The following is a 72,089-nucleotide window of genomic DNA, read 5'->3' on the forward strand; positions in this document are numbered from 1 at the left end:
TGAACAGACAGTTTAAAGGGCTGCTTTGACTTTCAGTTGTAACAGAAAAGTGTACGCTGTTACTCTATTGTCACTGACGTGCTAGAACATTTGGTGTATAGCGTTTCTACGACACCAATATCACGCTGGACTAATATGCAAATGGTAACATCTCTTGGATTTAAGTTGAATCTGCGTTTATCCCATTATCTGATGACGGCTTGCCGTACGGATAGTATTTCCTGGGGAGTTCCATATGTGGAGCTTTTATAAATACTTCATCAGAATGCATTTCAAATACTGATACTGAGAGAATATATTCCAGCAGTATAACTGTCTGTAAGCTTTCATCTTACAGAATATCATCACACATTCTAACACCAGATAAATGTGATTATAATTCTACCGTCAAAGTATTTTAATCTAGCCTGTGTTCCGGAGTGCCGTCACAAACTGAAGGGTGTGAGGCGAATGTCTATATATTATTGTAAGAAGTTAGGGTATACCGATTTTAGACATACCGCGAACTTTTACGTTTTCAAAGACATTAAATGTGATTTATTCGCTTAGATTTTAATTAAGACGGTGTTTACTTATTCTTTTCATTGTTTAATACATGCTGATGACTGTTACAGTTTCATAGAATTAAACTGCAATTTATTTACTCAATATAGTTACCACACATTTCTTATCTTAAGTTACTTATATTCTTGTCCGTACCACTGCACCGGCTCTGCTGCTAGAGTGAGAGTACTTATGTAACACCGTATCTTTTGTGTTCGGCTGGCTGTACGTGTCGTGAGTAGCCGAAATGTTTCTCTCTCATTGTTTTTAATGCCTTGAGTTGATATTTGTTCCAGTTTGTAGCCCTTCTTAAGGTTTATTGCTGCTTTCGTTAGCTGCCAAAGGACCCACACATTGTCACACAACAATACAATATTTCACTTGAACTATATTGTTGTTACGCCGTCCTGGACTTCCCATTGTTACTATTACAATTCATTTTTATTACAGCTGTGATCTACAGTAGTGTGAATATTGTGATCGCAGCACCAGTATTTTAGATGACAGTGTCATTAAATTATTTTTTCGACATGTATAATTTCATTGTAAGTGGTCCGTCATCGAGTGCAAATAGTGAAACGATCTTTCCCAAAAGAAAGAAATAGAGTATAGTTCTAAAGCAGTACAGTGATATTAATTTATCTTATGGCTTTTTTGGCGTGGTGACGAAACATGCCGATCCCCGAGCGTGTTATATGTGGTGAAAAATTTTCTAATGCTGCTATGGTTCCCAGTAAATTGAAACATTTGTGAAGAAATCGTTCCTCACTGTTAAGTTAAGATGTGAATTATTTTCGTCCGTTATTGGTACAAAATGAAAAACAAGTGAAACAAGTGACTACGTTGATACTGGTTTCGCAAAAGTACAGGAAGGTAGCTTTGAGGTAGCCGAACCTATCACAAAGGCCAAAAAAATGCCGTACACAGTACCAGTAACATTGTTAATGGCCGCGTTTAAACAAAGGTAAAAATAGTCCTTGGTTCAAACGTTTCACAAATTCCAATCTCGGCTGACATAATCAGGTGCCGAGTTAGTGACATGTCCAGTGCCATCGAAGACATTTTGAAGGAGAATAATGAACATTCGTAGGATTTTTTTCAGGTGGACGAGTTCACCAACATTGGCGGTCACACACAATTTCTTTCCTACATAAGGTGTGCTGATGGCGATGCAATTACAAGTAAATTCTTTTTTGCAAAAGAGATACACGAATGAGCAACCTGTAAAGAAATATTTCCTGTGACTAATGAATATTTGGTCGGTAATGAATTAATTTGTTTGTACAGACGGAGCTATTTCTATGAAAGACCAAGTGAAAGGATTCGCAGATAAAATATTAGAAATAAATCCTAATTTAATTACCTACCATTGTCTCATTCAGTGCGATGCCTCTGTTGCTAAGTCTTTACCGTCTCACTTGAAAGTTGTGGTGGGCGAAATAGTAAAAACCATGAACCTCAACAAATCGTGGCCCATAAATATCTGGCTTTTTAACGTTTTGTGTCGAGGAATGTGATCACAGCACACTACACTTCACCTACGTACGAGGTGAAGTTTTAATGCAGATGTTTGAACTCAGAGATGAGGTACTTGTATTTTTTACTATTGAGAGACATCAGTATGCGGATTTATTTGCTAGGTATATAATTAATCGGTATGTAATATGGAACACCTTTCCGATATTTTCGTACACTTAAGTGAAGTATGGAGATAAACGCAAAGTAGAAACCTTAAATGAACTAAACAGCAAAATGCAAGGTGGAAATGAAAAGCTTTCTAGTAAATTCAGTTTTTGCATACAGAAAATTGAAACTGGATCGTGTGAGAGGTTACCAACTGAACAGCACCTTCATGACGGTAATAAGGTCATGATTCAGGTGTCTCGGAAGCCTGCATATTCGGATCACTAGACAAATAATCAAACCTGTCTATTAATAAGTTTTATTACAAAAAGAAAATTACAATATTTAACTTTTGCAAGTACACAGATGTGTCGCAAGCAGAGGGTGACATACGAAATAATCAGTCTTCTTCAATATAAACTATCCCACGTCTGTGTTACACAGAGAGCACAAGCGAAGTGACCAGAGTTGACATTTCTGTCGAAATGGACCATCACCAGTCGGTCGCGGCGCTTATGTCATCTTCACATAGGTGCCACTGCTGTCGCCTTGTCGTCCTGGAGGGAGGTCTGATCAGTGTGACTTCGTCTCTATCGTTCCCGGCTGGCGTACCGGCGCTTGACTTTTACGCCGTAATATTTCTCCCCCCCCCCCCCCCCCCCCTTCACATACACAAACTGACGGACCGTCGACGTACAGGGGGCACGACACCGGCGGGGGAGGCGGGAGAGTGGACGCTCTGAGGGAGGTGTGCGGACATTTGCCACGATTTTACTTGCTCCGAAGGGTTGGGTCCCTTGTCTCCCCTCCTCCTCCTCCTCATGGCTGCCACGCAGTAAAGGTACTTACTGAGCCTTTCCGCCGGTTTACTTAACATAGGACCAGAATCTCTTTCGATTTCTACAGAGACTTTCGTTGTGGAAACTATTAAATGCATCTCGCATTGAAATCCGCACCAAATTTCGAGCCTCAGTAAAACTTTGCCAATCTTGGAGATTTTGTGTTCGTCTAAATTATACGTGCCTTTTTCGGTGCTCCTGCAGCAACTTTCTGTCGTGTTTTGTGTACCATGGGGGATCAGTTTCGTCTCTTATTAATTTATTTGGTATGAATCTCTCGGGTGCTGTTGATACTATTTCTTTGATCTTAAGCCACATATGGTCCTCACTTACATAGTTTGGAAGGATTGGAGACTGTCTCTTAGAAAGACGTCAACCGTTATTTTAGCTGCTTTTATAAATAGATATATTTCGTGTTTAGTTTTGGTGAATTTCTTTGTTACAGAATTGAGCCTCGCTCGACTGTGCGTTCACTAATCCCTGTATCCGTCGTGATGCTCAGAATTATTTGTGGCTAAGAGGTCAAGTGTGTTTTTGTAACCATTTACAATTTGAATGGCCTCGTGATCTAATTGTTCAAAATAATTTTAAAAAAGCATTTACAACAATTACGGAAGTTGTTTTCTATGTACAATAGAGTTTGAAAATGTATTTTTGACAACATACGGAAGGTAGATTGAAGTCACTGCCAACCATAATTGTATGAGTAGCGAACCTATTTGTGATGAGACTCAAGTTTTCTTTGAACTGTTCAGCAACTGTTTCATGTGAGACCGGGTGTCGGTAAAAGGAGCCAGTTATTAATTCATTCCGGTTGTCGAATATAACCTCTGCCCATACTAAGTCACAGGAACTATCTGCTTCAATGTCGCTTGTGAACCGAAACACACATTACATTAATTTTCCTTAAGTTCTGCTTCTTGTTTCTGTTGTAGTGCAGATCATTAAAATTACAGCTTTTCCCTCTAAAACCTGGGATACTTTCTCTGTGACCCTGTAAATACCAGAGCTAAACAACGTAGAACAACAACGTACGTTACAAGCATAGCATTCTGTATTACTTCATTTCCTTATTTCTAACATTTTAAAATTGTACGTCGACTTTAGATGACATGACAATCATAGATGTTCTTATCTCTATTTAGTGAACGTACTTCCAGTCATGTTTTAAACATTGTCCCACTACACTTTATTAACTAATGTTTCGCCGCAAGAGATATCGGATTTTAGAGAGTAAATTAATATGGAGTAAGTCGTTCTTCTTTTCAAACATTCTCATTCCCATTTCTTCTTTCCTTATTGTCTTTGGGGCATGCAGTTGTAGTAATTAAACTAGGCACAAATGCAGTGATCAAAAAGAAATGATTAGCGTACATTCATTCGCATTCTCTTTACATTGTTCCGCCCGCAGCTCGTGTTCGTGCGGTAGAGTTCTCGCTTTCCACGCCCGGGTTCCCGGGTTCGATTCCCGGCAGGTTCAGGGATTTTCTCTGCCTCGTGATGGCTGGGTGTTGTGTGATGTCCTTAGGTTAGTTAGGTTTAAGTAGTTCTAAGTTCTAGGGGACTGATGACCATAGATGTTAAGTCCCATAGTGTTCAAAGCCATTTTTTTACATCGTTCCTTTCTTGTTGCTCCCATGCCGATGGACTGTTTCTATCGCTGTCAGTAAGCGTGAAAGGAAGCCACCCTACAGGCAGAGGGATCTGTATTAATACTTGGCAGAACTAATTACATGCTGACACAATCGTAGGTATGCTTTCGTTTCCCAAAAGTTAGAAATATTTCGATTTCGGAATAGAAGCTCTGTATTTCGCCAATATGTCGAAGAAGAAGGTCCCTTACGTACTGGTTGTATCGAGTGAGATGCGAAGACGGTAGTTTGAAAGCGGGCAAAAGTAGTACGAGGAATGGCGTCCCGTACCAGAGGGATCGCTACTCAAGCTACCTGGCGAAGGGGCAAGTGTGGCAAGTGTCCGGCGTGTCAAATGCCCGGCATTCCGGGGGGACCGGAAGCTGTGACTTTATGGGACGTCAGATTTCCTCTCGTAATCCGCCGTCCTGCCTTCGCTCTGATGGAAACGTCACCCAGAAAACGCACAGGGGCTATGCGTCCACCTCCTGAGGCTCACACTATGATGTAGAAGACGTCTGCTGCTGCAGCGTTGGCAGGTCCAGCACTATCGCTAGGACGAGAGGAGGTGGAGGCGGCGAAGGATCCGTCTCCATGGGGTGATGCCACGGTGTCGTGATGACACCCTCTGGCGGCTGCAGTGGCCGCACTATCCTTGGGATCTGTGAATCTTGGGGAATAGATAGTGAGGGGTCACCGTGGACATGACAGTGGCCAATATGATTGTGATGTCGGCTCTGTAATCCGTCTGTCCCTGAAATGAGATACACGCATGTGCCAATTCGACTAAGGACCTCACCTTGCGCCCACTGTCTGCTGCCACTAAAAACCCTGAAAAACACAATATCATGCGGTTCGAAGCAATACTTGCGGCCTTCCTTCGGCGCCGGATGCTGAGGAGGGTAGAGAAGGTGGAGCAGTGTTCGATGGCGGCGTCCGTGAAGCAATTCCGCCGGCGATGGTCCATGGGGATGCGAACAATAGTTGGCAAGAAACGGTTGCAGTACTTGATCATTGGTGTGTGCGGTGCGAAATTCGGCCATCTACTGCTTGAAGGTTCTGACAAAACGTTCCGCTTCGCCGTTTGACTGTGAATGGAACGGTGCAGTAGTTAGATGATGTATGCCATTGCGTTCACAGAATGTTTCAAATTCATTTGATGTGAACTGAGGGCCGCTGTCCGACATTATGGCGTCAGGCAAACCTTCGAGGTAAAAAATAGAGGACAATGCCTGAAATTGCTACGTGACGTTGTCGATTTCATTGGTGCAGCAAAAAGAAACTTGATATAACAGTGTACCACAATCGACCAACGAATGTTCCAATAAAGTCCCGCAAACTTTATGTGCACACGTTGCCATGGTGATTACGACGTAGGTTGAAAAAATGACTCTGAGCACTATGGGACTTAACATCTATGGTCATCAGTCCCCTAGAACTTAGAACTACTTAAACCTAACTAACCTAAGGACGTCACACAACACCCAGCCAGCACAAGACAGAGAAAATCCCCGACCCCGCCGCGAATCGAGCCCGGGAACCCGGGCGTGGGAAGCGAGAACGCTACCGCACGACCACGAGATGCAAGCTGCGACTTAGGGCAAGCAGAGAATTTTACTGGTGGAGCGGACTGATTTTCCGCTCATACCTGACACAGTGACGTCATCGGTTCTATTTGGCTGTCCATACCCTGCCAAGTACAGTGTCGACACGCTAACTGTTTTGTATGAACAATCAACCAGTGTCCTTCGTGAAGTAACTGCAACGCTTCTGTTTGCAAAGCTATGGGCATAAACACATGTGACCATACACTGTCATTTTGAACAATAGTCGCACCTTGTGAGGTTATGTCACGCATGCGCCAAGTCGACGAAGGACCTCGCCTCGCGCCCACCGTCTGCTGCCACTAAAAACCCTGAAAAACACAATATGATGCGGTTCGAAGCAATACTTGCGGCCTTCCTTCGGCGCCGGATGCTTAGGAGGGCCGTCAAAGTCTGTATCAGGCCAATCCGAAGACGTGAAAGTGCGTCCACATTACCATTTTGAGCTGTCGGACGATACACAATCTCGTACTGGTATTGAGACAACGACAAAACCCATCTTTGCAATTTTGGGGCAGTTAGTACAGGAACCGGCTTCATCGGATGAAACAAGGACTGCAATGGCTTGTGATCCGTTACTAAGTAGATTTTTCTGCCATGCAAATAGTGGTGGAATTTGGCGACACCATACACAACAGCCAATGTCTCTTTCTCTATTTGTGAATAGTTACACTGAGCTTTCGACAACACTTCTGATGCGAAAGCAATAAGCCTGTCTTTATTACCAAATCTGTGCGAAAGCACTGCACCAATTCCGTAAGAGGAAGGTCAACTTGCAACACAACTGGTTTTCCGGGATGAAAACGAACCAACCATCGATCACTGAGCAAGGCATCTTTAAGTTTCTGAAACGCCTCTTGGCACTTATCTGTCCAAACAGAGGGGACGTTCTTGTGACGCAAGAGTTGCAATGGAGCTGCGATTCGTGCAGCATTGCGTATGAACCGAATATAATAGGTCATTTTCCGTGAGATAGACTGCAATTCTGTTTATGACATGACCAAGATACTGCAACTCGGATTTTTAAAAATCACACTTGTCCAGTCTACGTCTTAGTCCTGAATCAGATAACGCACGAAACAAAGCACGCAAATGTGCAATGTGTTCTTCAGGTGTATAACCTGCTGCTACAATATCGTCCAAATAGTTTGATCAGTTTCGTACTTGAGCAGTCGGCTGTTACAAATACTGTTGGAAAATGGCGGGTGTGGAAGCACTGCCAAAAGGGAAACGCAACTATATAAAGAAGCCCAAATCAGTGTTCACAACAGACACGGTTTGAGATTCTTCATCTAGAGGTATTTGAAGATATGCGTCGCGCAAATCAGTTTTTGAAAAGTAGTGACCAGTGCCTAATCTGTCCATACGATTCTCTGGTCACAGCAATGGATAAGTTCGATCACAGTTAGTGGGTTAAGTGTAGACTTAAAATAAACACAGAAGTGAATGTGACCTGAAGGTTTGGGGAGCAAAACCAGTGAACTTGGCCACTGACTAGCTTGTATGGGCGCAATAGCTCCACTATCTTGCAATTCTTTAATTTCAGCAGCGACTTCGTCCCGTAATATAATGGCAACAGTTCTGGCCCTGCAGTATTTCGGATGAGCATTGTCTTTCATAGTAATATGTGCAACAAAATTGGTAGCCTTGCCTAAACCTTCGGAAAAGAGTTCATGGAATTCTTTCAGGAGGATAGCTACACTGTCTTTGGCATTGAATGCTGTCACTGACAACACATTGTCCTGAATTTGAAAGCCAAACAAATCAAACGAATCAAGGCCAAAATGTTCTCACAATCACGTGACTATAGCACAGTGAAATTCACAGTTCGCATATGCGAGTGATACATTGCAGACAAAGTACATTTTCTGAGAACGGGAATGTCTTGTGTATTATAAGCCATCAGGTACATGCTAGTTTTAGACAGACGTGGGGAGCCTAACTGTTCACTTGTGTTACGACTCAGCAATGTAACAGAGGCATCTGTGTCGAAATGAAATTTCACACGTTTTCCACTAAGATGCAAATGAACAAAAAGTTTGTTGGACTGTTGTAGCGCTGAAGAAACTATTCACTTGCTAGTTTTGCTAATGCTTGCAGCAGGCTTTGAATACACTGCATTGATTACATGGGTCTTGTGACTAGATTTTTGTGCGTGGGCACAATTGTTATGTGCGTTCCACTGCAAACATACTGATTTTACGCGAACTTTCTTGCCACAAGCGTAACATTGTGCTTGTCTGGACGGGCAGTCTTGGCGTTTGTACCGTGAATAGCACCGACGGCATGACTTATTGTTGTTCGCCTGTTAAGACAACTGTTTATGAGGCATGGTGTCCATGCGCTGTTGCTGCCTACTGGGCTGGTTGTGAGCAAGGGACGACTCATCCTGACAAATTGGCGGTTGCCCAAATTTATCGGCCGCTACAGCACCTGAATCATACTGATCTAGAATTTACACTACGTGCTGGAATGATGGATATGACTGTTTCAGAATCTGTTCAGTAGGGTTAACATCAGTTACATTACACATGATTGCATTACACAACATAATATCTCAATATAAAGCACCACAAGCACATTTGAATTTGCATTTCCTTATCATACCGCTACGGTCGCAGTTTAGAATCCTGCCTCGGTCATGGATGTGTGTGATGTCCTTAGGTTAGTTAGGTTTAAGTAGTTCTAAGTTGTAGGGGACTGATGACCCCAGATGTTAAGTCCCATAGCGCTTAGAGCCTTTGTACCATTTTGAACCTTATCATACTCTGAAAATCTGTTACCCACTCGCAATATCGCGATATGTTTGTTCTGACCTTTTCTTACAGCGAAAGAATTGGTACCTAGTTAAGCTACCACATTCACTTGTTGGTCATAATAGTGAGTTAGAGAACCGACAACCTCCTGATAGGAAGGTTCCCTTCGTGTGGCGTTAGGGAACAATTTTTGAATGAGGTGAAAGACTGCACATCCTACCATTGACAAAAGGTAATGTATTTTCATAGTACCTGACACATTGTGAGCAATGATGTGAGCTTCATGTTGTTGCAACCACTCGAGCCATTCCTCTTCTTTTTTGTTAAACTGGTGAAAAAGCGGTATGGCACTCAGAGCTACAGCTGTTGCCGGTTCCGCTGCATTAGGTGTTTGGTTCGCTGCATTGTTGTACCGTGTTTAGTGGGGTGACTATCTGTTGCATCTGAAACTGAAACATCTATGTTAGCTGTGTTGCATCTATCGCTTGCAGCTGAGGCCCATGAGCCGGGGGAGGGAGTAGTGGGTTGCTCATTTTGGAACAGGCAGCTGCAATAAACAGGCAACGCAAGCAATAAAAGTAAGCACAGAAGCAAAGAAAATTTCTACAGCCCCCACCTCAAAACACTGAATAGAAGAGCACTATGTGAGACTCTATTGAAACGTGTAAACTCATTCCTGTAACGAAAAGACAAGGTAGAATTAAGGTGCCAGCAAAACACAAGAGCCCACAACAAAATAAAATTTGACAGCCAGGCTCTGGGTTGTCTTGTGTAAACTCATTCCTGTAACGAAAAGACAAGGTAGAATTAAGGCGCCAGCAAAACATAAGAGCCCACAACAAAATAAAATTTTGGCAGCCAGGTTCTGGGTTGTCTTGTTGGTGTTCGTATCCCAGTCTCGTCGCCAAATACGTAGTGTCCAGGAAGCGAGCATACTGAGATCGCTAGACAAAGAATCAAACCAGTCGTATTAATTAGTTTTATTACAAACAGAAAATTACAATTGTTATACGCTGCTTTGGAACTGGGCCGTCACCAGTCAGTCGCGGCGGTTACGTCTCCTTCGCATAGGTGCCGCTGCTGTCGCGTTGTCATCCGGTAGGGATGTCTGGTCAGCGTTCGATCGGCTGACTTCATCTCACAGCCACCTCTTCTCTATCGTTCCCGACTGGCGTACCGGTGCTTGACTCTTACGCCGTAACATTGATGGACTTAAAGAACATTTATTAATCTTGCAGCAGAATATTAAAAAAAAAATATTTTGGAGAGACTTTTGAAGATTTTGACTAGGTTCATGATCCATTCATTGATTTGAAACATCTCCTGAATAATTTAGGTTTCGGCTTATAAGAGGAACTGACAGATTTGAAAGCAGACCATATACTGAAATCAAAATTTTTCCGAGTGCCTTCTGATAAAATTTGGTTGTCAATAAGCTGTGAATACTCAGTTATCTCCGAGGCGGCAGCTAGTCTCTGACTACCATTCTGAACAACAATTCGTGTAAACTGGGCTTCTCGACGTTGGCTGAAATTAAAACATCAAAGAGAAGGAGACTCGGATCTGTCGATGAAGAAACGAGGCTTCTATTGACAACGATTCGGCCATGAAACCGTGTGCAGCGGCACAGGCTCAAGTGTCATGATGAAGGTACGAGTAGGCTATTTACTTTGCAACTCGTATGAGGAATGTCCATTTTCTACAGTGAATTAAATTTAGTAAGTTGTTAATACGTGCTTGAGACTACGCCTGTTTCATAATTATAATAACAATTGATTACATTACGACGTAATAAATCACAATTATATTACGAGTCACTTGATTTGGAGGTGAGAAACAATTTGTTGTGCAGTGTTGAGCCTAGGCCCATCTGAATGAACCATGAGTGATAAAGGGATGCGGAATAGTGATCTAGAGCACAAAGTACTGTGAAATGGTATTGAATACTTTCATGTAACAGACAGTGTGAGCATCCGGATGGGCATTAGAGTGGGTGTAGAAAACTTCTCCCTTCTCAAAATTTTCTGACATTTTACAGAAACCAGACTCAAGTTAGTTTACGTATCAGTGATGTGCTCTTCACATTTTCCAAGCTTTTGTTTCTTCCAAGACGTAATCAGTTTTTTTGTGTCCATGAAAATAACCGGGTTCTTATGCCTTCTTCTGTGGCCGTAAGCCATTTCTCAAACGTAAAACTTCACCATAAAAGTCCAGCCATGAATATCGATGCTACACAAACTGGTGAATGTTTGCCGCATTAAGTTGTTGTATGGCAGATAATTAATCATATCTAAAGCCATTTCTACGCAGTATCTTTTCTTCCCACCAGGGATGTAAAAGATGACCTGTGAATTTCGAAAAATCGGAGAGAGTTACTGGCAGAAGTAAAGCTGCTACTGCGAATCCTGAGTTATGCCTGGATAGCCCAGTCGGCGAAAGCATTGTCTGTGAAATGCAAGGTTCTGAGTTGGGATCCCGGACCGGCTCTGATTTTCAAGTTGATAACAAGTTTAGATAGAGTTTGCACCTGCAAGTATTGGGACCCTACTTTGCAGCTACTTCAGCCGTACTCGTAGAAAGCCGAAACAAAGCCGACGGAACCAAAGTAACAGTTCCCTTTCCTCGTTTCACTTTTCGTTCTGCTTCCATCTCTTGTGATATTTCGTCCTTGTCCACAGATATTCTACTTTCATTTGATACAAAGAAACATTGTATTTATCTTCTGTCTTTTGATCTTTTATCTCCGTTCTAAAATTCCTCGCAGGACACGTTTGAAGTGAGACACTGGTTATAGCTCTCATCTAAGTTGGTATTACTCATTTATTTTACTGCATACTGTATAACACTATTGTGTCTTGATTTCTGCAGCGCATATTTATAAAACATAGTACTCATGTCGAAAACATGACTTAGTGTAAACGTAAACTTCAATTGTAAAGTAATTTCAACGAATCTGTAATGAATGTGAGTTGGTGTTGTTAACTGTTTCAGATCGTTCGCCATTAATTTCTTTGGCCCTGAAAATTTCCTGTTAATCCTGGAACGACATATACCCCACAGAACACTACCGCTGTACCTGGAAAATAAAATGAGACGCTGTTAAAATAATCAGCAATGGCCTTAAAAGTGGCAAAACATGAAGACTGCATCCAGCGAACGTCTGATCGGTATGAACTGTACTGCATGCTAGGATACACAAATAATTAGCTTTTCGATACCGCCACATAAAATAGGTAGGAGCAATGCCCTCTACATTAAACTGCGAATCCGAAATCACCTTAGAGTATTGGTTGTTTCTGAGGAGTTGATGTTAACCCTCCTGTAGGATGAGTAGCGGTCAGCCCTCGGGTCAGTATTTTAAGTGGGCGTGGAGCCTGAGCAGGTGAGATGGTGATGCTGCAAATGCAGGGGGCTGAACTCTGGGGCTGGAATGGGTGACTGCCAAACGTCCTAAGGCGCCAGTTAAACTGCCTTGTCAGGAAACATATATAACGCTTGTGATTTTACTGTACGGGCTGGCCTCTACAGTGCGGGGGCAGGCGACCTGAATTGCACACTCTAGTGTGACAGGGATGCAGTGCTTTGTCAGCTACGGCCTTGGCGTAGGTTGGGACTCAATAGTGACGTCGAGGAGGTAGCCAGAACAAGAGTCTGTAGGTGCAAGCGCACCATGACTAACTCGCCGCTGGCAAGGTCCGCTCCACCGCACTCGAAGATGGAGATGCTCTTCAGAAGATGCCAACAATATTTCACGAACAGCGGATGTCGTGAAGGCGAAGCTAAAGATCCAAATCAGCAACACAACGTACAGCCAGAGAGGTGGTACTCAGGTATCCCGCTCAACGGGCTGCAGGTGGTAGTTTGAGTCGCTTGGTGTGGCCCTTCACCAGGAGGAGGCCCAGACTCAATCGCATCTTCTATCAGTCATGGAGGTGACCAGACAGCAGTGGCTGCTTGCAGCAGCTAAATTCCACTGAAGCCAGCTGGTCGAAATCCCGGAGGCAAAGTTTTCACTCAGACAACAGGTAACGCATTACGACTTGCTAAACAACTTATCCTTTAACTAACGAGACTTTCATTCCGTCTGAATCAGAGATGCAGGCAGGATGATAGGATACTGAGACTGATGCTTCTGAAATAGTAATTATTCAAGCTGGACGTAATGTCGTTGCTGCCGGCGATGCAGTTGTTTGCCCTCATTATCCATTGTTGTCAGCGGACTTGTCCCTATCGTGGTGTCTCAAAGATTGTCAGTTACCCTTGCCTTTGCACTTTTCGTCAGTGCTAGAACGCAGTGAAGCAGCTGAGCTCGGATGTTACATGCTATGGCTCCCAACTGCAGGGCTTGCAGAATGACGTATTGAGTTCTGTCGTAATGCCCCATTTGCACCGCTTGATTACGACTCGGCTCTGTGTGGAAATGCATTACGAGTGGCACTCTGCCTTCTGCAACATTGGCATTCTTTGCGTTCCCCAGATACAGACTATGATACTCAGTGCGAGCTGGAGCTGGTTCTCTACCATCTGCACCAAGTAGCAATTTTAAAAATTTGTAAGCGCGCCCAGAAAATGGGTCTGCTGTGAACAGAGGATCCACCGTCTGGGTGCTGGGTGCTAGAATAAATGGTTTTAGGAAGGCGATACTCAACTACATGCAGAACGTTTTCAGAGGTTGAGAGGACAGACACGTCACGTACCTTGAGTAAGACAACTATCCACACTCCCACACACACACACACACACACACACACACACACACACACACACACAGTGCGACGTCAGCTGAAAACTACAGAGTGCCAACGCGACCAATGTTGTTGTGGTGTCCATTGACACAGCAGGACAGAGGCGCGATGACTGTGCTGAGCCCAGCGGCACTGCTGGACAGCTCGTTGTCTTTTCAGGGTAACCATGGTTCTTCTTACAGCATCACAATGGAAGAATACTTGTGAGGAGGCTTAGAAGAGTACGAACGTACCACATTGCATTCGTCATCGTCGGAAGGACCCAGCCACCAGCTGGCGCGATGGTATTGGTATACAACACGATCACCTCACGTTGGCATAGCCAGTGATCAGGGCGACAGCTGTTACATACCTGATGTGTTAAGGCCGTTCACTGCACCTCATCATCGAGGTCATCGTGACGTTGTCTTTCAGCAAGATAATGAAAGACCGCTTCTTGCCCGTGCTTTCTTAATCAACCTCGATAAAGAGACAGTGCGAGGGTTACCCTAAAGAGCACGTTTTCCAGCTCTCTTATCCACGGAAATCATCTGGTCATGAGTAGCCCAGACTCTTGTATGCCACAACTCACCGGCCACTACGACTGACGCATTCTGACAGGGAAATGCATTAGTATGGATAGACGTATACGTAAATCTCATCCATGTTCAGCTGGACTCCATGCCCGGCCAGTTCAGTGCTGTTGTTGCTGCCGAAGGTGGCTACTTTGGTTTCTTGATTCTGGACTATGAACATTCCCAGATCACTTACAAATTTAATAATACATTTTTCTACTATACTGAATTCATAAAATAAATAAAATTCCTTTATTGATTTCCATTCTGGTATTGTAGTTCTAATGACCAGCAGTGTAACTTTAATTCGTACAAGGTGCTATATTACAAAAAATAGTTGTGTCATAAAACAGTGGGTTGTGTGTTTTTTAGAATTTATTATTTTTTCTACGCCAACATGAGTAGAGTTCACCTGTGAATACGCAATTCACACGATTCGTATTGGTTGTAGAACATTAGATTCACTGTAACTGTCGAGAACTATGGCGCACGCTGTGTGGCGTAATGATCAGCATCGCTAGTCAACGTGTCGCGAGTCACTTGTTAAAACCCGACACACCAGCGGTTATTTGTAATTTAGTATCTATCGTTTCTGTAATGTTCGTGAAACATCTCATGTTTGTATACGCTGGAATATTCGACGCCGGCCGCGGTGGTCTGGCGGTTCAGGCGCTCAGTCCGGAACCGCGCGACTGCTACGGTCGCAGGTTCGAATCCTGCCTCGGGTATGGATGTGTGTGATGTCCTTAGGTTAGTTAGGTATAAGTAGTTCTAAGTTCTAAGTTCTAGGGGACTGATGACCACAGCTGTTAAGTCCCATAGTGCTCAGAGCCATTTGAACCATTTTTTTTTAATATTCGACGTTTGTATGAATACGGGATTTTTGCAATATACGTTCTTAACTAAATCACCAGCAGTCTCCAGTCTCTGCGCTTGATGTCAATAATAAACATTCTTCCATTTCTATGGGTTGTACTTCATTCACGACCCTGCCTTCGGAGTGGTTTATATATATATATATATATATATATATATATATATGTGTGTGTGTGTGTGTGTGTGTGTGTGTGCGCGTGCGCGCGCACGCGGGCGCCCGTGTGTGTGTGTGTGTGTGTGTGTGTGTGTGTGTGTGTGTGTGTGTGTGAGAAAGAGAGAAAGAGAGAGAGAGAGGAGAGTGAAAGACAGAGAGAGAGAGAGGGAGAGGACTTCAATCCCACCACAACGATAAAATAAGAGAAATCAGGACTCTCGCAGAAAAATTTAAGTGCTCGTTTTTCCCGCGCGCCGTTCGGGAGTGGAACGGTAGAGAGACAGTTTGAAGGTGGCCTATTGAACCCTCTGCCAGGCGCCTTATTCTGAATAGCAGAGTAATCTCGTAGATGTAGATGAGAAGACTTATGTTAAATTTTTTAAACCTTAAGTATTTGTGTAATAAGCATTGAGGCACACATGTCAAGTACACTGTCTGGGTCTGGAGCGAAGGGAACGTTCTGCCTCATCCAAAGGATGTTCCACTGAGTTCCGACAACGACTCTGTGCTTGCCAGTCCATTTCATGTATACAATTGTCCGTAAATCATTGTCTGTCGCATACCACCTTATGAAGGACTGCACTGTCTTCTCATACAAACAATGATACTGTCTGAACTGTTCCTCTACTGTAAAATGTGTTCCTATGTTTACGAATATAACGTTTTCTTAAGTGCAAGAAGGGGACCACACCGTAACCACCAAATAAACCCACATCCCATAACATTACCTCCTCTTTACTTCATTGTTGGTACTACACTTTATGGCTGATAGCTGTTTCTAGCTATTCGCGAAACCCAGACCCATCCGCCGGATTGCCACAGGTTATAAGGTGATTCAACACACGATATCACTCGCTTCCAGTCATCCTCTGTCCGGCGGCATCGCTCTTTACACTACCTCAAGCGCCACCAAGCACTGACTATAGAAACTTGTAGCTTATGAGGAGATAATTCATCCCTTGTAACGCCCTACGCACAGTCACTTGTGCTGGCAGAACTTCTGGTAACACTGACGAATCATTCCTTATGCTGTTTTCATGAGGTTTCTTACAGTCTCTCTCCGCAATGTTCTACGGTCCGTGTCCGTTAGTACATGAAAACTGGCTGGTCTCAATTTAGCAGTGGTTGTTCCTTCGCGTTTTCAGTTCACAAGTACAGCACCAAAATTAGATTTGGGAAACTTTAAAAGGCTTGAAAAGTTTCTGGTGGATTTGTTACTCAGATGCCGCCCAATTAGTAGTAAGAGTAGGGCACTTTCGAAATCACTGAGCTTTCCTGACTGACCTAGTCTTCTGTTGCTGCTTCTCTGTTGACTACACTTCACTCCTCCCTTTCCTTTCATTTACGCGGATCCGTCTCTCGTGATATGTCGTGGCAGTTCAGTATTGCATAGCGGTGTCGGGATACTTTTATGCCGGCCGAAGTGGCCGTGCGGTTCTAGGCGCTGCAGTCTGGAACTGCGAGGCCGCTACGGTCGCAGGTTCGAATCCTGCCTGGGGCATGGATGTGTGTGATGTCCTTGAGTTACTTAGGATTAACTAGTTCTAAGTTGTAGGGGACTAATGACCTCAGAAGTTGAGTCCCACAGTGCTCAGAGCCATTTTTGATACTTTTATCAGGTAGTGATGTATTTCCTCGACACCAAAGAAATGAGTCTATTCGCGTTACTAAGAACCTATTGTCACATATTTTTAAGCGCCTGTTTTCCGACTTTAACCTGTGTCCTTTCTCAAAAATAAGTTTTAGTTTTCTCTAATATCTGTGTAAATGTGGACGAAATGTTTGCCGCAGACGTTCTCACGCTCCATCGCAAATTATTGTCGTGTATGGGGGCGTAAACAAGACTAACGAGAGAGAACATACATACTTACAAAATGAAGTCAGTTAATTACGAATAGCCTTCACAGCAGAACCCGTTAGAGTCCAGGATATTCATTGCTCAAAACATTTATGGATGTTGTTTTTCGTGAGAAGGCAGTTTGTTGTTTCTGGTGGACTAAAACAATTTCCGTAGTACACCGTTAGTCCACTGACACTGAGTTGATCATCTTTGAAGAAATATGTTACAACCTAAGTACACAGCTCTAGTTCCAATAGAAACAAATGGTTCGCTCTCACATAGTATACATGTGGTGTCGTTCCTTCCGGAGCATCTGCTACGAATTAAAACACAAAGGAATTACAGACACTCGCTGCGAATGGGCACTGATTGAAATCAATGGTCCTTTAAAAAGTTATTTGATGCTGCCTCCCTTCGACCTCTGGGGATATTTAGCAGAGCGCAGCAAATAGGAACCTCGTTTTCTAACAAAAATAATTTTTATATCCTGGCTTTAAGATTCGGCACATCAGATATCTTTTTCTAAAGGCTCATAATTTTCAATTATATTTTTATCTCACTTGATCTTTCATTTACCTCAGGGAAATAATTACGTTCTTAACTAAATCACCAGCAAACTGCTGTTTTGATGAAGTCGGCATCTAGTACTTGACACAAAACGGCAAAAAGAAATCACTTCTGTTCGCGTAAAATATTTTCCGCCACTGTGAATCACTCGTGAATTTAAATCCGAATATTTCTTCAACATCATAAACCTCAAATCATTACTAAGTTATGTCTTTAATGTATGTTATACAATTTCCGCTTCTGACTACAGTCAGTGGCAGTGGCGACGGATTGCATGTTGTGAGCGGAAAAGACGATGTATCCATAAACGCGGACTGAGATTCAGAGTCCGGCGGCTGGGGAGACATCTGCATTTTTGTTCGGTTGGGGACGGGAGTGGTGCGCTGCGCGGAAGCTCGTAGCGGAAGGGGAGAGCCAGTAACGGCCCTTCCTTCCTCCCTTTGTTTCACGTCCAGCGCTGCAAACAGCGGATCGAAACTTTCCGCAGTAACGCATTGCATATGAGCTCCCGTCAGATTCCCGTCCATTACAGTCCGGCAGGATCCCCGTCTTCCGCTCTGCAGCAGCAATTAAGTGCAGCACTATTAGCGCTGGTTGTTTCGCTGTGTCCTCCAAGGTGTTCTCTTGTAATATGCTTCACCCAGTGGATGCAGTTCCACTTGTGGTGAAACGAGAAACTGGAACTGTAGGGGAAACGAAATTTGGCAGGCTGTATTGTCGTAATTGTTCAAGCGGAAATGAAACTGTGTCATAGTATCCCCACAATCTTCTAATCTAAGTGGCGGAGCAGCGAACGACCACTGGCGTCTGAAGGTTCTCCAATCAATACGGTAATTCACTCTTCTCATGACTTAGATAACGATGCTGTCTTATCTGTGATTTTCCTACATACCAAACTATGTCATCCATCCCTTTGTTTCATTTTATGTGGTCACGACGCTGGCAATATCTTAGAAAATAATTTCACTGCACAAGCGTTCCTAAACACTCCAATTAATTCAAAACATTCATATGCTACAATAAAATTAATATCTGTTAATGTTATGTTATTTATGGCACTCTCAGTTTTTAGAAACGATTATTAGTAATTTGTCAATACACGTACCACTGAAAGCAGATTGTAACTACAGAGCTCGAACTCTATTACGGTATTTCTTTGCTCTATACAGCCGCACAGTCACAGAACAATATTACTCAACTTCTGTATAATTTTAGGGAAATGATGTTTAACTACACTTTTCATAAGCGATTGGTTTTTCTATGGCTTTGGAGAGTTTTTACAATAAATCGAAGAACTCTGTAAGACGGATGTCCTTCTTTATTTTAGAACACTCGCTGAGTACCTGGAATTGGCTGGGTATATGCTTAGTCCAATATTCTATTAGTCTATCTCCTTCTTCGCACTCTCTTTGTCCTTCTCCTCTTTTCCTTTCTGTATCCATCTCCTTCCTCTCTCTGTCCATCTCCTCTTCCCACCTCACCCTGTATCATATCCTCGTCTTTAGTCTCTCCGACCATCTCCTCTTCTAGCCCCACTCTGTCCATCCTCTAATCTTCTCTTTTTCTGTGTATTCCCTCCTGTGTATTTCCTCCTCCCTCTCTCTGCCTTTATCTTCCTAATCCTGTCTATGTCCATCTCCTCTCTTTCCATTCTTTGTCCATCTTCTCCTCTCTCCTCTATTTGTCCATATCCCCTTCCCCTCTCTCTGTCCATTTTCTCCTCCTCCCTTCCAGAGTACATCACCTCCTTCCCCCTAACTGTCTGTCCATCTGCTCCTACCACCTTGTCTCTCCACGATATCAAGCTCACCTCAATAGGAGGTTAGTAGTTCTTAACGCCACGATATTTCTTACCAGATAGTAACTACTATCTGTACCTGATTTGACTGAACTCGTTCCAAGAGTTTAGTGTGAGCCTTTTACCACTGGCTTTACCCCCCGTGAACGCATATATCAAATATATTTTACGTATATTCAATATGTTTCAAACATATTTGCACACATACTTCATATGTACCTCTATCGATATGCACCACGCAGCCTCATTTTCATGTAGCTTAATGTTTATGACGTCGTATCTCCTGAACTATGTGTTGAACAACGCTATAATTTTGCAAGTACATCCAGTGGTATATGCGGCTACTTTCCACGAAATGTGTTCCGAATACAGTTACCAGTAAATAAGTAATAAATTAAAGCATCGTGTTTCGAGCGACAATATTACTGTGTAAGCAGCGAAAACGTAGTATTTCTTTTATATATTAAAGATTGAAAATCCTGGAAAATAATTTCTATTTTGATTAGTTGTTTCAGCTACACACAAGCCATCTTCAGAGCTAATATACAAAACTACACGTAATAATACAATAACATACAGCAGCTTAAATGACTCAAAATAAAAAAAAATGCACAGGAGGTTAAAATAGTGAGCCAAAACATTATGACCACTGCCCCCCCCCGCGACTTTGTGTTCCGCGTGTTGGCGTTGCGGGTAGGTGACGCGGTAGCGAAAATATGTAAGTGGAGCAGACACGGACGGGGGATCACCCTAACGAAGATATGAGCTGGAAATGGGTAAATCCATTGAAATAAGCGACATTGATAAAGGGAAGAATATTATTACGCATAGCCTGTGAACGAGAATCTCGAAAACCGCGAAGCTGGTCACATATTTACAAGCTACTCTCGTGAGCATCCACGGAAAGAGGTAGAACTACAGTGAAACTACTACAATACGCTAAATGGTTGGACGTCCACGGCTCTTCACAGAACGTGGTTTTCGGCGGCTTGTGTGCTCAGCAAAGTAGGATATATGGTGATGTGCGGCATCTGTCGAAACAGCAAATCGGTGATGCACGCACAAGTATTCCGGCGCACACCTTTCATCGTTCGTTGTTGAACAAGGAGCTCCGCAACACACCATCCGTCCGTGTTCACATGCTGATCCAACGACGTTGTCAATTGCGATTGCAGTGGGATTCGAATGACGATCAACGTAAAGTGTCGGCTCTTCGAGTGAATCACGTTTTCGCTATACAAGGTCGATAGCCTCTTCACAAACGCCGTCATCGTAGTGAATGGTGCTCGAAACGTGCAGCGCGCTGCGGACGCAGACTGGTTGGGGCCGGGGGACATTCTCCTAGCCTTGCGGAGACTTGTGGCAGTAATCAAGGTCAAACTGACAGCTGCGAACCACCTGCGTTCCGTCATGCTTCCCGACCGGCGATGATATCTTTCAGCAGTATAACTCTACGTGCCTCGGAGCCAGAACCGTACTAGAGTGGTTTGAGGAACATTATAGTGAACTCACGTTGATGTTTTGACAACCAGATTGTTATTGTTGTTCTTGTGGTCTTCATTCATGAGACTGGTTTGATGCAGATCTCGATGCTGCTCTATCCTGTGCAAGCTTCTTCATCCCCCAGTATCTACTGCAACCTACATCCTTCTGAATCTGTTTAGTGCATTCATGTCTTGGTCTCCCTCTACGATTTTTACCCTCCACGCTGCCCTCCAATGGTAAATTTGTGATCCCTTGATACCTCAAAACATATCCTACCAACCGATCCCTTCTTCTTGTCAAGTTGTGCCACAAACTCCTCTTCTCCCCAATTCTACCCATCTAATCTTCAGCACTCTTCTGTAGCACCACATTTCGAAAGCTTCTATTCTCTTCTTGCCCAAACTATTTATCGTCCATGTCTCACTTCCATACATGGCTACACTCCATACAAATATTTTCAGAAACGACTTCCTGACACTTATATCTATATTCGATGTTAACAAATTTCTCTTCTTCAGAAACGCTTTCCTTGCCATTGCCAGTCTACATTTTATATCCTCTCTACTTCGACCATCATCAGTTATTTTGCTCCTCAAATAGCAAAACTCCTTTACTACTTTAAGTGTCTCATTTCCTAATCTAATTCCCTCAGCATCACCCGACTTAATTCGCCTACATTCCATTATCCTCGTTTTGCTTTTGTTGATGTTCATCTTATATCCTCCTTTGAAGACACTATCCATTTCGTTCAACTGCTCTTCTAAGTCCTTTGCTGTCTCTGACAGAATTTCAATGTCATCGGCGAACCTCAAAGTTTTTATTTCGTCTCCATGGATTTTAATACCTACTCCGATTTTTTCTTTTGTTTCCTTTACTGCTTGCTCAATATACAGATTGAATAACATCGGGGAAAGGCTAGAAGCCTGTCTCACTCCCTTCCCAACCACTGCTCCCCTTTCATGCCCCACGACTCTTATAACTGCCATCAGGTTACTGTACAAATTGCAAATAGCCTTTCACTCCCTGTATTTTACCCCTGCCACCTTCAGAATTTGAAAGAGAGTGTTCCAGTCAACATTGCCAAAAGTTTTCCCTAAGTCTACAAATGCTAGAAAAGTAGGTTTTTAGACTTAGAGAAAGCTCTTGACAATGTTGACTGGGATACTCTCTTTCAAATTCTGAAGGTGGAGGGGTAAACTACAGGGAGCGAACCAGATTAGCCTTATGTGAATCCTGTGGAATCCATCTGTGTCGCTATCGGGTGCCATCAATGAGTGTGCAAATCAGCGACCCGTTATTTACGGGAATTATATTATCTGTGCAGAGGCACCTAATGCCAAATACCTCCACAAAGCCACCAACAAACTGTCGGATCCCTGATACGCAGAATTAGTGATGTATTTCATTCCAAAGACGGACAAACAAGTTAATAAGCAGGTGGTCATAATGTTTTAGCTCATCAGTGTATAGCAAAGTGTAGAAATATGGAGGAAAAAAATAATTACTTGATACCTACCATAAAAACAATCTTGATTAGTGTAACTGTCATAACGACTCACCACATCGTTATAATAATTATTTTAAGAATGACAATAGCCAAACAGCACGTACAGGTAAAATAAGTTTGCATCGTTAGAGACCATTCAAGTAGATTGATTGTCATAAAACTGATAAATATACATTAAGGTAAAGAAGAGGGATTGAAACTGAGGTAACGTATTTACACAAGTCAAAACTGTCCATGAAAGCGGCTCCTTTGTTATGTCTGTTGTGACTAATATAGTTGTTAATACATGGTTTGCATAACTGTGATAATTTTTGACATGATCAGACGCTCTGAGTGGTACTGCTTCAGCTATTTCCGCATCAAAATAAAGAGAGACAGCAGAACTAAAAAATTAATGTACCTATTAGCAACGGGAAGAAAATCTTTCCTAAAAAACATAAATATGCCAATATCGAATAAAAATAGATGTTTTAACAAGTCTTTTCAGAAAGTGCTTGCCTGAAGTTAAGCATTATACTGGAATGAAACTTTAAAAGTAAATGGTACTAACAATAAGAGAACACTAACTTTTGAACTGCGGTGTTAAAGAAGAGTGCTGAAGGCTACATGGGTAGACCGGATAGAGAGGGACAGATTGTCCTACGTTACCGACGTTCACACAACATGTCTCGAATGGCTACGTAGCCAAGGAGAGGATTTCTATCTTCTAGAAATTGCATGATTGGATGGACGTTCCAACCGTTGTTTGTAGAGACTTGGTGTCTATGTTGATAAATATTGTCATGTATCCGTATCACTTTGAAGGGTAGTGCAGCGTTCTATTTATTTATATTGTCATAACAATGTTAACTTAATTTTGGCGATCCCTCGTAGCTATTGTCATATTGTCTATTTTATTAGCGTTTTGATGAGTACATTTCTCATAACGCTCCTATACTCTAAGAGTAATACAACTACGAGAAAGGGAAGACTGACATACCGAAACAACCACAACTAAGACACATTTTGTAGAAGGAGGAATAAATGAGTAAGTGATAGATAGAGATGGACAAAAGAAAGAGAAACGATAGAATAGAGGAACGCCGAGAGTTTGTTGACCATGGTATAGAGATATTGGCTTGTTACTGGGAAGAAAATCAAATGGCTCTGAGCACTATGGGACCTAACTTCTTTGGTTATCAGTCCCCTAGAACTTAGAACCACTTAAACGTAACTAACCTAAGGACATCACACACATCCATGCCCGAGGCAGGAATCGAACCTGCGACCGTAGCGGTCGCGAGGTTCCAGACTGTAGCGCCTAGAACCGCTCGGCCCCTCCGGCCGGCTACTGGGAAGAATGAAGACATCTGGGATGTACCTAGAAGATAGCAGAAAATGCTTTGGTATCCTGTTGAATGTAGCGTGGTTTCGTTTCATGTGAATAATACTGACTAATTTGTTCCACTGATGTTAAGCTAATACTGAGGGTAAATGGAAAAAATTATAGAGTTATTCGTAAGTTCAACCATGGTTTTGAATGTATTCGATCTTGTATTTCGATTTTGGGATCGTAATAAGAATTTAACGTGCAATATGACGTACTAGGGAGTTCGAATAACTAAGAAACGTCTGCTTAATAGGGACTGACTAAAAATAACATCGTTTATCCTGTTGCAACTACTATAACTAAGTGTAAAAAGGCCGAAGTTTCCAAAAACCGAATGTACACACTTATCTCACGTAAGCATTCGTGACTAGTGCGAGATTATGACTACTACGGGTTATTCTCTGTCTGCGTCGAATTGGACAGCTTTACAGGCTTAGATTGTGAGAAAATCGAAAGGTTTGACGTGTATCTTTTCTTCAGTGAAACTGGAAAATTTTATGATATTTTATTGCACATTTCCTACATGTCCTGAAAGTGTTTTCTACCAGCTTTGGACGTTCATTCATTTTCATGTTTCGGTGTTTTTAAATACGATAACAAACAACCATCATGGAGCATGGATGAAACTTCACTGGGATGGAAAACTTCTGGACGAGGGTAACTCATGCGTGATGTGTCACTGCTTAGGAATATAGTTCGATGAAACTTGGACCATACATGGAAAGAACTGCCACAACATAGCGCAGATGGTAAGTTAAAGAAATACGAAACCAAAGTAACACAACTGGCACTTTTATTCAGAGACAATAGTTACATTGGTGTCACCACTATTTATGATCGTCCCCTGGACATAACAAAAGGCTGAACATGGTTATTAATAGGATGCGTGATCATCATGGACATAACACATGCTCTACAACGTGCCCCCATGCAAGTTTCGTAAAGGGTAGGCTTTTCGTTCCTGCACCAGCGGGGTTTACCATTGCTGGATCATCGTTGGGCCATGTGAACGTGCTGTAATACGACTTCCCAACGCTGCCCACACGTGCTCATTTTTCTTTTGTTTCCTTTACTGCTAGGTCAATATACAGATTGAATAACATCGGGGATAGGCTACAAGCCTGTCTCACTCCCTTCCCATCCACTGCTTCCGTTTCATGCCCCACGACTCTTACAATTACCATCTGGTTTCTGTACAAATTGTAAATAGCCTTTCGCTCCCTGTATTTTAGCGCTGCCACCTTTAGAATTTGAAAGAAAGTATTCCAGTCGACATTGTCAAAAGTTTTCTCTAATTCTACAAATCCTAGAAACGCAGGTTTGCCTTTCCATAATCTTTCTTCTAAGATAAGTCGTAGGTTCAGTATTGCCTCACGTGTACCATCATTTCTACGGAAACCAAACTGATCTTCCCCAAGGTCGGCTTCTACCAGTTTTTCCATTCGTCTATAAATAATTCGCGTTAGTATTTTGCAGCTGTGACTTATTAAACTGATTGTTCGGTAATTTTCACATCTGTCAACACCTGCCTTTTTTGGGATTGGAATTATTATATTCTTCTTGAAGTCAGAGGGTATGTCGCCTGTCTCATTCATCTTGCTCACCAGGTGGTAGAGTTTTGTCAGGACTGGCTCTCCCAAGGCCGTCAGTATTTCTAATGGAATGTTGTCTACTCCCGGGGCCATGTTTCGACTTAGGTCTTTCAGTGCTCTGTCAAACTCTTCACGCAGTATCGTACCTCCCATTTCATCTTCATCTGTATCCTCCTCCATTTCCATAATATTGTCCTCAAGTACATCGCCCTTGTATAGACCCTCTATATACTCCTTCCACCTTTCTGCTTCCCCTTCTTTGCTTAGAACTAGGTTTTCATCTGTGCTCTTGATATTCATACAAGTGGCTCTCTTTTCTCCAAAGATCTCTTTAATTTTCCTGTAGGCAGTATCTATCTTGCCCCTAGTGAGATAGCCGGCCGGAGTGGCAGAGCGGTTAAAGGCGCTACAGTCTGGAACCGCACGACCACTACGGTCGCAAGTTCGAATCCTGCCTCGGGCATGGATGTGTGTGATGTCCTTAGGTTAGTTAGGTTTAAGTAGTCCTAAGTTCTAGGGGACTTATGACCACATCAGTTGAGTCCCATAGTGCTCAGAGGCATTTGAAGCATTTGAACCTAGTGAGATAAGCCGCTACGTCCTTACATTTGTCCCCTAGCAATCCCTGCTTAGCCATTTTGCACTTCCTGTCGATCTCATTTTTCGGACGTTTGTATTCCTTTTTGCCTGCTTCATTTACTACATTTTTATATTTTCTCCTTTCATCAATTAAATTCAATATTTCTTCTGTTACCCAAGGATTTCTACTAGCCCTCGTCTTTTTACCTACTTGATTCTCTGCTGCCTTCACTACTTCATCCCTCAGAGCTACCCGTTCTTCTTCTATTTCATTTCTTTCCCCCATTCCTGTCAATTGTTTCCTTATGATCTCCCTGAAACTCTGTAAAACTTCTGGTTTAGTCCGTTTATCCAGGACCCACCTCCTTAAATTCCCACCTTTTAGCAGTTTCTTCAGTTTTTATCTACAGTTCATAACCAATAGATTGTGGTCAGAGTCCACATCTGCCCCTGGAAATGTCTTACAATTTAAAACCTGGTTCCTAACTCTCTGTGTTACCATTATATAATCTATCTGATACCTTCTAGTATCTCCAGGATTCTTCCATTTATACAGCATTCTTTTATGATTCTTGAACCAAGTATTAGCTATGATTAAGTTATGCTCTGTGCAAAATTCCACCAGACGTCTTCTTCTTTCATTTCTCACCCACAATCTATATTCACCTAGTATGTTTCCTTGTCTCCCTTTTCCTACTCTCGAATTCCAGTCACCATGACTATTAAATTTTCGTCTCCCTTCACTACCTGAATAATTTCTTTGATCTCACCATACATTTCATCGATTTCTTCATCATCTGCAGAGGTAGTTGGCATATAAACTGGTACTACTGTAGTAGGCATGGGCTTCGTGTCTATCTTGGCCACAATAATGCGTTCACTACGCTGTTTGTAGTAGCTTATCCGCACTCCTATTTTTTTATTCATTGTTAAACCTACTCCTACATATCCCATATTTCATTTTGTATTTAGAACCCTGTATTCACCTGACAAAAAGTCTTGTTCCTCCTGCCACCGAACTTCACTAATTCCCACTATATCTAACTTTTCTATCCATTTCCCTTTTTAAATTTTCTAACCTATCTGCCCGATTAAGGGATCTGACATTCCACGATTCGATCCGTAGAACCCCATTTTTCTTTCTCCTGAAACGATGTGATAGTTAACATAATATAAAACAAATAAGATATTGGCGATATGTGGGGAGAAAAGCAACAAGCGAACTGCATTACTAAGAATTTTCTAACTTTTATATATGTACCCAGCATCGGCATGGAGTCAGCATCCCCGTCTAACTCGATTATCGACACAGAACCCTATAAATATGCAAGCGTGGTACCTTGTTGTGTCATATGTAGCTAGAGTTGCGTGTCATTGTCACAGCCGTGCAACTGACCGTGCTCTGATTTGCCCTTCTATTTGTTTCCTCTTCCCATCAGGGAAATCATCAACCATGATGGGATGTAGGTGGTCCGCAGTAATGTTTCGTGTGCCTTCGAATGTTTTCACAAGTGCTATGGAAGCCCAGTTCACTGTCCCTCATTGCATAATACAGCCCCAATCGGTCCCTGTCCGTTGTTCGATACACTTTTCGAGCAGGCGTTCACGTGGGTGATGCCTTATTTGGATAAGACCATCCACTTGGTGTAACTAAACATTGATTCATTCAAAAAGACTAAATGCTTCCCCTGGTGCACTGTTCAATCTAGATTATACTGTATGCACTGTAGTCGTAACTGATGATAAAGTGAGTTCGACATGGAAACACGTTGGGGCCGTCTGCAGTGGAGACCCACGGTCCACGCTTCGACCTCCATGTTCGGTAATGAGGCGTGGACGCCCAACGTCCGTCAATACTCGTCGTTTGATCACTTTGCTGTCACTTTCCGTAGACGAGAACGATCGTGGCACGCAGATAGCTGACCAAATTTTTCATTTCCTAAATGCTCATTCCCAGGCAACTCCAGTTGGTCAAAGTCTGGTATGTCAATGTATTTCCTCGTCTGCGGCGCGGATTGTTGCTACAATGATCATCAGTGTATAACCTGATATGAACAGTGAAATTTCACAGACAGCGCATTCAGCGGTTGCCCTGAGAATTAAGATGACTAATGGCTCGCTCTTCACCTGACACCTAGCAGGTGTGAAATTCGCATTCGGGAAAAAGGAATTCAAATCCCTTCTAGTCATCCAGATGTAGATTTCCCGTGACTTCACTACCCAGATTAAGTCAAATAACAGGATGGTTACTTCTCGAAAGGAATGTCACCATCATTTCCCAGTGCGATCATAAACTCTATCTTCAGTTAGCTGCTCGTAGAAGGAACGTTAATTCCTTATCTTCCTTTCTTCTTCTACGGGATGAATATGGCACAGCTCGGTCGCATTACTGACATGATGGTATATAAACATCTAAAGTAGTTATACCTGATGAAAAAAGCTATTTTCGACGTTATGTTAATACTGGCCTTACTTGAGTTAACCAGTTTTCGCGTCCGATCGTTATAACGTGATACTATCGCTGTCTAGTAGGTGGCACGATATTAAAAGAAATTGTTATCCACAGTGTTTGATCGGTAAGATGAAGACTAGACTGAGAATGAGACACTGGTGGAGGCTGTTCATTAGTAATGGGGAAACCTTAAGCTCGCCAAATAATTTTCTGATGATCTGTTGGACTATTTAATGGGCGAGCCACACATTTCACTAGCTCTCATTCTTTAACTATCCATAACGGGGTCAGCGGAAGACTATTAACCGAAGGAGCCCGGGTTCGAGTCCCAAAAGAGTCGGAGACTTTCTCCCTGGAGGACTGGGTGTTGCCTTGTTCTCATTATTGTTTCACAAACACTGACAAGCAAGTTACCTAACTGGCACCGCATAAATAGACTTGCTCTCGGCGGTAGGGGCCGCCATACGACAGACAGAGATATATGCCATTCATAAAAGCTCAAACGTATCACCACACCATAACGGGAAACCATCACACACAGGATATATTGCTTGTAGAATAGGAGAGGTACTTGGCAGAAGCACTTATGTATACATGAAATGTATTCGCAGCTGTGAATACGAACTACCATCATTTGTATAAGGGAATGATGACGATGAAAATTTGTGCCGGACAAGGACTCGAATCCGGATTTCCCGCTATTCCACGAATAGTCACCTTAACTGCACTGGCTACCCTAAACGACTCACGGCCACGCCCAAATTTCCATATGTCGTCGTTCCTCCGTCACAACCTGTACTCATACACACATTACGTATTTCCCTAACAGGGGAAGACATTTTAATTTAAAGTCGCTGCATTGACGAGGCGAAGTATTTACAGTACCTGTGTTGTTTAGAAGAAAGATGTGATTTTCCTTCGGACATGCATGCATGTAAGTAAGTGTGATATTTTGAGTCTTTTACAGTACGGACCAATATTCTCTGTATACCCACGATCATTTCGTTTTTCTAAATACCTAATACCGCAGAGTGGGAGGTGTGCCAGGTGTCTTTAGAATCTTCACATCCAATCGATGTACGTATGGATGGAACACGGAATAGTTTCAGTCGCGGTTTTGACACTTGTCTAGGACATATTAGGTCAAAAATTTGTATTGAGGCAGGAACTGCATATATTGCACCACAGATATATTTAAAGTGCAGGTCAGCCCCATACTCACGAAATGTGCGAAGGGGTCAATTGCGAATATAACGTATTGTCATCCTGCGGAAGATGATAATAAAGATGGTTTGCGTGTGCCTTCCTCCAGCGTGTCACGAAGTGAATGTTACGTGGATGACTGTGATGAGCGTTTTTACTGTTATGGTTGTGTTGGTGTTGTTATTTATGAAGGTCACATTGCTCTTCCTTTCGAATAACACTAGGGAATTCGTTGGGGACAAGGGGAACGCTATAGGCGTCGATCAACCCACCGTAAGACACTGATGTTATACAAAGAAAGAGAGATAGGGCATTGTAACAACACCAACGCATCAACTGTGACAGCCGGCCGAAGTGGCCGTGCGGTTAAAGGCGCTGCAGTCTGGAACCGCAAGACCGCTACGGTCGCAGGTTCGAATCCTGCCTCGGGCATGGATGTTTGTGATGTCCTTAGGTTAGTTAGGTTTAACTAGTTCTACGTTCTAGGGGACTAATGACCTCAGCAGTTGAGTCCCATAGTGCTCAGAGCCATTTGAACCATTTTCAACTGTGACGCTTGAGGTTTATGTGTGTGGATTGTGATAGCTGCTCGGTGATGCGATTCACCTACACTGAATATTCCTCTCTTGTCCAGTTTTCTACGAGCAAAGCTGTGTTTGCTTGCCTTCACTTCCCTTCCGCGCGCCCTATTTCGGCAGTAGCAATACTGGATAGTTTGCATTTCCTCATAGTGTCGTAAGCCGGAACGGCTCGTCGCGACCCCGGATCCAGCGACCGGCGCCGATTGGAGAAATGAGGCGGCGGAGCTACTGTGGCGCTGGGGAGACATCTGCATTTGCCCCCGAGATCCATCGGGACCGGGAAAGGGTATGGCCGCCTATCCGGGCTGGCGGCGCGGCGCACGGCGACACAAACCAATTTGGCGGACACTGGTTCGATCCGGACCGTTCCCGCGGGAGGCGTAAGTCACTTTTGAGTCGTTATTCCGTCGCAGGAAGTCTGCGAATTGGTTTCGGCTCTGCGCCGCGCGGAGACAAGGTTCGGCAGAGAGGCAGGCGTGGTTAGGGGCCCTGCCAGCCGGCCGTGTTTGTAACTTGGGAGGTATCGAATTCACTTTCAGTTGCCGTTATACGGCGATTCGATTGTCCTTTTCCTCGGACTCGACCTTTTAGCTGTCTGCGCCCGGGACACGGGCAGCATTCTAAAGGAACCTGTATTCCTCAGAAAACAGGTGTGTTTCTGCACTGAAAGCCCTCCCGGAAGGAACAGCGATGGTTTATCGTATATCTACAAATGTATTTGAAGTTTAAGGGCATAAAAACTATCCACGACATGGATTTGAAATCGTGATACCGTTAGAATGAATGATAGTAAAGTCTCCTCACATACTGAGGTATTCCTACTTCTCAGTCTCGTCCACAAACAAATTTGTTGAAGTCCGCTGTACTACTTATTCGCAATTGCTTTGGCAACATTTCAAGCTTTGGGAAATCATTTCTTAATACAGCACTCAGTACTATCCCACCATTATCCTTGAAAAGTCCTGTTTCATGTGTCGGAGTCTCTCATTTTTATACTTAATCACCATTACTTTCAGAAATTACGATAAACATATTCCCTCCGTGTTTTACAACCTGAAAAAATCTGGTTCAAATGGCTTGGTTCAAATGGCTCTGAGCACTATGCGACTTAACTTCTGAGGTCATCAGTCGCCTAGAACTTAGAACTAATTAAACCTAACTAACCTGAAGACATCACACACATCCATGCCCGAGGCAGGATTCGAACCTGCGACCGTAGCGGTCGCTCGGCTCCAGACTGTACCGCCCAGAACCGCACGGCCACTCCGGCCGGCGTTGAAAAAATCTGCAATACTTCACAAGTATCACTGCGAGTGATTATTAATTACAGCATTTCTTTATTAATATTTCTACGTAATACTACTTGTGCCGTATTTCGTGTTATCAGAATAACAACAAAACGAACAGTGGCGAAATCGAAGACAAAATCTGTTGAATTGATCACTTTTCAGTTTCTGTCTAGCTAAATTAGTTTTCTGAGCATCATTCTTTCATCGTTTGCCAATAAAAAATGTAAGACAAAATTCAACGTAAATCCATCCGCACTAACAACCAAAATTTATGTTTATCTTCATTCAGTTCCGAGAACATAATAATTGTATTTTAAAGGAATCAAGCAGAATGTCCTATCCTGCAGCCATATTAGAAAACTTCCCGTGTGATCGCTCTACTGAGGCCAGTTGCCCTTGGAAGATATAGCAGTAACGTCTTCTCCGAAAGTGATTCATTCTCTGATGCTCATACGTTTTTCAACTTCTTCTTCAGATTGTGAGGACACATTGACACCTATGATAGGAGGTGAGCTCCGGAAAGTCGAGTTCAAGGTAAACCGTCTTTCTAGAAAGTTCCGCGACTTCCACTGGCGTATAAGCGGCATCAGCGTAGTTACCACAGCGGCAGTTTCAACTAACAATTGTTAACAATAGTTGCGCTCTCGATCCGTCTTTTTGGTCACACAGTGTCAGATATCAGATAATGGACAAGAGGCTGTAGTGAGCAAGTGTTGCTGTGTCACAAATCGCAGGGCTGCAACATGTCTGTGTGGAGAGTTCTACACATTCTCCACAATGTTTCTGGTGATAGAAATGTGCCTGGACAGTTTGTGCGGCAGTACGAACATACCACAAAACGACAAAGTGCAGAAATTCACATGAAGGGCCTACGCTTTGACGACGTAAGTGACATTCAGACCAATGTGACGCGGGAGTTGAACACTATCCAAAACAAGGAGTTTTAGGCAGTTTCACAAGGATTTATGGATGTTCCTGTTTAGTGAACTGTTAACACACGTATTTCTGAAACGGTTCCAAAGAAAGAGATTACAGATAAAAATATTCCGGTCGATAGCAGGGTCTTCCCGATTCTTCCGGAAACATCGGATTTCTGTTAGTTATGCTAACTAAGCAGGGATAACGGGCCCGTAGTCACCTACAGAGCAACATGGTACCTATAAAGAGACCCGACAAACTACTTTTCCTCTTGACATTCTTATTACAAAGAAACGGATTGACGTATGCTCTACAGGTTGCCAGCTCTACCGAATTTCTGGTTCTGTACCCAGCAAATATATTCAAAGCTAGTTGAGCTATCGTAGTGATGCACTAACATGCGATTTTCGTGGCTGGATGATGCAGCTACCGGAGCGATTTGTTGTCTAAAGAACACACGTAAGAGCCATAAAAATTACTTTGTGAATCGAAAACCATTTGATTCTTCAACTCACATTCAACTCTTATGAAAATATATCCAAAATTTTCGAAAGTACTAGTGCACAAAAACTAAAGAATTCAGAGGTGGCCAACTAACAGCTCTCGGTTCCTGCCATACATCTACGTGCACAGCTTTGGAGTACCTCCAGCGTAGCGGCTACCCTGATTGAAGTAAAGTCAGATTATCGCAGTGGTCCTGATAAAATAACCAACACGTAAACAGAAATAGCATAATGTTCTGCAGTGTGAAAAGTAACAAATTATCAAAAGAATTTGAAAAATCACTCAGCTGAAATACACTCCTGGAAATTGAAATAAGAACACCGTGAATTCATTGTCCCAGGAAGGGGAAACTTTATTGACACATTCCTGGGGTCAGATACATCACATGATCACACTGACAGAACCACAGGCACATAGACACAGGCAACAGAGCATGCACAATGTCGGCACTAGTACAGTGTATATCCACCTTTCGCAGCAATGCAGGCTGCTATTCTCCCATGGAGACGATCGTAGAGATGCTGGATGTAGTCCTGTGGAACGGCTTGCCATGCCATTTCCACCTGGCGCCTCAGTTGGACCAGCGTTCGTGCTGGACGTGCAGACCGCGTGAGACGACGCTTCATCCAGTCCCAAACATGCTCAATGGGGGACAGATCCGGAGATCTTGCTGGCCAGGGTAGTTGACTTACACCTTCTAGAGCACGTTGGGTGGCACGGGATACATGCGGACGTGCATTGTCCTGTTGGAACAGCAAGTTCCCTTGCCGGTCTAGGAATGGTAGAACGATGGGTTCGATGACGGTTTGGATGTACCGTGCACTATTCAGTGTCCCCTCGACGATCACCAGTGGTGTACGGCCAGTGTAGGAGATCGCTCCCCACACCACGATGCCGTGTGTTGGCCCTGTGTGCCTCGGTCGTATGCAGTCCTGATTGTGGCGCTCACCTGCACGGCGCCAAACACGCATACGACCATCATTGGCACCAAGGCAGAAGCGACTCTCATCGCTGAAGACGACACGTCTCCATTCGTCCCTCCGTTCACGCCTGTCACGACACCACTGGAGGCGGGCTGCACGATGTTGGGGCGTGAGCGGAAGACGGCCTAACGGTGTGCGGGACCGTAGCCCAGCTTCATGGAGACGGTTGCGAATGGTCCTCGCCGATACCCCAGGAGCAACAGTGTCCCTAATTTGCTGGGAAGTGGCGGTGCGGTCCCCTACGGCACTGCGTAGGATCCTACGGTCTTGGCGTGCATCCGTGCGTCGCTGCGGTCCGGTCCCAGGTCGACGGGCACGTGCACCTTCCGCCGACCACTGGCGACAACATCGATGTACTGTGGAGACCTCACGCCCCACGTGTTGAGCAATTCGGCGGTACGTCCACCCGGCCTCCCGCATGCCCACTATATGCCCTCGCTCAAAGTCCGTCAACGGCACATACGGTTCACGTCCACGCTGTCGCGGCATGCTACCAGTGTTAAAGACTGGGATGGAGCTCCGTATGCCACGGCAAACTGGCTGACACTGACGGCGGCGGTGCACAAATGCTGCGCAGCTAGCGCCATTCGACGGCCAACACCGCGGTTCCTGGTGTGTCCGCTGTGCCGTGCGTGTGATCATTGCTTGTACAGCCCTCTCGCAGTGTCCGGAGCAAGTATGGTGGGTCTGACACACCGGTGTCAATGTGTTCTTTTTTCCATTTCCAGGAGTGTATATTAATACAGTATGAACAACAAGGCAGCAGTGGATATGTAAATGTCACGCACGAAGAGTGAAAGAGATAATTTTCATTTTCCTCGATAGTGCAGTAAAAAATCATATAGAATCTTTTTAAGCAGCTGAACTTCTCATATGTGTTTATTTGAGCACGAGCTGAAACTCTAGTTCTGTACCCACTGTACCCGTTGTTGACTGTTTGTGGAAGATTGTTGTGCGATATCTCTGGATAGCTACTGAGACTAGAGGATAATGGAATCTCTCAGCTGTAAGAGGACTCACCATGACAAAGGCAACAGCAGAATAATTCAAGATTCACCAAGTTCCTCACTTGTACGTGATTTGTTAAACAGGTAGCGTGCAGCCCACGCCATTGATTGGACTACAAGACTACATTTCTGCTACGGCTATACCTTTTGCTGTTCATGTATTTCCACGCGATCATTCTTACGGTGGATATATGCTGAGTTGTCGGGCTCTCGGATGCTTATCTAAATGGAACAGTTTCTTCAGACTCTATTCAGTTCTGCTTCGTATTTATTACATAGAAGTAGCAGTGTGCCATGTAGTTACTTTCACTCAATTTAATTAAACGATAACTTCCTCAGAACAGAGAACTTACGACGTGGAACTAACTGTAGGGTATAAAATCAAATAACTGGAAGGCTAAACAAAAGGGTGGGTCATTCTGAGGCTACTGGAACAACATCATCAACAACTCGCATTCCAACAGAGAAGCTCATTCACCGGAAAAGACCCATTAACCCTTTCATGGCTGAAATTTACTTTATACACAGTTTAAAACTAAATGGTCAAAAACTGCCTTCCTTTTTGACAAGTAATACACTCTCACTACCAAAAAAGTTTTAGCTCACCAATATTGAAAAACATGTGTCGCACGAACCTAACTAGAGCCATGTTACCATGTACACCTGTGTTTTTCGGAGTTATTTTTATTTTTATTTTAGAGCGATGTTATCGGGATAGAAGTTATGGAATTGGCAAAACAAATCAGTACCAGAACACATTTTATCTCCTAACAACGAAAAACATGAAATATCGTACACAAGTCCTCAACATAACATTTGGAGATGGCTTTCACGTACCACACACCAATGTTTTCTACATGCTGTTAGGTTCTCTAGGGCATATCCTTTCCACTACATAAGGTTAACATACAAACCAGTAGAATTACTCAGGTGTGTAGCAATGGTTGGAAACAATGTCTGTGATGTATTGGCAAACACAATTAGTTAGTTCAGACATTCCTGGAATGGACAAGATGCAAATTTGATCAGATGTTCGTAAAACAGGTGCAATGTGCCACCTGTTTAACACACGCCGCCGCGCTTGATCGCTCTCAGCCTTCTTTATATCCATCCTCTGGCCCGTAGTGTTTATTTCCAAGTTCCCAAAGCACCTACCCGCATGCTAGCCTTAGACAGACATGAGATGAAGACGTCCCATTGCTGCCGGCCGAAGTGGCCGTGCGGTTAAAGGCGCTGCAGCCTGGAACCGCAAGACCGCTACGGTCGCAGGTTCGAATCCTGCCTCGGGCATGGATGTTTGTGATGTCCTTGGGTTAGTTAGGTTTAACTAGTTCTAAGTTCTAGGGGACTAATGACCTCAGCAGTTGTGTCCCATAGTGCTCAGAGCCATTTGAACGTCCCATTGCTCAAAACTACTTATTACTTTAGTGGGACATAACGTATCCCATCAGCCATGAAAGGTTAAAAGTAGGAGAGACGTCGTGAACAACACAACAGTCGTAGTTGCCTAGGGTGGTGCAGCAGGAGATTGATGTAGCTGCCGCGAGTTTGTTTATTCTGTTTCCTGGCAAGGCATCTGAGGATGTGCGTTCGTTTATGAAGGACTTGGAAACTTCAGCTGTGATGAATGGTTGGTCTGATGAACAGTTGCTACATGTAGCCAAGATTAGATTTACGGGTGAAGCGAAGACGTATGTAAGGTGTTCTCAGGCATAAAGGAAGGCGGGACAGTTCAAGCAGTTGAAGGAAGGGCTATTACAGAGGTACAAGAAGCAGAATAGCGCTCGGTACTTCAGGGAGAGGTTGAGTACAGTGACGGAGAGACAGAGGGAGATGAGCCGGCCGTTGTTACCGAGCGGTTCTAGGCGCTTCAGTCCGGAACCACGCAGCTTCTACGGTCACAGGTTCGAATCCTGCCTCGGGCATGGATGTGTGTGATGTCCTTAGGTTAGTTAGGTTTAAGACGTTCTAAGTCTAGGGGACTGATGACCTCAGATGTTAAGTCTCTTAGTGCTTTGAGCCATTTGAACAGGGGGAGATGGTAGAGAAATTTGTGCACAGAATGAGAGAAATTAACGAGTATACTAACGAGTTGGGTCAGAGCGGTGAAGCGAATGATGTTCTGTTGCAAGAGGCCGAGCAAAGGGCAACTGATGTATTTTTGATGGGGTTACCGGCGCATATGCCACGGAAAGTGCGTGAAGGGACTCCGAAACATTTGTATTTGGCCATTCAGCTGGAAGTCTAATGTTAGGAAATAGACGTGGCAATGGCGGTACGTGATAGACAAACAATGTTTACAGCGGGTGTAAAATGTTATGAGTGTGGTCTTACGGGGCATGTGCAGAGGCAATGTACCCAGTCACCGAGGAATAGTGGAAGGGGTGGAAATCAGTAGCGTGGAGGATGGAGAAGTGGAGTTAGCCGAGGCGAACAATCGTTAAACGACAGAGGGGGCCCAAGACCCACCTAAGGGAGCTCCCATTTAATTTAAATGGCAAAAATACGTATTCAGAGGTGGAATGTTCAGTGGTAGGTCCGTAGGAACTAAAAGGTTTAAGCTTTTGTTGGACACAGGAGCACAAGTGTCAGTGGATACTAAGAGTTTAAATGGACGAAGGAAGTTATACCCACCACGTTATAGGTTGCGAGGAGTTGGGAATAAGGAGATCACAACTTTGGGGTCAGGGGCAGTTGACTTTCGCATAAGGAAAGTCCGATTTGATACATGCATGGAGGTAGTACCACGGGTAAGCGAGGGCAACGACATGATCCTAGGACTAAATTTCTTGCACCAACATCATACCAAAATTGACCTTGGACAACGAACTGAGGAACTTGGTGGAATGTTATTTCAGCTAGGGGAAACTGTTGTCAGTGAAGAGATGTCACGAGGGGCGTTCAACGTAATGAACAAACCAACTGAGCCGCGTACATTGGCATTAAGGCTTAATTCGCATGAGTGTGTGTCTAGTGCCACCGGCAAGTCGCTTTGGGTAAGTGTGGAGTAAAATTTACTTGTGGGTACGGTATGTGTTATTGAGCCATTGGAGGATAATGAATTTCAGGATCCATTAGGTTGTTTTGTGAAACGTAGTACTGTACGCGTACAAGAGGGAAACGACGGGCAAGTAGTCCCCGTGAACGTGGATAATTTTAACGCTGTAGATGCAAATTTGGCAAAAGGAATTTAATCAGCGAATTTGGATGTACCAGATGACGATGACTGGTGTTCGAGAGGTAGGCGTAGCGATCAACCACTAACTGCCGATAGAACTGCATTGCGTAACAAATTTAAGCGTTTGAAAGGTGGAGAAAAAGAGAATATGGAAGAATTGTTGTGGGAATTTAAGGATTTGTTTTTTCCGCGACGGCCGTTACCAGCAACTCCATTAGTTCAACATAGGATACCAATAGGGAACGAAGCACCTGTTTACCGTAAACCACACACAACACCGAGGTATTTGCAGCCGATAGTGGAGGCTTTCATTGATCAGCAGCTTGCGGACGGTATTATAGAGCATAGTAATAGTTGCTGGGGATCGGGCATTGTCGTTGTGCCTAAAAAATCTATGGATGGAACTAAGAAGTACAGGTTCTGTTCTGACTACCGATGCATTAGTAATAAGACGGGAACGGACGGATACTCAATTCCAAACATCCAGTCGGACGAGGCCATTGATCCATGGTCAAATCACTATGGTTCCGTGCCCCCTGCAACTATAATTGACCTTGTCGTTGGGTCAACATAGGAAATAGGGGTCGTCTGCTACAGAGCCCGATGTTCAACAATTTGCATTGAACAGTATGCTCCAAATCAGTCGTGCCTGCTCCTCCATCATACTTGCCACAGATCACCGCCTATCTTGTTTTACAGAGCAATGGTTCAACCTCTGTATACTTTGATGAGTCGTAATCGTCCAACACCTTGTTGCCTAACCGTCGTTTCCTCGTTCTTTAACTACTTTCCATAAATGTTCACAACAGTGGTATGTTATATTCTGTTGAGCAGTTACTGGATCATGTAAATTGATCATCGCACGACATGACCGCCTTGTCTGCGTTTCCAGTTGGCTAGGTCGACGATATTGACACAAGGCTGGAGCACTGCAACAGATAGTGATCCGTCTACGTTAATAATCATCGCAATCTGTTGAGTTCCGGAATGGTGGCATGCATAGCACTCGGTAACCTTCATTCAGCATGAATCCACAAACGTCTCAGGCAAGCATCGTTACACAAAGAGTCAGAATTCTGTCCTCCTTAAAATTAATACACGTACCATACCTCAGCAGGTTACTGTGCGCCCATGTACGGATTCTTCGAAATAGGAGGTGCAACACCGCTTCCCTGGCCTCCAGGTCATCTATCGAACATTTGTGGAGTATGTCTGGTCGTTAACCCGTACTTAACGGCCTTTCAGGGAGCTATATTGATGCTTATTGAACTTGCATAGAAAACCACATAGAGAGAAAAGCCGAACAGCAAATATAGAACCTGTTTGCAAGCACGAAACGCCGTTCAGAGATCTGGCTGCATCACGTGGGAGCTTCACGCAGTATTCAGTCTATAAAGACATAGACTGTGTACAGTTTTATGTATCGTTTTCTCATTTTTGTGTACCTAATCTGTGCCATGAAGTTCATTTTCGTCACGAGTATACATTTTGACGTTGCAAATACAGTATCAAAGCGCCTGCGTATTTATGGTAACTACTGTTTGCTACACACGAGATTGCAGTATAGACTGAAAGTTATGAGAGGTCACCACCAAAATTTGGAGACACTTTGAGAGTACTTCTTCCGATAGCTGTTGAATGGTACGCGGCAGAGAATTCTGACTAAAATATGACGATCTAGTAGGTCCTACCAGTTATTATTATTACTCATATTATTATTATTATTATTATGCATTCGTTATAAAGATAAAATAGTTTTACTCAGTTTATCAAAAATTACGTAAATGTAAAACTATTTATACTATATAAACATTCAACACCACAGACTTCACGTTAATGTTAGAAGACTCAATCCGGTGGAGCGCCTCGTTGGATACTTCATGTAGACTCTTGATAATACCACGGGAAAGTCTATTGCCACTTGTTTCCATTCAGTTTCAGTGTCTGAATATTACCAGAGTCTCACGTACTGTCGGTACCAAAGCGCAAATTGTTCGTGTTGTATTTGCATCTACTTTCTCCAATCCGAAAACCATTGAACTGTAACCACAACTACCTGGGATGATGATAGCTGAAAGTTAATCTGCGTGGCTGTCAATAAATTCGTTGCTCCTGGTTTTCGTGGGGCACCACCCTCGTTTCCACTCGGCGTCCGCGTGAATCCAGTGAGGAGCTGATGAGCTCCGTCTCCATGTGCTGATCTTTTGGCACTGAGACATTTCTTAGGCAGCGAGAGTATCTCTTTGTGAAGAGGAATAGGTTTATTTTTAAAAACTTGCTGACAAAGAATGTCCAGAGCTGACTTTCGGAGGAGATGAGCTGGACAGATGTTCCTAGTATCGGTAGCCGGATCTGACCTAGCCTGTAATTGTTCTCATTGCTGCATTCTAGCGAATGTCGACTTTCTTCACGTGAGCACTGCGGAGACTAACTGATGAGCAATATTCTACTTCAGAGTATATCAAAGATAGCCCGCCCGGTTGGCCGTGCGGTCTAACGCACGGCTTTCCGGGCGAGAAGGAACGCCTGGTCCCCGGCAAGAATCCGCCCGGCGGATTTATGTCGAGGTCCGGTGAACCTGCCGACTGTGGATGGTTTTTAGGCGGTTTTCCATCTGCCTTGGCGAATGCGGGCTGGTTCCCCTTATTCCGCCTCAGTTACACTATGTCGGCCATTGCTGGCAAACAAGTTCTCCACGTACGCGTACACCACCATTATTCTACCACGCAAACATAGGGGTTACACTCGTCTGGTGTTAGACGATCCCTGGGGGGGGGGGGGGGGGGGGCACCGTGGGCCGAACCGCAGAATAACCCTGGGTTCGGTGTGTGGCGGCGGAGGGGTGAAGTGGACTGCGGTAGTCGTCGTGGGGTTGTGGACCACTGCGGCTGCGGCGGGGACGGAGCCTCTCCGCCGTTTCTAGGTTCCCGGTTAACATACAATACAATACATACAAAATCAAAGATAGGGACGATCTGCAGAGAACTGATGTATGTTTTCCCTATGCACGGCCTGACAGTTTCCTCGCCAGCTACACTTTTGTTTCTAACTTTTTATTTGTGATGGAATGGTCTTTGTGGTACGTAAGCGTTCTGTCTAATGTGAGACCAAAATATTATGGCTTATCGTTGAATTTGACTATTCCAAGAGGACAAAACCGTTGGCTGATACTTTACTGATGCTAGATGATGAGAGAGGTGAAAAGACATACTTCTGTTTCAGAAAACTTAGGTCTAAGTCTCCATGTCTTAATACATTAATAAAGTTTAGTGAGGCCGTTTCTTAGGTGTCCTTCACAATCAGTAATATTTCCTCTGTGATATAGAATTTCAACGTCGTCTTCTCACTGGATTTTCTGACAGATGACGTTCTGCATATCTACCGCGTGGAGATTGAATAACAGCAGAGGAAGTACAGACCCTTGAAGCAAACCATTACTGAGTACATGTCATCTGCTCTTTCTTTCAGCAGGCCGGAGTGGCCGAGCGGTTCAAGGAGCAACAGCCTGGAACAGAGCGACAACTACAGTCGCAGGTTCGAATCCTGCATCGGGCATGGATGTGTGTAATGTCCTTAGGTTTGTTAGGTTTAATTAGTACTGAGTTCTGGGGGACTGATGACCTCAGAAGTTAAGTCCCATAGTGCTCAGAGCCATTTTAACCAGTTTTTTATTTCTTTCACCTTGGTGTTCTTTAAAGCGCCAATGGCTCAACATGTTGCTTAAGAGGTTACCTAAAGACACTTCACAATCCACAGTAAAGTGCGTGTCAGACGGTATTTGTACCACCAGTATTATAGCAAGAGTAAAACGACTGTATGTACGCCTCCGTATGAGCCCTAACTTATGTTGTGTTCGCGGTCCTTATGCGAAATATACGTTGGAGGCAGTAGAATCGTTCTGCAGTCAGCCGCAAATGCCGATTTTCTAAATTATCGCAAACTTTCACGACAAGAAACTGTCTTCCCTTCAGGGATTCCCATGTAAGTTCACTCGCTTATTGGTCGAACCAACCCAAAATAAATCTAGTAGCACTCTTCTGAATTGCTCAGACGTCTCCCTTCCACACGACCTTCTATGGATTGACCGGTACTCTAGAACTGGTCGCTATTGTTTCCTACATGCGGTTTATTTAACAAACGACCCACACTTTATTAGAATTCTCCAACTAAGCCGAAGTCATCACCATTAATTTACACTTTCTACATTTAAAACTAGCCACCTTTGTCAAATCCATCCACTGCTGCTGGACGTGACACTACATTTGGTTCATATACCACCAGAGTTTCTAGGTGAATCTGTGTCTCATACAGGCGCTTTTTTTCAGAAGTATCATACCGTTCCTCGCACTTCCACTTTGAGACTGCTCCCAATTCCCGCGCCATTTCAGTCGCACCCTGTGGTACACCTTATAACCGTACAACAGCAGAACTTTGTCTGCAGAAATCTGGCAACTTCTACTCTCCTCTAACACTGTACCATTCTAGTTGTGCCGTGGCCTTAGCGTGAAAAGACATGTGTAACTTACTTTCTGAAGTCCCTAGGTACCTGGGAAACAATTTGCTGTGCTCTGGCCTTCATTAATAAGAGGATTGGAATTTTCATAGTTACAATTACTTAAATGCATGACATAAAAATAGGTACATACTTCAAAGATGTCGTGTCCTTCAAAGTAGTCATAAGTATTGTCGGCTGTCATCGTTGTGTCGATAGTTCGAGTGGAGCGGTCTGAGGTCCGCCGAATATCTGTAACAGTTCTGAAGCGAATGTTATGAAGTGAGTCCTTCAATTTTGGAATCAAGCTGAAGTCACAAGATCTTAAGTTCGGGAAGGGTGGTGGTTTGTATAGTACTTTCCAGACCCATCATTCGCACGTATCAATCACAGCATGAGCCATATACGTCCTGCAACCGAGCATGGTCCTTAAGAAGCATCGGCGGGTCCTGAAGAAAGTGTAACCGCTTCTTTCTCTATGCTGGTCACAGGCTGTGTTCCAGAAATGAACAGCATAGAGAGAGAGGCGGCGGCACCTTCTACATGTCCCGCAGATCATTTTGCTGGACAGTGCTCGGGAGCATACGGTTCAAGTTCTGACTGATGTATTCCATCTGTGGGACCGGGAAGTGGCATACCACCCCAAACACAAAGTTCCCGTTTTATGACTTTCCTGTAGCGTATATGTAACGTAGCGCGACTCCAAAGCGGGTGTATAAGCACCAACATCTTGGCAAGGGATTACACTGAGGTGACAGAACATATGGGATAGCGATGCGCACATATACAGATGGCGGTAGTACGGTTTACACAATGTACAAAAGGGCAGTCCATTTGCGGACCTGTCATTTGGACTCGGGTAATTTATGTGAAAAAGTTTCCGAAGTTATTACTGCGTCACGACGGGAATTGAAAGCGAAATAGTAGTTTGAGCTAGACCCATGTGGCATTTCATCTCGTAAATTGTTAGTGCATTCAACTTTCCGAGATCCACGGTGGTAAGAGTGTGCCGCGAATAACAAATTTCAAGCATTAGCTCTCACCACCGACAACGCAGTGGCTGACGACCTTAACTTACCAACCGAGAGCTGCGGCCTTTGCGTAGAATTGTCAGTGCTAACAGCCAAGCAACACTGCGTGAAATAGTCGGAGAAATCAATGTGCGGCTTACGACGAACGTATCCTGTATGACAGAGCGGCGAAATTTGCAGTTAATGTGTTATGGCAGCAGACGACCGACGCGAGTACCTTTGCTGACGGCACAACATTGCCTGCAGCGCCTCTACTGGGTTCGTGACCATATCAGTTGGACCCTATACGACTGAAATATAGTGGCCTGGTCAGGTGAGTCCCGATTTCAGTTTTTAAGTGCTGATGGTAAGGTTCGAGTGTGGCGCAGGCCCCACGAAGCCATGGACCCAAGTTGTTAAAAAGACTGCGAGCTGGTGGCGGCTTCATAATGGTGTGGGCTGTGTTTAAATGAAATGTACTGGTTCCTCTGAAACGATCATATACTATAAATGGCTATGGTCGGCTACTTGGAAACAATTTGCCGTCATTCATGGACTTAATGTTCCCAAGCAACGACTGAACTTCTGTGGATGACAATGCTCCGTTTAACCGGTCCACAGTATTTAGCGATTGGTTTGATGAACATTCTGGACAATTCGAGCGAACGATTTGGCCACTTATATCATCCGACATGAATCCTATCGAACATTTATCGAACATAACCGAGAGGTCAGTTCGTGCAACAGATCCTGCGCTGGCAACACATCCACAATTGTGGGCAGCTACAGAGGCAGCATGGCTCACTATTTCTGCTGGGAACTTCCAACAACTTGTTGAGTCCATGCCAAGTCGAACTGCTGCACTAAGCCGGTGAAAAGGAGGAACGACATGACAATAGGAGGTATCCTACGAATTTTGTCTCATAAGTGTATTGTGACAGTGGTCCTTTCCGACGTGCATGCGGTAAATGCAGGAAAGTGAAGTTTGACAAAGTTATTACTAAATGCGTCCATACAGGACCAACGCACTGTTGTTTTTTTCTTGGCTGCCGGAGGCCAGACACCGTTAGATATCCATCGGAGAATGATGAATATGTATGGGGCAGCATGTCTGTCGAAAATCACCAATGTGGAGTAGTGCGACAAGTTCATGATAACACACGTCTTCATATCGCAAATGTCGTAACGCAGAAGTAACACCAACTCAAGCTGGAGACACTTGAGCATGTAAACTATAGTCCTTATCGCTCCACATGCGATTGTAACACTTTCTGGCCCTTAGAAAAGGGCTCGAACGGGCGACGAATCCTATCGGATGAGGATGTGTAACAGACAGTTACGGACTTCTTCATTCAGCAGGATGCAGTGTTTTACTAATGCGGTATCTTCAGCCTAGTGCATCGGTGCGATGATCGCTTCTATGCCCCCGCCTTACCGATTCCGGAATGTACGGCATTCGAACGGAAACTTACCGATCGCCCCTTATATAAACAAATGGTAAAGCTAAGAATGGGTATCGTACAACTTACACATTGCTGGCAATGGGGTATACTCAATTCTGATGATTGCTTTAAAGGACAGTAAAACTTTGAAACGTGTATGTGTGTGAAATCTTATGGGACTTAACTGCTAAGGTTATCAGTCCCTAAGCTTACACATTACTTAACCTAAATTATCCTAAGGACAAACACACACGCCCTTGCCCGAGGGAGGACTCGAACCTCCACCGGGACCAGCCGCACAATCCATGACTGCAGCGCCACAGACCGCTCGGCTAATCCCGCGTGGCGAAACGTGTTTGTATCTTGTATATGTTGTAAATAAGCAATTGCCACTCTTAAAATTCCAAACCTCGTAGTCGGCAGTGCGGCACTGTGTCAAATGCTTTCTGGAAATCTGTGGGTATGGAGCTTGCTTTTTGCCCCTCATCCATGGTTCGCAGAATATCATGCAGCAAAAGGGGAACCTTAGTTTCGGACAACCGATGCTTTCTTAATCCTTGCTATTCTGTGGACAGAAGCTATTTCTGTCCCTAGGAGGCGAGAGATTCGCTATAAATATTAGATAATGCCGAAGAGTACTCTCCCGAATTGGAATTCCACTCGGACCTGATGATTTATTGCTTTTCAGTTCTTTCAGCTACTCATCAGCGCCAGAATTGCCTGTTTCTATAGCCTCGATTCGGGAGGTTGTGCGACGGCCAACCGATGGAATTTCCTGCGTGAATGATTTTTAAAAGTGAAATTTAAAACTGCAGCTTCCTTTCCTTGTCTTCTACTGCCACATCATAGTGGTCGGCAAGTGACTCCATAGAGTCCTTCGACTCGTTAGTGACTTTACATTCGAACAGAATTATTTCGGGTTCTCGATAAGACCTTTATGAAAGGTATGACGCTGGAAGTTGTGTGGTTCGCGCATCGTCTTGGTATTGACGCACACATTTTCCTTTCGACGTTCCCACGTTCCTTTTTGGGGTGAGAGTTCCTTGGAATTCTCTGAATTCTGTCATTAAACCACGGTGGGTCGTTTCCGTCCATTATTCACTTACTCCGCACATATTTCTAAGAACTGCTAGGATCTGCTCATTTGCTATTCCCAGCATAAAAATTCTCCTAGCCTTCTTGATGGACTTATTACCATCAGTAACCATCGTCGATATGACGACATCATGATCACTAATCCCTGTCTCTGTGCTGACAGTTTTTGGAAATGTGTTCATAAACACTCCCTAAGTGTCCGTCACTATCACATGCAAAAAATCCATAGACGTCTCGGTCTTTTCTTAGCAGGTTAAAGTCTCCTCCAACTAATACTGCATTATCGGGATACTTCCGCGCTACTGAACGTACACCTTCTTTGACTGACTCTCGAGCTGTTACGGCGGTATCTGGTGACCAGTAAAATCACCTGATGGCTTACTTGGGTTTACCTAAGCCTGTTACTTGCATTCACATAAATTTGTAGTAAGATTGAATTTCGACCTCCGTAGGCAAAATATAATTGTCGATTGCAATGAACATTCTCCACACAATACCGTTTAACTAGCCTTTCCGCTGTACGTTGCATGTTTCTTCAGATGTTTACTAGCTTTGTACTTAAGGTTTCATCGAATTTTCGGTTCTGAACATGATTTGAGTGCGACAGCTTTGCTGAAGGACGGTGAGTTCAGGACCTTTGTTGCACATGCTTCGGCAGTTCACTGTCAAATCTTACACTTTTTACTTAGTACGCGATCTGATTTCGCTCCCTGCGTATCTAGTCGAGAGTGTTCATCGGCTTGTTCAGCCGGCACCGCAGGGTTAATCTGGACTATTATTGGGTCTAACAAGGGACGGTCCAATCCGACATATCGAAACCCACCCTGTGACTTTTCACGTGGAAAGAATACGCCGATATAAATACACTGTGAAAATCTTAGCCGCTAAATTACATTGCAAGTATTTTCTGTAGTGTTGAAGCTACTCATTTTTCCTGCGCGAAGAACCACTTAAAATAGCGGTTTGTACAGCGCTATCTGTCTAGTGCCCTAATTGGTGAATAAGCAGACGCAGCCGTGCCAAGAGGACGTAGCACCGCCCAGCGCAAACCCTAAGTGCATATACTCGAATTTTAGTCATTTGAACAATGCCAAAACTGTCTCAAATCGCAGTTTTTTTGACCATGTAGCAGTTCATATTGACAGGTAAACTGTTGCAGTTGTATTGGACACACGAGTGACCAGCAGAAGTAAGAAAATCAAAACAGTAGACGATGTTACATGACACAATACACTCATCAATCAGTACTTTAATTTGTTGACAATGCATATTTTATAACAATTTCTGTAGCACATTCTTGAGATATTTTTGCATAATGCATAATTTGCTGACAATGAAGGAATTCCTTGTTCACTCCCTGTAGTCGCCACAAATTAAAAAGTGTCCAATAGATGACGAAAACAAACAGTTTCCTTTCACCAGGCACATCTGATAAAAGGAAAATTAATGTATTAATGCACTTTACATTAATTACTCGTTTTATTTAGACTGAACTGGAGTTAGAAGTGGTCACTGCTGTTGTTCTGCATGTTGTGCTGCGTACTGCGCATACTTGACGAAATTCGTAAAATATTGTGATGCAAACTGCCAATGCAGAAATGACTGCATTTTAACAATACTGTTCTACTGATAAACCTGAAATGGCAAAGACCTAACCTAAATTACATTCTCCGACAACTTTCTGAATGCTTTATGCTGTTGACAAATATTTTTATCGGTAAGCGGAACCACACTAATAATTCTGGGTGGAATGAGAATTATATTAATAGTATTTTCGTCATCCTCCTAATAGAAATAATTGTCGTTATGACCAGGCCAAGAGTCTAAAAAAAGTAACGTATTATTCCCTGCAAATGGTAAGAAGACAATTCCGATGTAACCCGGAAAATCTCACCCAACGTTTTTCCACATTTTGCTACGTCGATTATAAGATTTTTGCAAGTAAACAGCCCTTTTTTAATTTTTGCCACTAACTCTCCATGATGTTGCTGAATCCAGATATAAAGCTGGAGAAACAGTAATCGACAGGTATCCATCACTGACATTGCTGTATATGGATGTGTCACAGCATTAATCGACTGCCCACGCGGTTCTGTCTTCTATTCGCTCGAAATGTTAAAGTGCGGTGGTGCGGTTGGCACGAACCGGACTGATTGGCCTTATGCGCACCATTTTAGGCGATAAAAATACGGTTCGTCTTCACGTCAGCTACGAATTTTTCTATAGTATTTCCTATTAATATAATCTCCTTCACATGTTTACTTGAGGTAAACTATGTAATTTTTCCACTTCCTTTCCCGTATAATTTCTGGAACCTCTTTATCCAGATGGAAGAACCGTGGAAATCAGTAAAGTTCATCTCATTTGCAATTCAGAACTCTCACTGTCGAAGATCAGCCTCGGTAAAGGTGCAGTGACTCTCACGAACAGGTCTAAATCTTAGGAATAGTCTTTCTTTCACACTTTCGCGAGTTTCCTTTTGACGTATGTTTCGTAACTCGTGTAAATCTTTCTTCCATTTACACAATTCAGATTATACGAAATATTTATGTATAAGAGTTTCATCCCTCTTTTGTTTAACTATAAAATTTATAGCTTTTTTCTGCTCACTGGAAGTTATTACTACACTTGTTTTCTTTGGACTTCGAAGGTACTCTATTTTTGCTCTGGACATTAATTGCACAACAACCACCGTTCGAATCACAATTCGCGGAATCGCCCGAGTTCTTTTCTGTTCCCTCTAATATTTCTCCAATACCTAACGAAATGTCGACATCATTCAAATGAATGTCCCCGAAATTTCTCTTCAGGAGAAAAAGGAGATTTCGATTGCCTACCACGTTCTTCATATTTCATCTTTGCGAGGTTGAGAAATTTAATTGGATTCAACATTAATGTGAAATTCTGGAACCAGAACAAAGACAGATGCTATTAGTAGACATACAAGAAGAAATCACAAAGGATATTATTTCAATTGTGTCACCATAGTTAATACTTAGCGTTACCGCAAAGGTAATTGCTAATTATCACGGTCATTAAATGAGTAGCAGATTCAAGTGAATAATAACTGTGAACAACTGTGTCACAGAAAATATGGGCGGAAAGTGAAATTCGCTTTACAGATTGCGATCGCTTTTTGTCATGTTATCTGTTTACCAAAGTGCCATCAATCAAGAACATATATTCCCCCATCCCCGTGTCGCGCATTCGCTGTCTGCTACGGCAACGGCAGCAGAATATATTTCTCCAGTCACCTGGTGAGCTACGAATTTCGCTAGTTCCAATTTTTTAAATTCTTGCGGTATGTTTTAGCAGGTAAAATCTCGACACTGTGCTCCTTTTGGCGGGTTTTTCCTTTCTAAAAAGACTCAGGGCAAGTTTCGACATATCGCATTGGACAGTTCCCCTGTTAGGTCAGTCTTTCCAAATGTTTGTAAGCTTGACTATAGATTTGGGCAATAGCTGCTAAAAATAACTTAGCCACATTGACTACCCAAACATCGACTCAAATCAAACGTTTACACTCCACACAGTAGAAGAAAACACAAATGGACTCCCACCAATAGTTGACATCGAGCCATCTCCTGGCGCTGTCAGAGTGGACTGTTCCTGGAAACACTAAATGGTTGTACACTGAAGAACCAAAGAAACTGGTACACTTTCCTAATAACGTGTAAAGCCCCCGCCAGCACGCAGAATTGCGGCCACTCGCCATGGCATGGAGTCGACTAATGTCTGAAGTGATGCTGGAGATTATTAATACCATGACTTCTTCAGGGCTGTCCATAAATCCATAAGAGTACGAAGGGGTGGAAATCTCTTCTGAAAAGCACGTCGCAAGGTATCCGATATATGCTCAATAATGTTCATCTCTTGGGAGTTGGGGAGTTCGGTGAGCAGCGGAATTCATAAACTCAGAAGAGTGTTCCTGAAGCCACTCTGTAGCAACCCTGGATGTGTAGGGTGTCGCATTGTCCTGCTGGAATTTCCCAAGTCCGTCGGAATGCGCAATGGACATGAATGGATGCAAGTGATCAGACAGGATGTTTACGTACGTTTCACCAGTCAGAGTAGCATCTAGACGTATCAGTGGTCTCTTATTACTCCAACTGCACACGACCCATACAAATATAGAGCCTCCACCAGCTTGAAGGCTCCCCTGCTGACATGCAGGGTCCATGGATTCATGGCGTAGTCTCCAGACCCGTACACGTCCATCCGCTCGATAAACTCTGAAACGAGATTCGTCCGAACAGGTAACATGTTTCCAGTCATCAACAGTCGAATTTCAGTGCTGACGGACCCAGATAAGGCGTAAAGCTCCGTGTCATGCAGTTAGCAAGGGTACAAAAGTGGGTCTTCGGCTCTGAGAGCCCATATCGATGATGTTGTTGAGTACGCATGCCTACACCAGTTTCTTTCGTGCTTCATTTCTAACTCTATCACTAGTATACAATGAGGTTGCTCAATAGAGCTTCCCCGACATTAGAGATTTCACTGAAGACATGTACTTGGCAAGTTGACTGAACGAGTGTAGCGCAGCAGTTAAAATACGATCTGTGTCAATGGGCCGTATTACAGAATACAGTTATGCTCAAAATATAGCAACAGTACCTTGAGCAGAAGAGGAGGAGATTAGAGTTTAACGTCCCGTTGACAACGAGGTCATTAGAGACGGAGCGCAAGCTCGGGTTAGGGAAGGACGGGAGGGAAATCGGCCGTGCCCTTCCAAAGGAACCATCCCGGCATTTGCCTGAAAGGATTTAGGAAAATCACGGAAAACCTAAATCAGGATGGCCGGAGACGGGATTGAACCGTCGTCCTCCCGAATGCGAGTCCAGTGTGCTAACCACTGCGCCACCTCGCTCGGTCAACAGTACCTTGAATATAAGAGGCCCAGAGGAAGACTTATGTCAACTCTAACCCCAGCAGTGCGCCAAGAGATACTGATATACAACCAGCACTCCAAAACAATGAATCAAACTTCCAGACTAGTGACACAAGGATTAAGCAGGAAACTTATGATACAACTACGTGTTAAATGTATGTAAAAGTAGTTACTTTTCTATCCAGTGGTTTCCAAACTTCAAGTACGTCTGTAACAGACAGCCTCAATATAGGTATGTCGAATAACAAGTTGATGAATGTTTGTGAAACCAAAGCATGTGAGAAAGAAGCGTGTAACACACAAGAAAATGACGAACAAGAGTGTGACGCTTATAATTAAGTAACTAGGACAAAGAAAATACAATATGTTCGTATTTTACCGTTACAAACTTCCAGGACTTGTAGAGGAGAACAAGTAGAAAATATTCTGAATCGGAACGATTATCGGGAAACGAACCGTTTCCACGCTGCAGCCATTTGAACATATGTTGGTAACGCGACCACGTTTACAAGTAATTGATTAGGCGTGATGCAGTACATCACTTGATTTAGTGTATTCCATTTTTAATAGTCAAAGACAATGCTCGTGTACTCGTTGACGGGTACTCTTAAACGTAATGCAGTACGACTCCTTCCAATTCAGGTGTGCGGCGTGTTCTTGGAACACCGTAGTCACACCTGCTCACAGTGAAAGCCTCCTTCCTCGAAGCAGTGGCGTAATTGTGGCGAAAATAGTATGCGATCGAGTCGTATGTTGTGGAGAGTTATCTCGATCAAGGCGACGAGCAGCTCTTCCATCATGGTGAGCTTCGGTATTCAGAAAGCTCATCTCCGAGTATCCTGCAAACATGTACGCAACCATGTTGGTCTAACACTCACAGACACTTGAATGAGGCTCGAGTAAGGTCAGAGAGGCAGGGCAGACTCGAAATGACATCAGCCGATCCGATGTACTCCCCCCCCCCCTCCCCTCCATGACTACCCTGTGGCATATCCACATAATAAAAAATGAAAACGGCTGTAGCACGAAAGCGGTACATTTACGAACAAGGGGTAAGCCCCCGTTAGCTGAGTGTTCAGCGCGGCGGAATGCCACGCCAAGGGGCCCGGGTTCGATTCCCGGCTGGGGCAGGAGATTTTCTCCGCTCAGGGACTGGGTGTTGTGTTGTTATCATCATTTCATCCCCATCCCCGACGCCCAAGTCGCCCAATGTGGCGTCGAATGCAATAAGTACTTGCGCTCGGCGGCCAAACTTCCCCGAATGGGGGACTCCCGTCCCACAATGCCGTACGCTCATTTCCATTTCCGAATGGTTGGTTGATTTGGGGGAAGGGAGGTCATCGGTCCCATCCGATTAGGGAGGGATTGGAAAATAAGTCGGCCGTTTCCTTTCAAAGGTACCTTTCCACCATTTGCCTGAAGCGATTTAGGGGAATAACGGAAAACCCTAATTACGATGGCAGGATGCGGGATTGAACCATCGTCCTCGCGAATGCTAGTCCAGTATTGTGACCACTGCGCTGCCTCGCTCGGTGAACATCAGTTCCTATTCAAAACGTTATTTACTCACTCCTCTCTTCAAGTTCTAGAAGTCTGTAACGGGAATTCCCGAACATCCTGTGCAATAACAAGCTCAGAGAGTACTGTAGCGATAAACAGCACAATTGTAAAGGAAGTAACACAGCGGATGTACGAACAAGATACAAGATTAAAACGCAATTATGTAAACACACACACCACATAAGAGCCAACCCGAAACACAGCCCGCATCTCGTGGTCGTGCGGTAGCGTTCTCGCTTCCCACGCCCGGGTTCCCGGGTTCGATTCCCGGCGGGGTCAGGGATTTTCTCTGCCTCGTGATGGCTGGGTGTTGTGTGATGTCCTTAGGTTAGTTAGGTTTAAGTAGTTCTAAGTTCTAGGGGACTGATGACCTAAGATGTTAAGTCCCATAGTGCTCAGAGCCAGCCGAAACACAGATTTCCAACAGGAATATGGGAAACTGGAAACTAAAATGAAGTAGTCCAGAGCATAGAGACGTATTTCAGACCACGCGCATTCTTGAGCAGCCAGTCCCACCAAAGGGAGACTCAATCTGTTTCCCGACGACAGAGGAAACAGAAACGAAACAATTATTGTGAGCCAGTCCCTGTTACTAGGATTTGAAATGAACGTTCTTTTGCGGCCAGTCTCTCGCTTAACCGTCCTGGCGGCTACATCTGACTTCACATGTTATCTTTTCAAAACGTTTCCTCCAGGTGCCTTGCAAAATGCAGTTTTAGGGCAGAAAGGATGCCAGAAGTCACCTGCTGTGCTGGGATGTGGCGTGGTGAATTCTGAATCTCCCACTCGCTATGGTGGACATATTTCAGCTATAAACACCTTTACGTTTCATACTGGTCCTTTTAAGTAAACTTCTGTATTGCGCGAGCCAGCTAGAAAGAACTCTTCAAGGCAGGAAACAATAGATCCCCGCTCACTGTAATTAAAGAAAGGGAAGAGAAGAAGCAACTAGTGTCACTGTAGTATCCTGTCTGCAGTGATGATGTAGCGTTAAAGGTTATTGGCTATTGGAATGTGCATATTACATTGCGAAAGATACTGAGTGACAATTTGGGGATAAACTGCCACACATCAGAACCAATCGTAAATGTTATAGACTGGGACGAGCGCAATGACGTAGTCGTAGCCTATGCTGACAATCTGTAGGTAGTGTTAGCAGCAGTCACAAGGCTGGCGTCAGGAAGCGTATAACATTGGTGTCATACAGACAAATTAACAATCGTGGCAGACAGCTTATATACCAATAAAAAGTACACTACAAAAGCATCCAGCGATACAAATAAACAGCACAACCATCAAAAAGGTACGATGACACGGCAACTGAGGGTACATACTAATGAGAAATATGTCTTCAGCCAGCCCATACAACTGACTACAAAACACAGATTAGCAGGTTTAAATCACACGATGCGGACCACCATCCACGCACATCAGAGCATACCATTGCGCTCTTATTGAAGCAGGAATATGTACAGCGGAAAGTGTGTGGGCGCGTAGAATCGTCATAAATCTGGATAAATGCGAGGCACGGACAATAGAGTGTCCTGTTGAACCTGTCAGGGGCTTTTTGTATCACCGGTGTTCTGCATCGGGAAGCGATTACGGACGCAAGTTGCCAATCTGAACCCGTGACCTCGTTCATCTGCTAACTGGGCACAGCCCTCACCCGGTGCATTTGCAGTGTGTTTCGCTTGCTGGCAGCTGCGATTGCCAATGTGGGCAAGTAGCTCTGTGCTGAGAACGGTAAAGGTAGTTACACAGAAATATAGTGGAAATTACCACAGAAACATTAAAGAAACACCCAGAGATTCATAAAAATGGGAACTATTAAATACACAGATGAAATCTCCAGAACTGCACACACTAGTTACATTAAAGAAACACCCAGGGTTTAAGAAAAATGGGAACTATTAAATACACAGATGAAATCTCCAGAACTGCACACACTAGCTATAAACAAATGAAACTAAATCGAAATCGAGTTAGATGACATTGAGACAAAGGGGTTACTTCAGATGAAGATTGCAGCGCACCCGACTCCTCTGATACCAACACCAATGGCGACACAAACGAAGAATAACATCTGACTAGCGTATAACGACATGCAGAACACTAAATGAGGAAATAGTAACACACAAATAAAATAGATCACAAACATGTTAATAGTGTAAGTTCGTGGTCGGTAATTGTACCAAGTGCCATATAAAAGTGTAGTTAGTTAGACTGTAATTAGAGTGAATAATTAAATACAAATGCAACACAATCACATTAACCACTTAACACCAATATAATGACGGGACAAAAGTAACACTTACCACTTATAATTAACGACTCCAAATGTAGAAATAGGACGGGGTTGCTAAAAGGTAAAGCCTCCCAATTACGTCTGAACTCTTCAAGCTTTTTAAATAAAACAAACTTCATTAATATTCCAAATCTTTAGTCTTCATGTCTACATATTTATATCTCAACATAGTTCAAATGGCTCTGAGCACTATGGGACTTAACATCTATGGTCATCAGACCCTTAGAACTTAGAACTACTTAAACCTAACTAACCTAAGGACATCACACACATCCACGCCCGAGGCAGGATTCGAACCTGTGACCGTAGCAGTCGCGCGGCTCCGGACTGAGCGCCTAGAACCGCTAGACCACCGCGGCCAGCTCTCAACATAATCATCCAGGCGATGATCACATTTCTCCCACCTAGAGACCATTTTGTTGATACCGTCCATGTATACTGTTTGACACGGTTAACAGAGCCACATCATCTCTGCTTGCACCGCTGTATCGCTGTGAAAGTGAATTCCTCGAAGGTGTTCTTTAAGTATTGGGAACAGATGAAAATACGATGAGGCCAAGTCGGGACTGTATGGATAATGGTCGACGACAGTGAATCCAAGCCGTCAGATTGTTTCAGATGTCACAGCGCTAGTGTGTGGTCTGGATTTTCATTGTGAAGGACAGGTTTCTCCATGTGGGGAAAAACTCTTCGAATTCGAGACTTGATTGCACTACGCAGATTCTCAGGCACCGACATAGTTACGTTACGCACCACCTTGTTATACGCTGCAATTCGGAGCCCTCAAGCCGCAGAGAGCTGCGAATATGTAGACATGAAGAAGAAAGGTGGACAACACTCATAAATTTAGTTTTATTTAAGAAACTTTATAAGTTTGTAAATATAAAATACGGCGTCATTATTTTTCAGCACGCACTTATACTAACAAATACGTAAAGTAGAATACAAGCCAATCTCAGTAGATCAAGTAGGATAACCAGTGGCCGCTTACTGTGCCAGGCGCCACGTTATACGTGTAATTAGACTAAATTAACATAGAATACAGTAACAGAAGCTATCTATCAAGTAAATATACATTCCGTTTAAAATCGTTAACTATTCTTAGATATCAGAACAGTTATGTGGGAGAAGAATGACTCGTAAAGTCCGAGACGTAGCAATGGGATACACTGCCCAGTGATGTTCCTCTCGCGGATACATTTCGGGACAACCTCCTTGAACTGTGGAACGAAGGGAGATCTATCTCCAGCACTGAGCTTCCCTAGCTTCTTTTAACTTCTTCTTAAAGATTAAAATTACATAATTTTCCATTTCAGAGATTTACGTTGTGTAATTTCGTGATGTAATCACAGCTGTAGCCTATATAAAAGAGAAAAAATTGTCTACATGCAGCCCCACCACCACGTGTTGCTACATGAGCAACAGTGCCCGTGGCCTCAGCTGTGTAGTGTAATTTCGCTGCGCTGTGGCGACCGTAGGCAACGGCTTTGTGGACTAAGAGAAACACTACGGACCGCACTTAGTTTATCAGATCACGGGCTCTAGTTGTCTAAATGCAGCGTTGGAAGAAATGACGAGCCTTTAAACGCGCAACTAGTAGAGACGTTAGGCGAAATTGTTCTGTAGCTGTTCCTTCCGTCATTGTTCCTTTTTTATAGCTATGAGACAATGACTCGAACTCTCTTAGCTTTGACTTGTAATGCTCGTGCGCACAAAATTTCATTAATAAGGTAAAGTAGCCACTTTCGCGATGTAGAACTGTTGTGCACCAAAAATTCAGGGTAGAGCCCACGTGCGCGTGCAGTTTTTGGTTCAAAATGGCTCTGAGCACTATGGGACTTATCATCTGTGGTCATCAGTCCCCTAGAACTTAGAACTACTTAAACCTAACTAACCTAAGCGACCGTAGCAGTCGTGCGGTTCCGGACTGAGCGCCTAGAACCGCTAGACCAACGCGGCCGGCGTGCAGTTTTTCTACAATCGTGTAGCTAAGAGGTGTTTCCAGTTCAATGATCTTAAATAGAGAATTTAACTTTGGGTTAGACTGACCTCAGTTGGTTTTTCTTTGCTTGCCGAATATTTGCCTTACCTGCTGGAACGTTGGGAACTCCCACTAAGTAACTAGTGATTGTGTCTCATGAGACTATTACCTTCTTTGTGCCGTGGAAGGGTCATCTTTCAGCTTTCGAATTAGTGTCCAAGCTTTTCTTCTGGAATGTGTGAAGCGAAGAATAGTAATTCTCTTGCACCATTTTTCTCTCCTTCATTTATTCAAGAAATTCATGACATTCGAAGCTGTTTCTTGGTCTCCGCTATCCTTGAATTTATCATAAAACTGGTTGATCCCTTGGTTCCATCCAGTAATGTGGTCTTTACCGCACGCTCTGTGTATACTGATTTTGGCAGTAGATACGGGAGCGATCAGAAACTCTGGGTATGAGTTGGGAAAGTCAGGAATCTATTTTACTGACTCAACCAACGCATTCAAGAATTTACCCCTATGTGCTTTTTGAAAGTTCCAAAGGGATATATGATCAGATGGCAATGGACGAATATGTTGGCTGTAGTAAGTTAGAATGGAACACTCTCCTTGTAGTTCGTGCACTGTGCCCAAAAGTGTCCACAGTTGACAGGCAGTTGCCAGATGTGCTTTCTGTACGCTGTCTTCTATACTAGGATGTGCTCGTTTCTTTTGCATCATAATGGAGTTTTAAGTCATTTGCATTCATCCATTCGACGAACATTCCTCCACTTTCATCCTCTTCCACATAGTTCTATTCATGGCTGTGGCTGCTGAAGTCATCTACATACATCTAAATATATTCTAGTACTGTAAGTTTTTGGGGCCAAAAGGTGTTCGGTGGTTTGTAAATATTTGTTGCCTTCATCTTCACACTCTGAGTCATCACTACCATCAGATTTCCTTCCCACATTTTCTCGTCGAGGATAAATGAGACAATACAAAGGTGCCAATCCCACCACGTGAGCGGTTAATGCATGCTGAATCCAATACTATCAGAGGCATTATCACGCTCCCTCACAGAGTTCTAATCTTCGGTATGTGCCACTGGGAGAACTATGACATCCAATTTAAACTGACGTAGGATATTCGACAGTCTTTCGCTCATATCTCTGGAGAGTCTCTCAATATTCAATAGTTAAATTCCGAGCAAGTTTTAATGGTGGTTCTGGAAAGTTGTATTTGCATAGGAGGTCATACTGCTATATATTTTGTGTTCGTGTTCAAATTATATCTAAAACTCCTTCTGCAGAATTAGCCTAATGGTAACTGTCCAGTTAGTTACTCAGGGATCACCGGTAGTAATCTACAATTATGAATATTCATTCGAAGGAATACATGATGACTGCTCACGAGGAAGTCTCGCGCTTGCATCTTGGTCCCAGCATGGACCAGTCTTATTGGGCGTCAATGGTGGTGTGGTGTTTTTTCCGTGAAGAACTCGATCATATCTGATGAAGCTACGATACATTCCTAATGCGGTATCACTTTGGTGGAGGAACCGTCGAGCTTGATTAAAGCTTGTCAGTTAGGAGCTTATATCCACTAGGACTTCCGATCATAGGGTGCTTCAGGGAAAAAATGGAGAAAGTCGCAAATAAATTTCTTGATGGTGCCATAATAAATAGGGAAGCTTACAGTCTATCAACTTTCCCTTGCAAACGTATGTAATTAGAATATATGGAACGATCAATGATTCGTGTGATATTATAGTAAACCTCGTATCCGGAAACTACTTTCAATAGTCAGTTAAGGAACCAACTGGTGATGAAAGTACCTTAAAGCTCGTAACAGTATACAGACCTGAAACTTTCGGTTTAGTTAATGTGAAAGACACACTCGGTGCCCAGAAAGCTAAAGCATCAACGACTCTGTGTGTTGAAAGGAATGTTAAAGAATATGGGGAATTATTTCTACATAGCAATGTGATAAGATACAGATCGTTGACTACTTGAGCAGTTAATAATCAGGAGTGTCCTATATTATTATTGTAACTGATTTATTTGAAGGACCTTATTAGATAGTTAAATGATATTAATGACAGTTATTGTCCATAAATAATTACAGTTCAGTGTATTTGTAATTAATATAAAGTGAATAAATGCACCAGCTGCAATAGTGTAAACAGTTTACTATCTGATCCACCTTCAGCAACTGTATTTGTATTTATCAAAATATCGACTTCTTGCTGATTATTTTGATGAATCTAAACTGTGTGTGTTACAGTCGTTCTGTTTCGCTAGTAAATTATTTTATATCAAGACCACTTGTTTTTAGTTGCCCCTGACAAAACACGATTACATAAGAATTAGTATGTTTCCATCACTGCAATTAAAATAAGAAAACAATAATATGGCTCTTATATTACAGAAAATGTCAGAGTGGTCTTTCTAGGCTAGGATGAACAGAACATTGACAGGGTGGCTGTTACTACAGTACCTACTCTGTGGACTGACGCTGTGTGCACCAGACAGCAGCACTGGAGGCTGGCGTTCCAAGCTACAGTGCACCTCCTGCGTTAGCGTCAACCTCTCCCACTATCTCATTGCTTGTGCGGTGTATGAACATTGCCTTACCATAGGACTAACTACCACACTAGAAGGTCATTCTCTCATGATTGGGTAAACCGTTCCATGTGTTCATACGTATGACTGGCCGCGTTCTTCTTCTCACCAGTCGAATTACATGGCAAATATTTTAGTTTTGACTCGACTTTTTCGATGCTAAAACGAAATCGGACTTGCCAAGAAATTTCCTATATGTAAGTATTAAAGCGATAGCTTGAGATTGTTTTGTTTCTCGCCTATGATACCTGCGGGCTCTGTGTTCAAAGAAAGATTTCAGTTCGTCGATTCTCTCCGAACCTCCCCTGTAGCAGGCTGGCAGCCGTCATACAGCGATTTGAAGCTCCTTCTTTGACGACTTTTCTTTCCTCGTATGCAGGTGGCTAGACTCTAGCTGGACTGCTGGTTACATTCGGAACTCATGATTGATTTCTTCCGCTAATGTCATGCGATTTTTTACAAACACCGTCCGCAATGCTCGGCGATCTCTGTCCACCAGTAAATTAGGTCTGATAGGCCTTGGTTTAACTGTGATTGTTCCTTCCCGTTTCCACTTCGCAGTCACATCATTAATAATCTCAGACGGTGTTCAGGAAAGACAGATTAGGCAGAATTGGTGGTGGAGTGTTTGTGTCTGTCAGTAGTGGTTTATCTTGTAGTGAAGTCGAAGTAGATACTCCGTGCGAATTGGTATGGGTGGAGGTTATACGTAACAGCCGAACTAAGTTCATAATTGGCTCCTTCTACCGACCCCCAGACTCCGATTTTTATTTATTTATTTCGAGTCAAAAACATTACAACAATATTTACAATATATACAATATAACAAATCAGGTCAAATCATAAAAGAACAAACTAAACGGTATTAGCCCAAAATTGTGCAACGGCAGCAGCATTGTCTGAAACATCAACAAGCTCTTGTGTGGAACATGATACAGGACATCTAGGACAGTTAATTAAATGTTTGGTTGTCTGTTCTTCTCCGCAGTCACACAAGGTGGAAGATTCCTTCATGAAGCCCCATTTAAACAGATTGTCCTTAGTTCGTCCGACGCCACTCCTGAGCCGATTTAGAGACTTCCACACTGTCCAGACTTGATTTCCACCAGGAGGAAGGGTCTCAGAAGGAGTCATCCAATCGTTACTGTCAGATTTTGCTGTCCACTGAGATAGTCTGGCTGCTCCAGTCCGACCGGTGAGGGGTGTAGTAGTTCTCATGAAGCTCCTCCTAGATTTGAGTCTACTAATTGGTAGCTGGTATCCATGTAGCAGGTGATCGGTGTTATGATCTGCTTTATGTCTCTCAAGTTTGGCTGCGACTTCACGCCTTATGTCTGGAGGAGCAATACCTGCTAGTTTATGGAGTTTATCAATAGGTGTAGCTTTGAGGCATCCCGTTACTGTCCTGCAGGTTTCGTTCAGGGCCACATCAACCTGCTTTGCATGAGATGACTTGTACCATACAGGACATGCGTATTCAGCTGCGGAATAACACAAGGCCAAGGCTGATGTTCTTAGTAGTTTGGGATCTGCACCCCAAACGCTGCCAGTGAGCTTCCGCAGGATGTTGTTACGAGCAGCAACTTTCTGCTTGGTGTTAGTGCAGTGTTTTCTGTAGGTCAACGTTCGATCTAAGGTGACACCCAGATATTTGGGGTAGAAACAATGTTCAAGCTCTTGATCTTCCCAAAACACTGTAAGTTTTCTATAGGCCTCTCGATTGCGTAGGTGGAAAGCACAAACTTGAGTTTTAGCAGGGTTCGGTCTTAAGTTATTGACTCTGTAGTACTCAGATAGGTCCTTGAGAGCAACAGTAAGCTGGTTTTCTACTGTGTCAAAATCTCTGGCTTGTGTGACTAAGGCAAGATCATCTGCATAGATGAAACTCTTTGTAAGAGAAGGTTGAGGCTGGTCATTTGTAAATATGTTGAACAATATGGGGGAAAGGACACTACCCTGAGGCAAGCCATTCCTTTGACTTCTCCATCTACTCTTTCTTCCTTGGAACTCCACATAGAATCGCCGGTTTTCCAAAAGTGTCTGCACAGTTCTGGTGAAATTAATGTCTCTAGTGATGTAGTAGACTTTGTGCAATAATTGTCGATGTTGAATGGTGTCATATGCTGCTGTGAGATCCACGAAGACAGCCCCGGAAATGTATCCTTTTTCATTGATATAGTTGCTGAACAGTTCAGAGAAAATTTGAGTCTCGTAACAAATAAATATCCCACTCATACGGTTATAGTTGGTGGGGACTTCAACCTTCCCTCAATATGTTGACAAAAATACTTGTTCAGAACCGGTGGTAGGCAGATAACATCTTCCGAGATTGTTCTAAATGCTTTCTCCGAAAATTATTTCGAGCAGTTACTCCACGAACCCACGCGAATTGTATATGGTTGCGAAAACACACTTGACCTCTTAGCCACAAACAATCCAGAGCTAATAGAGAGCATCATGACTGATACAGGGATTAGTGATCACAAGGTCGTTGTAGGTAGGCTCAATACCGTTACTTCCAAATCCACCAGAAACAATCGCTAAATAATTTTATTTAAAAAAGCGGACAAAGTGTCACTAGTAGCCTTCCTAAGAGACGATCTCCATTATTTCCGAACTGACAATGCAAATGTAGCTGAGATGTGGCTCAAATTCAAAGGTATAGTATCAACAGCAATTGAGTGATTCATACCTCATAAATTGGTAAGAGATGGAACTGATCCCCCATGGTACACAAAACAGGTCCGAACGCTGTTGCAGAGGCAACGGATAAAGCATTCGAAGTTCAGAAGAACGCGAAATCCCGAAGATTGGCTAAAATTTACAGACGTGTGAAGTTTGGCACGGACTTCAATTCGAGATGCCTTTAATAGGTTCCACAACGAAACATTGTCTCGAAATTTGGTAGAAAATCCGAAGAAATTCTGGTCGTATGTAAAGTACACAAGCGGTAAGACGCAGTCAATACCTTCGCAGCGCAGTGCCGATGGTACTGTTACCGACGACTGTGCCGCAAAAGCGGAGTTATTGAACGCAGTTTTCCGAAATTCCTTCACCAGAGAAGACGAATGGAATATTCCAGAATTTGAAACACGAAGAGCTGCTAGCATGAGTTTCTTAGAAGTAGATACCTTAGGGGTTGCGAAGCAACTCAAATCGCTTGATAAGGGCAAGTCTTCAGGTCCAGATTGTATACCGATTAGGTTCCTTTCAGATTACGCTGATACAATAGCTCCCTACTTAGCAATCATATACAATCGCTCGCTCACCGTTAGATCTGTACCTACAGATTGGAAAATTGCGCAGGTCGTACCAGGGTTTAAGAAGGGTAGTAGGAGTAATCCATCGAACTGCAGATCTATATCATTGACGTCGGTTTGCAGTAAGGTTTTGGAGCATATACTGTATTTAAACATTATGAATCACCTCGAAGGGAACGATCTATTGGTACGCAATCAGCATGGTTTCAGAAAACATCGTTCTTGTGCAACACAGCTAGCTCTTTATTCGCAGGAAGTAATGGCCGCTATCGACAAGGGATCTCAAGTTGATTCCATGTTTCTGGATTTCCGGAGGGCATTTGACACCGTTCCTCACAAGCGACTTCTAATCAAGCAGCGGGCCTATGGGGTATCGTCTCAGTTAAGCGACTGGATTCGTGATTTCCTGTCAGAAAGGTCGCAGTTCGTAGTAATAGACGGCAAATCATCGAGTAAAACTGAAGTGATATCAGGTGTTCCCCAGGGAAGCGTCCTGGGACCTCTGCTGTTCCTGATCTATATAAATGACCTGGGTGACAATCTGAGCAGTTCTCTTAGGTTGTTCGCAGATGATGCTGTAATTTACCGTCTAGTAAGGTCATCCGAAGACCAGTATCAGTTGCAAAGCGATTTAGAAAAGATTTCTGTATAGTGTGGCAGGTGGCAGTAGACGTTCAATAACGAAAAGTGTGAGGTGATCCACATGAGTTCCAAATGAAATCCGTTGGAATTCGATTACTCGATAAATAGTACAATTCTCAAAGCTGTCAATTCGACTAAGTACCTGAGTGTTAAAATTACGAACAACTTCAGTTGGAAAGACCACATAGATAATATTGTGGGGAAGGCGAGCCAAAGGTTGCGTTTCATTGGCAGGACACTTAGAAGATGCAACAAGTCCACTAAAGGGACAGCTTACACTACACTCGTTCGCCCTCTGTTAGAATATTGCTGCGCGGTGTGGGATCATTACCAGGTGGGATTGACGGAGGACATCGAAAGGGTGCAAAATAGGGCAGCTCGTTTTGTATCATCACATAATAGGGGACAGAGTGTGGCAGATATGATACCCGAATTGGGATGGAAGTCATTAAAGCAAAGACGTTTTTCGTCGCGGCGAGATCTATTTACGAAATTACAGTCACCAACTTTCTCTTCCGAATGCGAAAATATTTTGTTTAGGCCAACCTACATAGGTAGGAATAATCATCAAAATAAAATAAGAGAAATCAGAGCTCGAACAGAAAAGTTTAGGTGTTCGTTTTTCCCCCGCGCTGTTCGGGAGTGGAATGGTAGAGAGATAGTATGATTGTGGTTCGATGAACCCTCTGCTAGGCACTTAAATGTGAATTGCAGAGTAGCCATGTAGATGTAGATGTACGTGAGTGTGGTAAAATTTCAAACAGTTGGAGCTTTGTCCTTTAGCCATATCAGACTGTGGGAACTTCTGTCCAAAACTGGCGATAGGATGCGAAACTCCACTAATAAAATTAATATGAAACTTTAAAAAAAAATCAAGTAGGCCATGCTGGAACGTATAATCGTGCTGACGTATCATAACTGTAATATTGTATGCAAAACATTAACTTTCAACAGATAAAAAACGAATTAATTCAACAGAACGAAAATCGACTGAAATGGCCGATTGTACTGAGTCCTGTGTAAGGGAGTGCGTAGCTTTTAGGAAAAGTTATCAACTCAGTCTAAGTCGGTAATCGACGGTGTTAATATGGAATTCGTGATCGAATGGAGTAGACATATTACCGTAAGACAAAGTAGTGTAAATATTAATCTTCCCTGGGCTACTTTGATTATATACTAAAAGACTCGTAAGAAAAGACAGTGAGGTTAATCAAAATATCCGTCGTGTGCAAAGATTATGACTACACGTCGCGATCATTACATTGACTTACGGATTTCGGATGGCTCTCACGCGGCACTGATCTTATCACAGCGACACATATAAGTGTTTCCTCATTTTATTTGGACAAATAAATAATGTGGAATTATATTTTCTTAAATTAAATTCTCTGAAGGTTATTGCAGTGACAGCTTAACAGGAACACTGAATTTCACTATTGAAAATAGCTATGAAGGAATCCGTGAACTACGAAGAAGGATTTCAGTGGGGACAACGAGACATCTTTCGGAGACGCGATGTGAGCAGGTCTCTTCTCGAACTATCCACGAATCACCAAATGCAAACAATTAGGAGTCACTCTTGTAATGTATCCAACGTAGCCCTCCACATTCTACTGCACCTAAGTTTTAGTCAGCAGTCGACCACTTCCGTGTGACCCCGAGACAAAGAAGCAAAGCAGGCAGTGGAAACATGTGGACGCATCTCAAACGAAACAGGCGAAGACCCAACCATTAACATTTTTTGGGTCGGGGAGGAGGGATGGGACTGCCATATTGTAGTGCTAACAGATTCTCCCCACTTTTGAAGACTAGGAGTCACGGGAACCTGGCTAAGAGGGTATTTTTCTGCACGAAAAATTTCCTGCTCGTTCTGCACACTCACAGATGTAGCAACTTTGGGAAATTAAATTTTGCGTTACCACACGTACTCTCGCAGTGACTTCTTCGTATTTTTACGGTGTGAAGACAAGTATTTGCAGAATTACACTGAGGTGGAACGTTTCCTGAATAAACAAAATGCCAACATCTCTTACCGAGGTCTCCGCCAACTCATCCATCGTTGCTGGGAAATGAATGATGGGTGAATATGTAGAGAACAACCAACACCATCACCAAATTTCATGGTCGCAGACTGATTTTTTCGAGGTGACAATTAAAACTGTTGCCCTCCATACCCACAAATGCCCCGTTGAGAATTCGGACACTACAATTGAGAAGAGCCAACAACACAGATTTTCAATTAGCCCGCAGGCAAAAAAAGTCATTGATAGGCTCTTATCTGCTTCCTGCCCTCTTAACTGTCCAGCGCAGGCTGTGATTGTGAAAGGTGCCCTTCAGATGTTTTTTTTAAAATTGGCGCATTTTGTAACAGTTCCTCCCTGCGTATTTGTTGATCAATCGAACAGTCTACGGGTGTACTGCCTGTCCATGGAGTCCAGAGGGCCAGTATGTTGATCACAGAGATACAGCGCCCGTTAGACACTCTGGACCGGCAGTGCATCAGCCGGACTATTCGATTATCTCATTTTGTGCTCGTGATTGTATAAGACCCCTACATGAACAGCTGCATCGGATGTTCTGTCAAAAGTGAATCGGAAGCGGAGGTTTGGTCTCGTCGCCTGCTCCTTCACCTATTATAATCCTCTCAGTTTCTTCTTGTAGGATGAAGAGAGAAGTCGTGTGTAGGGACACCTGTCGCGCCTGAAGAAGACCTGCTGGCCACCAGAGTGATAGCTACTTGCGACGAGCCGGCTGCAGTGGCCGAGCGGTTCTAGGTGTTTCAGTCCGGAACCGAGCGACTGCTATGGTCGCAGGTTCAAATCCTGCCTCTGGCATGGATGTGTGTGATGTCCTTAGGTTAGTTAGGTTTAAGTAGTTCTAAGTTCTAGGGGACTGATGACCTCAGATGTTAAGTCCCATAGTGCTCAGAGTCATTTGAACCATTTGAACCAGCGACGATAGAACATTATGCTACGGTTTTATGCCTACATATAAACTGTAGGAAGCCACTTCAAACAACTGCTGCAACTTATGAGGATAAATAAGTATATTATTATAATGGAGCATAACAAATTTTTCTCATCAACAGAAGACTTAAATTAAATTACATTTTTTTTTCTTTTTAGCATCTAACTTTTGACACACAGTACTCTAGTCCGTTAAATTAACAATTTTCACGCATCTACAACCTCCAAAAACGTGTGTCGTCATATTGCGACCTGAGCACTTATTTCCGTCTGGGCAAATCGTTTGGTATACTATCTGAGTATGCCATATCCAGTAATGGCCTTTTTTTTTGTAGTACATGTAACGAATCGTTTGATGGACCACGCTTTATTTTCTGTTTTGCAGAATAGCTTTAGGAATGAATCAGCTGCTGAATACTGATAAACATCACGTAATAAAAAGACCCAACGCAAAATAAAGAGAGTCAAATCATTTGCGTAATGTATTAAGTTTTGACACCCAAATTGTGTGAGAGAACAATATTGGCAAGTGTTGTTTCAGCCTGATACGACGTAAAGCACTGCGTGTGTCCAAATCTCCTCGCAACTCTGTCCGGAAACAAGTAAGCTGTTGACAAAATTAAATTCGGTGCCAGAGTTTCTGTAAAGCGTGTTGTGTTCCGGTTGCCGTTCGTAGCATTGTTCGCAGAAGGTCCCTCCACGAAAATATTGAGGGTATTTTATCTGTAGCGGTTAGCTGGAAATACTTGCGTATGGTAATTGGGTGAGGCGGCCAGCTTGCTGGCAGGGACGGCTGGCAGCTCGCCACGGGCGTCGCTTGCATTAACGCAACCGACGCCGAAGGCCGTGGGATGCGCAGCTGCGCCGTCAATACCGGCCGAAGGCGGCCTTCCCTCGCTGTAACGTGTGTTTCACCGCGTGTTGCGGGAACAGAATTTTCCTTTAACAGCGAGCAGCAGCAATAATAAAAGCTGTTGAGCGCCAGGTGCGGGCCCGCCTCTGCGCCGTCACTGCGCGCTGTCTTGCTCGATTTCAGGCGAATGTAGGAAAACACAGATGCGGGGAACGGGCTCGTATCCAGCATTAAATGAGAATACAGTCTCAGGTGGATGAACGTTATAAGAGCAGCAGGTGCTTCGTTGAAAATTATTGGGCGTAGTATAATTTTTTTCAAAAGTTTAAACACAGCCTTGTAAATATCGCAAAATGCCCAACGCCAGGCTCTGGAACTCCAGCTTTGATTCCAATAACTCACAAAGTTTTCAGATCATGTGATAACTTTAGGAACCTTCATGGACGACCAAAGTAAACAATTTTCTGAATAATTTACAAGGTTTCTCGTGGTACAGAGAAACAAAAATTACGATAACTGTAAAAAAAATTAATTGAGTGTATGCATGAACTCCTGATTTTTTCTAAAGACATTTCTAAATGACGTACTTCGTCTGCTTGCATGACTGCCGTTATAAATGTGATTTATGTAGGTACATTTCGAAATATCCTGTTCTTAAACAATATACGGCACCCTTTCTTTTAATCGAACTCGTTACAAGTAACCTAGGAATACTACTAAACGTTGTCTGGTAAGTATCATAGATCTTTACAAGGATCTGACGTGCATCCATCAGCATCCATCACTTGCAGCAGTGTGAAAGTGCAAACACTTGCTAATACATTGACGATAGAGGTTAGTATGCTATTCTGAGCAACGGCTTCTAGGCTTTTCCAAGGAGTTTAGAATTGTGGGCATTGTACGTCGCGCCCTGATCCAGATACATATGCGAATATCGGTTTACCATTTTCCTACAAATCGGAACGCCATCTATTCTCTTACCAACATTCCTAGTTTTTGACAACATTCCCTTAAGCAGCACACAGACTGTCCTTTTGCGGTAAACATTAATTTCTGTTTTTCGCACTGATCTTGACCTTTACTCTGATGTAGGATCGATTAACACGCGAGGATTACGCAAATGATGCGAAAACTCAAATGGGGATCCCCGGGGAAACACTGTTTTCGTGAAACACTACTTAGAAACTTCGAAGATACAACATTTGTGACGGGCTTTGAACGATCCTACTGCCACCAAAAGCGTGTACACATTCGTTTTTCCTCGTTCCATGTGCGAGTGGAACAGGCAAGGGAATGACGATCAGTAGAACCTGCAGCCCTATACGTGATGGAGACTTTCGGAATATGTATGCAGACTCTTTCATGCGATGTCAGTGACTATTTTCAGTCGTGGATCGCTTATAACATGTCTGAAGATAAGGCCGCCTAAAGACACCTGAAGGCTTCCTTTTGTTATTTATCGTTTGACTGTCATATCAGTAGATTCCCACGTCACCGCTTTACCGTGACAGTAGTTTCTTTGGAGTAACATCAGCTGTCTAAAGCATCCAGACATAAAAAGCCACCAAATATTATCGAAATCAATGGAACGGATATTATGACGTCTACAGCGTATTTCTTAGTATTGTGTGATGTCCTTAGGTTAGTTAGGTTTAAGTAGTTCTAAGTTCTAGAGCAGAGACATTTGAGCCATTTAGTGTTGCGATCAACAACTGCAGTCGACTTATTTACACTCGGCGATCCATTTTCCCTTCCTAAAACAATATGTGTTTAATAATGCACATATAGCTGTCTATGTGCCGTTAGCTCATCGCTTAAGAGTCATTCCTGTATTTTGTCAAACACGCAAATACGTCTATATGATTTAGAGACTGTCGGACCTGTGATGTCACCGTCTTTAGTTATGATCACCTCAGCGTCCTTCTAGGTGATTTAATTTCGGTGGTTGGTATTGGGTTTTCAATTTCATGAAGCAGGGAATGAGAGCTTTTTCTTTCTTTTATTTCGTAATCGTTATACCCAGTTACTCTTGAGAAAATAGGGACGCAATTCCATCGTTAGTGTATGGCGCGTTCATCTCTCTCCTTAATTTACCACGTACATAGTTATCTTCCTCCTCTTTATCTCCTGATAGCGAGGAGCCCAGCAGGTATTTGGCCTAAGATACAATCCTGATGTCATTGCCCTATTTTGTCTTCGAATGGTCGACAATATATTAGGTGACCCGAAGTTTTTCATCAAAATCTTGCATGGGCAAAATGGTTCAAATGGCTCTGAGCACTATGGGACTTAACTTCTAAGGTCATCAGTCCCCTGGAATTTAGAACTACTTAAACCTAACTAACCTAAGGACATCACACACATCTATGCTCGAGGCAGGATTCGATCCTGCCACCGTAGCGGTCGCGCGGTTCCAGACTGTAGCGCCTAGAACCGCTCGGCCAGCCCAGCCGGCTTGCATGGGCAGTTTGGTTTATTTTCCTAATGATTTTGTTCCAGTGTTCAAACGTAGTCTGTAGTATTTTTCCTTGTATGAGTTTTTCAGGTCTCCATAAGTGTGGTGGTATCTGGTCCAGCCTTTCATACCAAGGGTTCCCCACACAAACGTCTTGTTGCGTAAGCCTTTGATATTAAAATGTGCGCAACAACAGGAAAACATAAATGAACATGGATTTGTGTTGGTTTACATTAATGGCACTGACAGAGTGACGATGTCTGAAACACCACAGTCTGTCAGCATGGCGACCATCGTTGTTTCTTCCCTTGATGTGATAGCAGAGAGAGGCACTAGAACAATGATACTCCGAATAACAGAACTGGATATGTACGTGGTACCACGTTGTGTTTCCGGAAGAGACTTGGTTCTGTGCACGGAATTATCATGGTCGTATCCGTGTGTGGATGCTTCGAGGAGAACAAAAGTTACAAGATTGCATTCATCATCATCATACGAGCGTAGCTCCTGGCGCGTTTGTATGGGAATCAATACACAACTTTCACACAGTAATAGTTTGGACAGCTGACATTAAATCTGCTGCGTTCTATGGCTAATGCCTGTTCCTATCTTCGAAGTCAAAATGGCTGAAATGGCTCTAAGCACTATGGGACTTAACATCTGAGGTCATCTGTCCCCTAGACTTAGAACTACTGAAACCTTACTAACCTAGGAACATCACCCACATTCATGCCGGAGGCAGGATTCGAACCTGCGACCATAGCAGCAGCGCTGTTCCGGACTGAAGCGCCTAGAACCCCTCGGTCACAGCGGCCGTCTCTTTGAAGTCAATATGATGTTACACTACAACAGCGTAACGCGAGACAGCGAGTTACCTGTGCTAACCTGACCAAGATCGATACAGACTCTTTTCGACTGATGCCCTTGTCTGCACCATCACCAAATGTCTCACCCACTCAAAAAATCCCATCATGGGTTACCGAAAGGCTAGCATACCAAAATTTGCCAACCCCTACGATTGATGAACTGTGGCGCAGAGTTCAAGCAGCATGAAATGACTTTCCTGTTAGAGTATCCAAATTCATGTCGAAACGATGCCCAGACGGTTAGAGCTGAGGTTGCTGCCAGGATTAACCGCTCTGTATGCTAAATTTTAAACACTGTATACCACCAAGTTACCAACGAATTCAATAATGTATGCTTTCTGCTATAATACATACTCACAATAATTATAATTAATTCTTCTCCTCCCTGATGTTGTAATTTTAATATTCAACAGTATCATAGGTACTCGGCGTATTACGAACCTACAACCATGTACTAACAAACGGTTCTGTTAATTCACCACATACCCGAGTTCGGTTATCAAAATCGTAGGTCAGCTATCGCTGCAGCACAGCGGCCTTTGCAAAGACACGTGGACCTATGCCGAAAAGGAAACGCCCTTCAAGTAATCTCGGGACAAGCCGATAAGGCTCTTCTCTTGGTTCCGATAGGCGTGACACAGAGACCAATCCAGAACCTACAGGTGAATTCCTGACATTCCGATGATGATGATGTTTGGTTTGTGGGACGCCCAACTGCGCAGTTATCAGTGCCCTTACAAATTCCCACCCTTTGTTCAGACCAATCTCGCCACTTTCATGAATGATGATGAAATGTTGAGGACAACACAAACACCCAGTCATCTCGATGTGGCATTACGAGATCAGATTCGTTGAGGAATATTGGTAAGCATATAGCTTTTAAGTGAATTTCTGCTGCGGAAATTAGCTCTTTTGTCACCAAAATGCATTCTCAGGGGTGTGTCTGTTTACAGCTAACTCTAACACACTGTTTAGTTCTGCCACCTCAAAGAAACACTCGTAACCTAATAAAATACGTACCAAGTACTTTCCTATGTCATGAAGGGCATCCCTCTAGTACTGAATGAAACTCCTGCAACATCTTCACAATGCGTCTGAAGCTTACTGGATGTCATACTACGTATAAATTTGAGAAAATCTTCCTCATCTTCTTAAATCCGCCAACATATGCGACCATAACCGGTTTTAAGTGATGCGTTACACTTTGTTCCGAGAACAATAATATTTCACCTGTATATATAGAACCCGTATAATACGAGGGTTGAATAAAAAGTAGTGGCAACACAGTCGCAACATGAAGGATGTGGGTCAAATGGAACGCGCGCTGACTGTAGCTGATGGCAGAAGTTGAAATACTCCAGTGAGCGGCGACAGCAGTGTTTGAGTCAGTTGCTGTGGGCGCTTTATGAAATTGTGGCAGTCCAGTTCAGGAGTCCTAAAAGTATGTTTAGGAAACTCGAACAACGTGCTTGGATCAAGACTGAAGCGGCGCAT

The sequence above is a fragment of the Schistocerca americana genome, chromosome X (genome assembly GCF_021461395.2).
Source record: "Schistocerca americana isolate TAMUIC-IGC-003095 chromosome X, iqSchAmer2.1, whole genome shotgun sequence".
In the NCBI taxonomy this organism is placed as follows: Eukaryota; Metazoa; Arthropoda; class Insecta; order Orthoptera; family Acrididae; genus Schistocerca; species Schistocerca americana.